At 38.5% G+C, this 72,089-nt stretch overlaps 1 protein-coding gene and 1 pseudogene across 2 annotated transcripts; one reads left to right on the top strand and one right to left on the bottom strand.

Annotated features, from left to right (window-relative positions):
* Positions 1-25,962: 25,962 nt before the first annotated feature.
* Plekhf2 (pleckstrin homology and FYVE domain containing 2) lies at positions 25,963-48,686 on the top strand. 2 transcript variants are annotated; one of them, XM_077800549.1, is made up of 3 exons: positions 25,963-26,269; positions 33,520-33,595; positions 47,045-48,686. In XM_077800549.1, exon 3 carries the CDS (start codon positions 47,059-47,061, stop codon positions 47,806-47,808), a length of 750 nt encoding a protein of 249 aa, XP_077656675.1. In that variant the 5' UTR covers positions 25,963-26,269; positions 33,520-33,595; positions 47,045-47,058; the 3' UTR covers positions 47,809-48,686. The 2 variants fall into 2 exon arrangements, with proteins under 2 accessions (XP_077656675.1, XP_077656674.1); XM_077800548.1 differs by lacking the exon at positions 33,520-33,595.
* Positions 48,687-52,770: 4,084 nt separating this feature from the next.
* On the bottom strand, positions 52,771-52,947 carry LOC113180129 (DNA-directed RNA polymerases I, II, and III subunit RPABC4 pseudogene; annotated as a pseudogene).
* Positions 52,948-72,089: the final 19,142 nt, after the last annotated feature.

Below are 72,089 nucleotides of genomic sequence, written 5' to 3'. Positions count from 1 at the left end.
GTCCCTACAACAGTCCCTTTCTTTAGGAGGGTGTGAAAGTTTGGGAGCTATGGCAGGGGGCACAGAACCTGGGGATGAGAGAGGTAGAGAAGAGTCAGGAGGATGGAGAATGACAAGGAGTGAGAATACAAAGGGCAGGATTTAGAAGGAGTCCCAGATCTTCCGGAGGTCAAGCAGAGAGATTCTGCTTCTCACCCACCTTGAAAACCATCATTGATACCAGAGGCAAGTCACTGATCACATTCAAAGATCTGAAACTACCTGCAGGTTTTATAAACAATCCAAGTGACCAAGTGATTTGAGAGGTGGAGGCAGAAGGATCATAAGTTTGAGGCCAGACTGTGCAACTTAGTGAGATCTTGTCTCAAAATAAAAAATAAACAGGGTTGAGGATGTAGTTTAGTGTACTCTTGGGTTCAATCCTCTGTACAGGAAAAAAAAAATCCAGGTGACAAAAATCAATAGTGAAAAAAATGTCCTTAAGGGCTGGGGATGTGGCTCAAGCGGTAGCTCACTCGCCTGGCATGCATGTGGCCTGGGTTCGATCCTCAGCACCACATACCAACAAAGATGTTGTGTCCGCCGAGAACTAAAAAATAAATATTAAAAATTCTCTCTCTCTCTCTCTCTCTCTCTCTCTCTCTCTCTCTCTCTCTCCTCTCTCACTCTCTCTTTAAAAAAAATGTCCTGGCCTGGGGATGTGGCTCAAGCGGTAGCGTGCTCGCCTGGCATGCGTGCGGCCCGGGTTGGATCCTCAGCACCACATACAAACAAAGATGTTGTGTCTGCCGAGAACTAAAAAATAAATATTTTAAAAAAAAATGTCCTTAATTAATAGATCAAGAAACAATAGCTGATGAAAGAGAATTAATGTTATTGAGCACATTTGCTAATTTAGGCCTCCCTGTGACCCTATGAGGTCAATAGTATTCTTCCTATTTTATATATGTGGAAACTGTACCTCAAAGCCACATAGCTAAAAAGTAGATGAGACTGGATTAATTTTGAAAATACCTTTAGAACATACCTCTTGTTAAAACTCTGTACAAACATCTTACCAAAGTATTTGGATAATCTAATTCAAATTTCATCATATTCATTTTCCTGTGATTGCCAAAGTAGAAGCAGAGATCTCACACACTTTCCAATGGAGCAAGGTCCCAGTGGCTCTGCAGGGACACCTGGCAGCTCCTCAGTCGTAATGTTGATGGACTCTACCTCATGGGGCCTAACAGGCAGCAAGTTCCTGGGATTCCAATAATGACAAAATCCATTAATGCACTTCTTTTTTCTTTTTATTTTGGCCTACTGGGGATTGGACCCTTGATCTTACACATTGAAGGCAAATGCTCCTTCACTGAGCTACATTGCAGCCCGTTTTAGTTTATTTTATTTTGAGGCAGTCTCCTGAAGGTTGCCCAGGCTGGCCCCGACTTGCCATCTTCCTGCCCCAGCCTCCTGAGTAGCTGGGATTACAGGTGTGTACTACCACATCTGGCTCCCAAAGTAATTTCTTAAAGAGTTAAAAAAACAAAACAACAAAACAAAACCCTCATGTCTACGGCTACATCTTGCATAGTCAGAATTGGGGGCAGTGATGTCTAAAGCACTGGACAATGAGATGATAAACAGAAGGCCATCATGATGCAAGGTGTGAAACCACATCCGCTATGTCACCACAACTCCTTACACCATCAATGGGGCCATGGGAAGCAGTGCAGAGAGATTAGGTACATGAGAGTCCACACTGAAGAACCTGAAAGGCACAGTGGCCACACCTAGGGATTCAACCATTTTACAAGAAGAGAGTGAAACTGGACTCTCTTGCAATACAGTTTCTTAATTCTATGAAATCTTACCGGGAGCCGGATTCAGTGGAGCACTCCTGAAATCCCAGTGCTTGGGAAGCTGAGGCAGGAGGATCACAAGTTTGAGTCCAGCCTGGGCAAATTAGTGAGACCCTGTTTCTAAAAGAAAAAAAATTAGGAAAACATAAAAAAGTATAAATAAAATAAATTATATGTAATTCTACCACAGTGACAACTCCTGAGGTTTTCCTGCATTTTCTTCTAATCTCTTAAAATTGAATATATACCTTTAAAATTTCATTAAATACATTCACATTGTTATGCAGCCACCACCACCAGAACTCTTTGTTTTACAAAATAGGAACTCTGTACCATTAAATATTAACTCATCATTGACCCCTCCTCTCAGACCTTGGAAGCCACCATTCTACTTTCTGTCTCTAAGATTTTAATTGAATATACATTTTTTATTTAGAATTGAAATTATAGTTTGTGCTGCACTTTTAAAATTTTTTTTAGATTATTTCTCTGACCTTTTTTTAACCTTTATTTAATTAATTTATTTCTATATGGTGCTGAGGATCAAACCCAGTGTCTCACACATGCTGGGCAAGTGCTCTACCACTGAGCCCCAGCCCTAGCCCTCCTGTGCTCTTTTTAATTAATATTTTATCCCCCATATCATTATACAGTCTTGCCGGCATCATTTTGCAGTATGTTTTTTCTTTTCCATTTGTCTAGATGCACACTGATCCATAGCATTTAGTGAGTAAAAACACATCCTGTAAAATGTGTAAGGGACTTCATAAATTGACAGCTATTGAAACCTGTTTGACAAAACATGATAAATTCCATTACATGGCTGCTGCTGCTGCTGCTGCTTCTTCTTCTTCTTCTTCTTCTTTTTTCCTATTTTGGTGGAAAGGCTACACCTATTAAAATAAAAGTTAAAGAAAAAGTTCGTATATGACTTAGTCGATTTTTTGAGGCCATCTTAACATGATAAATGTGGTTAACATTCTACATCTTTTCCTTTTGTGATTATGTAAGTATGATTATGAAACATAAAAGAATCTACAGGCATGAATAACACTCTCCTAGGAAAGGTCTAACATGTTTAGCCTTGTTTTTTACCATTTCTTTGTGTTTGTGTGGTCCTGGGGTTGAACTTGTGCCTTCCTCAAGCTAGGCTAATGCTCTAGCACTGAAGTGCCTTCCTGGTCCTCTTCCACTTCTTGTTTGGATCAGAAAAACCAATTGCTTTTGACCTAAAGCACTTATCCAAGAAGAAAAGACTGTTTACTTGTAACTTAAAAACAGGAAAATCTTCTCTGGCAACAATGAAGAAGCCCAGTTTTGGTCCCACCCACCCCCTCAACCCTTGGATTCCTCTGCAAGATGCTAATTTAATGTGAGTGCAGTGTGGTACCAGGATCTTTGTGACATGCACCAGCCTGGCTAGAACTTGGAACATGGCCATGTACTTTCCCAGAACTGAAGAGGGCTCTAGGGGAAAGAACCAAATTTACAGCTGTGTCAAAGGTAAGGAGGAATCCCCAAAACAAAAACAAAAACAAAAACAAAAAGAAAATTTTTTCCCCCCAGGGCCTCCTTTCCCAAGATTCCCAACTGCAGCTCGGATCAACACAAGAAAGCCAAGACATGAAGGGACCACAGTCTTCTTCCTTTAGACCTTTGAAAATATACCCATCAATCAGCAGGTTCCAGAGCCAAGCCACCAGTGCTAATGTCTTGCCTCTCTGGAATGGCAGAGTGCAGCTGGGTCCATCCTCCAGTGCCAAGGCCTCAAAGCCTTTTATACATTTGAGTCCTTTCTTCATGTTTGCCAATGTTGTGGCAAATCTCTCCATGCCAATCTGGAGAGATTTGTTTTCCTTGAACATTGGCCTCCTACTTGGGGTGTATTCTTTCTAGGCCACCATCAGTGACCACCAGGCTTCAGGCTGACCAACAAAGATGGCTATTCTCATCTTTGCTCATCTGCCCCCACTTCTATTGTCTGGTCAAAACTGCTGGTAGTTCATGCAAGGGGTAAAGAGCTTCTAATGCTTTTCTTGCCCTAAGCAAAGAGGTGAGCTTCCTAGAGCCCCTTGAATGTTCCCCCTCTTCTATCTCTTCACTCCAAGGCAGAGAGCCTGAGTCTTCATCTTGCTGGGCTTGCTGGGTGGAGGCACACAGCCATCCTGAGGTTCAGTTCCCCTCATTCATAACTACTCCACTTCTACTGTCTCATCTCTAAAGCATTTCCTATAATAGGGCATCTGCAAGTGCCTATAAAATAACCTTCCGGTAGCAAAAGCAGCCTCCGAATATTATCTCAGGTACCCTTTTCATCACCCTGGGCTTTAGCGGATGCCTGTAAATATGTCTAGGCTCTCTGCCTTGATATGGACTGCAGATAATGATCAGTAAATCATACATGAGGCTTGGAGTGGAACGTGATGAAGTCGATCTGATCTAGAAATGGATTAAACCGATTGGGGATGCTAAATTGTAAAGGCCCAGCCCAGGGGGCTCTCTCTCCCTCCTCTGGTCTCCTAAATCAATTCTTGTCTTAGCTTCACTCTGTGTAAGGAATAATGGGCAATCACAAAATGACCCTGGAATGAGGATATCCCTAAGAGTCAGGGATACTGATTTCCATCTCAGGATGTGGTCTGCCTGCAAAATATAAATAGAACAATAGTAAATAGAAGGACAAAGCAAGTAATTAAACTTGAAAGCAAGAACTGCCACACAAAAGTTGTGATGGAATTTGTGGCTCTGATATTTTTTTCCTCTTAAAGAAAAGGAGGGCTGGGCATGGTGGCACATACCTGTAATCCCAGCAGCTCTGGAGGCTGAGGCCAGAGAATTGCAGGTTCAAAGCCAGCCTTTGCAATTTAGAGAGGCCTTAAGCAACTCAGTGAGATACTATCTCAAAATATATTTAAAAAGGGCAGGGGTTGTGGGAGAGAGAGAGAGAGAGAGAGAGAGAGAGAGAGAGAGAGAGAGAAGAAAAAAAGTGAAAAAGGAAGTGAACTGATTTGCTGGGACATTTGGTGTAGAGACTCATGCCATTTCATGTCAGAGGCAAAGTTGTCTCTGACTGCCTGAATGTATCATTCTTTACTTGCAGCTTCTATGTTTCTTTTGTGTATATTGAACCATTTACCCCAGAATTATCTAGTCTGGGATCAGGCATCTTTAGAAGTTATATTATTTCACAGCATGTTGAGAAATATTGGCTAAATGACAGAGCTTTCAGTTTAATTTATACACAGAAATATTTCCATGAAAACATTCAGATTCAAAATATCTATTATGTCCATAGACTAATACATTGTTTTCTATTTTTGTAGGCACTTCCTGTTCAACTTTCACATACTCTGTGAGCTAGGTGTGACTACTGTTTTGTTTATTTTGTAGTTGAACAAAGGAGAAAGCTCAGCAAGATCAAGTTCTTTTGCTTTCTTCCCTCCTCACCCTCCCAGACCCAAGGTCACTATAAAGGCAGGAATAGAATTAGCATTGGCTGCCTCCCAGCTTAAAGTTCCATAACGTGGGGTTAAGCCGGATCTTGGGTCACTTTTCATTTACCTACTTGTTTAAGCAATCTAATTCTGAGTCAGGTAAGTAGACTTGAGCCAAATTAAAACTGAGTGTTTAATATGCTTATTTTTAGAATGATTTTATTTATAGTAATTGCTTTTCTGCTTTTCATGCAATACATTGTGTTCTTAACAGGAAAAGAAGTCTTTATTTAAACATCCCTATCTGATTACTTAGTTCATTTTCTTTGCCTCTGATGACAACAACTAGCAGTACCCAAAGTTGCCAAGTAATTCACATAATGCACAATGTTGTCCTTGTCTGTTTTTCTCATAACTGGGACTGTCTAATAGTTTCTGGGCTAAGAAATTTCCACAAACCTAATAGAATCTTAGATTTAAGAGGGGTAGTACTGAGGATTGAACCCGGGTGCTTAACCACCAATCCACATCCCCAGCCCTTTTTTTATATTTTGAGACAGGTTCTTGCTAATTGCTTAGGGCCTGCTAAATTGCTGAGGCTGGCTTTGACCCTGTGATCCTCATGCCTCTGCTTCCCCAGCCACTGGGATTACACCACCCTACCCAATTTGAGAGAGACTTTATAGGTCGGGTCATTTAGTTGCAATTCCCACCCAACACAATGATCTCTTCTTTCATTGTGTCCCTGGCAGTCTTGCAACCTCTCTGCAATGCACTCACAACTGCACGGGCAGTTAATTCCATTTTGAACATTGAATTGCTGGAAAGTTCTTCATGTTGTCATGATGAACTGAGATTTTGTCTTTCTATAACTTCTACTTGGACCTAATTTGGTCATCATAAGATAAATCGTATTGCAGTCCTATAATTCAACTTAACCATAATTTTCATATTCTTCTTTCCCATGATGAATAGATCCATAGTTCTTGTACTGCCTCTTAAGATGACTCTTCACTGGTAAACATTTCTTGTTCCCTGAGTTGTTCATTTCCCTTTTGTGACTCATGTAATCAAGATTCTTTAATTTGCCAGAGGCAGAAAACCCAGCTTAAAATGGCTCAAGGAAATTGAAAAAAAAAAAAAAATGTATGCAACTGAAAAATCCAGAGGAATAGATGACTTTTGACCCAGCCAGATCCAAACTCAGCCATTGCCATCAGGGTCTGGTCTTACTTATTAGCTGGGTCATTGAGAGTTCAATCAGGAGAGAAACCCCATATGATTATTTGGATAGGAAGAAAAATAAATCTAAAGAATTATTAACTTTAACAGGGCATTGGAGTAAAAAGGGATTAGCTACTAAAAAGTAGGGTGGTGCTGATCATAATCTCAAAAGATAATCCTAAACACTGAAATCTCCTAAAATCAAAATTTCAGAAGTCTAAAATCTTAATTCTAAATCACTCAAATCCCAAATGCTCACATCCTAAAAGCCCAAGTCCCCAAAACTACAATTTACATGGGGGAAAAAAAACTATACAAGAGGGGTGGAAAGCCAATTTTGGGCCATGTGATATGACGACGATGAAAACATCATTTTAAAAGACATCATTTGCTGGGTGCAGTGACACACACCTGTAATCCCAGTGGCTGGGGGAGGCTGAGGCAGGAGGATAGCAATTTCAAAGCTAGTTTTAGCAATTTAGAGATGCAATAAACAACTCAGTGAGACCCTTTCTCAAAATAAACAAACAAACAAAAAGCTGGAGATGTGGTTCAGTGGCTCAGCACCCCTGGGTTCAATCCCTGCTCAAAAAAAAAAAAAAAAAAAAGAAAAGAAAAATCATTTGTTTGCATTGGCATTCCTTCCAGATGATGAAGTCCCAGGACCTTTTTTTTGGTGGGTGGGGGTACTGGGGATTAAACTCAGGGGCACTCAACTGTTGCGGAAAACAGACTGGTTGTGAAGCAGCAAGTAGCACTCAGAGAGGAGGAGAACTCCAAACTTTCTTTTATGTGGCCAGGCCCAAAAAAAAAAAAAAAAAAATCCAAATTCTGAGCCCTGATCCATGGTTTCTCACAATATTTATAGGTTGTTTGACATCATCTTAGACCCAATTTATCATTGGGGGTTTTCCCTCTTTTTTAAAAAAATTCTAAATTTATTCCGCTGAAGACCTGTTGCAGGGTCTCTAACATAAAGCATACTCACAGAAACAGGTAAGAAAAAAGGGCTCTTTTCACAGGCATCTGTTGCATTTCAAGAGGGAGTAGTCAGACTCCTAGGGCAGGTATTTACAATTCAAATTGTAGGGACCCATGGTTAATTAGGCTTCCTGGAGCAGAATTGACCCCTTCCTCAGGCATTGGTTTCATACCATAACGTTTTTGTAATTTCATTTCACAACCAGGTCTGGTTTTGCCATCACAGACCACTGAGCTACATCCCCAGCCTTATTTTGCATTTTATTTATAGATAGGATCTCACTGAGTTGTTTAGTGCCTCACTTTTGCTGAGGCTGTCTTTGAACTCCCAATCCTCCTGCCTCAGCCTCTGGAGCTGCTGGGATTACAGGCATAAGCCACATCACACAGCTCTAGGAGCTCTTAATAAACTAAAGCTGCATATATTTGGAGAAGCCAACAAAGTTACTAACTGCTTTGAAAACCATTGCATGCATAGGAGAAGAAGACACACAAAGGTGTTGCTATTCTGTCACCAGCAATCTGCTGGATTTGTGGTCTGCATATGAGTGCATGTGGAATGGAAGATGAAAAAATTTAATAAGAAACGCTCATGTCAGTGTATATCAAATCATAAAAAATTATTCCAAAGGAGAAGCACCAGATGAGAAATAAATGAGAATATAATTTCCAAGGAGGGCCATGGAGAGAGAGAGAGAGAGAGAGAGAGAGAGAGAGAGAAGCATATATTCATCTCAATGCAAAACTTCAAAATATAGTTAATGATGGTGAAGGTCAGCCAACTCTGAGACTCCATGCATAATCCTTCCCTGTAATAGACTTTTTCTTACATTGAACTTTGTTTTTAATCTCTTCTTTGCTTCCCACTATACACTTATTAGCATTATTTTTTAATAATTACCTATGCTATGTATTTTATCTTCATGTCATTTCCAACATCGAATGTAGAAAATGTATGAAAAACTTTTGAGAATTCTAATTCATATTATGCACTTTTGCAAATTTGACTCTCTGAATGTGCATATTACAATGTTGACTTTGTGTGTAAGCACTGGGCATATATGTGAGAACATTGAAACTTCCCCAATAAATGAAAAGGAGGACTTCTTGTACATCTGAATTTTTGAAAGACATTTCTTGCAATCTCAGTTTTGAGAACAACTATCTAGGTAGTGGTGACTCTTCACAATTTATAATTAATCTCATCAAAAGACATGTATTGTCTATTGTGGCCTATCAGGTGGCATATCAGATGGCCAGGAAATAAAACACTTTTCTTCTGCCATGTGTCCTCAGTGCCCTCTACTGACAAAGCTTAACATCATGATAGCTAATAAAGGAGGAATATTTAAAGGTCCTGCTTAATTTTTGCTGAGCAAGCAATGAAGGGTGAATTCGGAGTTAAGAGGCAATACATTGGCAACTGTCACACCACCTCGCCATTCCTTTCCTTTCTGTAGGCTCTGCCTCAGCCTCCTGAGTCACTGGGATCACAGTTGAGCACCATTACACCCTGTTTACATGTATAATCTTTTATGAACATCTCTGTCTGCTTTCTTCACTTCATGCTATGGTGACGTGATGGTGGTCACAGCTGCAACTTTTAGCTCTTCCTTTCAGTAGCTCTACTGGGAACAGAGCTCTTGTATTTCCCAATATTGCACTAGATTAAAATTTTTTTTGTTTTATTTTTGGTACTGAGGATTGAATTCAGGGTGCTTTACCACTGAGCTATATTCCCAGTCCTTTTTATTTTTTATTGAGACAGGGCCTTGCTAAATTGCTGATGCTAGCCTAGAACTTGCAATCCTCCTTCCTCAGCCTCCTAGTCACTGGGATTACAGGCTCCCCTGACTTGGAAAGGCCAGGGCAGGAAAGCTGCGTTTCTTACCCACAGTTTTGAGTGGGGAGCCAAAACTCCCAGACCTACCTGCTGAGGACAGCCAGTAAACACAGGAGTTTTACTCTAAATTATCTAAAGCAGATAACATTGAGGTGGGAAAAGAGAGTGGAAGCAGGAAAGAACAGGATTAGAAGACCAGTGAAAACAGAAAAGCCAAAGGCTTGCTGCAGGACCTTCTGGGTAGTCCTGAGCTGCTCTGTGTGAGACCAGGGATACGAAGCTGGGCCAGAGCACAGATTTGTTTGAAAGAACTTCATGAACATCAAAGGAACATAACTCTATTCAAATCTTGATTTATTTACACATCTTTTAAATACATGTGTAATCTTTTTTTTTTTTTTTTTTTTACTGGGATTGAACTCAGGGACACACGACCACTGAGCCACATCCCCAGCCCTATTTTGTATTTTATTTAGAGACAGGGTCTCACTGAGTTGCTTAGCACCTCGCTGTTGCTGAGGTTGGCTTTGAACTCCTGATCCTCCTGCCTCAGCCTCCTAAACTGCTGAGATTACAGGCATGTGCCACTGTGCCCAGCTACATGTGTAATCTTTTATTTATTTGTGGTTCTTGGGATTGAATCCAGGAGTTGCCCTACCAACTACATCACCAGCCATTGAGGCAAAGTCTCACTAAGTTGCTTAAGGCCTCCCTAAATCACTCAGACTGACCTTGAATTTACAATCCTCCTGCCTCAGCCTCCTGAGTCACTGGGATCACAGGTGAGAGCCACAACATCCTGTTTACATGTATATTCTTTATGAACAACTCTGTCTGCTTTCTTTACTTCATGTTAGTAAAGCTTTTCCAGGAATCGACATGGCCCACATTCTTGGATTTATAATAGTTTCATAACATTTCTTTCTCTTGTTGTTCAGTCATTTTTTGTTCTATGGTGCTTCTGGTATCTTTCTGTGCTAAGTGCTTTGGTGAGGTGTGTGGAAACATACCTGCTGTGGCAGCATTTGACCAGACTTACAGGCACCTGGCCTGCTCATCAAGGGTACCATAATCTTGACCAAATCATCACCTGGGGTCCAACTTTTCCAGCTGTCCACATACAATAATAATCAAGGGGTCTTGGAACTCAGGGCTTTGTAAAAACCTTAAAGGATACTTGAGAAAGCCCAAATCAGAATACATAATACGAAAAACATTATTTACCAGTTGTCCTACACATTACTAGATAGTCCATAAGTAGAAAAATACTTTATGGTATATTTCTAGGTTAACATTCAAATCTTCCTGCCACCGCTAAAGCTTTTTTCTCTGTGTCTAGTATGATTCCTGCTTTCATCATCTGGGTTCTTCTCATTTCATACCCTCCTTAAAAATCTCCATTGGTTCTTATTGCTCTTAGAATGACACTCCAGTTCCCAACAATGGTCCACAGAATATTCATCCTCCAAATAATAATAATCAGGTTCCTAATCTCTGGAACCTGATATGTTTAAGGTGACTTTGCAGGCATTTTAGTCAGTTTTTGTGTCCTTGTGACCAAAATGATCAACAAGAACAACTTAGAAGTTTATTTTGGCTTATGGTATCAGAGGTTTCAGTCCATAGATGGCCAACTGTGGGTCCAAGGTGAGGCAGAATATTGTGGGGTAAGGGCATGGTGGAGGGAAGTGTCTCCCCTCATGGGAGCTAGAAAGGAGAGAAAGGGACCCTGGAATCAATCCCCAGTTTTAAAAAAAGAACAGCAATATGGGAAAATTTCCCTGGATTATTGTGGTGACCCCATGTAATCACAACTGTCATCAGAAGAGGAAGGTAATAGGGCCAGAGTCAGAGAAGGAAGATGTCATGGTGGAACAAGAGGTAGGAATGATATGGGCCATGAGGAATGTCAATGGCTTCTAGAGCTGGAAAAGACAAGGAAATAGATGTTTTGCTCAAGAGCCAGGGTGCCAGAAGGGTGCTGAGGAACTGTCTACACCGAGGACCACGTCACTGTCATGGAATTACAGTCTTCTGAAAATCATCAAGTGCAAGGCAGACACACACAAACCAAAACATTTATTAAGTACCTTCATGTGTAAAGACCTGTTTTTGAACATAATTGTAGTGAATTTAACAAATCTCAAACCCCCAAACCCGTGAATGTGATCTCTTTTGGAAAAAGAATCTTTATAGATGACATTAAGGATCTCAAGATTTAAGATCATCCTGGATTTAGGGCAGGCCCTAATCCCCTGACAGTTGTCCTTATAAAATCAAGGCAGAGGGAGATTTGAGGCACAGAGATGGGGGAAAAGCCATGTGGAGATAAAGGCAGAGATTGAAATTAAGCAGCCATAAATGAAGGAGCTCCCAGAGTCACCAGCAGCTGAAAGAGGAAGGAAGGATCTCCCCAGAGCCTCAGAAAGCTTTTGGCCTCCAAAACTCTGAAAGAAAAAAAGTTCTGTTGTTTTTGATCCCCTGTTTGTGGCAATCTGTTCTGGCAGCAACAGGAAACTAATACGAAGATCTTCCCTATGTTTCTCTGTTATCCTGTAAACCATTAAGATCCTGTTTGCCTACCATGTTGGAGATTAAAGTCAACTTGCCATCCTGTTCCCTCTTATCCCTCCAGACCTGTGCTGTGAGGCCTCTCTCTCCTCTCCGGTGCTTTGATTAACTCATCAGTGTGCTTTGCTTTTAGCACACATAGTTCAAACAGCATTAAGATAAAAATGTTTAGCAACCAAGTTGGCATGGTTGCTGACCAGCCTGAATGGACACCAGTGGCCACATGGAGCAAAGTCCAAGAGGCCCCCTATTGGGCTGTGTGTTGTCCCTCAGGGACAGGACTGTAGCAACCAGATATAGGTAAGACCTAGAGTCAGTTCTTACTGCGTACCTGGATCTGTGCTAAGTAGACTATCTCTTCAGAGGTCACAGAGAGGCTCAGCCACATGCCCAAGGACACACAGAAAGCCATCAGGTGGCAAGGTAAGGGCTAGGATCCTGGTGGCTATGGTCTATGGTGGGGCATGTGAGGAAATATCTGGAGATGTTAGCAGTTAGCCCTCAGCAAGGGGTCAGGAAAATAGTTTGTACAGAGCAAGTCAGTTAATTAACAGCCCTGCTTCAGCTACAGAGGTGCCACAAGGTCCGACAAGAGCTATTTTGGGAAACTTGTGGGATCTCAGCCCTGTGAAAGATCCCTCTTACTACAGGAGGAAGATGAATTCAGGAGAGGACAAGGGTATATTTGCTCAGAAGGGCCTAAGTGCTAAGACATCTTAAGAAAGACCCTACACAAACAACACAGACTAGAGATTCCCGACCTAGGAAAGCGGGTTGATGAAGACTAGAGCCCTCCCACGGTGAATTCTGTAAAACCAATTCCCATTAGGACCCATCAGCCAGGCCAAGATGGCCAAGAGTTGCCCGTAAGTTATTAGCTAATGTTTCTGCCAATCAAGATGAGAGATATTATGTGGGAGGGACCCTCTAACCATCTTCTTCCTACTTCCATAAAAAACTAGGACACAAAGAAGTAAGTTGTCACTCTCTGAGAGGACCCACTCTCTCCCTTGAGGATGTGTTCTTCCCTCTTCTTCTTTCTCTTCTAACTTTTCTATACTTTGTCTAAGTCTTGTATCTTGCTTGAAATCCTCTCATACAAAAAGACACAAGTGCCAAACCCGGCATTGTGTGTGACTTTACGCCTGTAATCCCAACGGCTGGGGAGACCAGGAGGATCACAAGTTCAAAGCCAGCTTCAGCAGCTAAGTGAGGCCCTACGCAATTTAGCAAAACACTGTCTCAAAGAAAAAAAAAAAAAAAGGCTGGGGATGTGGCCCAGCAGTAAAGCACCCCTGAGCTCCATCTCTGGTAGCAAGATAAATAAATAAAGACATAAAAGCCAAGAACACAATGCAGTTTCTGGTCAGATCTTATCTCAGGTATGATCTTATCTCCATTAACTCTATGGAGTAGGGAATATTTAGAAAGAAAAGGCATCCAGTCTGTAGGCCCTCAGAAATAGAAATTATTTGCTTCAGGAAAATGGTGCCAGAGGGGATACTAGGGACTGTACCCTTCAATCCTCATTGGAACTGCAGGCCAAAGTGCTGGGAAAGAGGCCTCATAGGAGAGCAGGCAGGTGTGCAGGGTTGCTAGGCCTGCCTTCACTCCAGGGAGAGGTGAAGTCAAAGTTTATGATATAGCTGGATATAGTGGTGCACACCTGTAATCCTAATAACTGGGGAGGCTGAGGCAGGAGGATCAAGAGCTTGAGGCCAGCTTCAGCAACTCAGTGAGGCCTTAAGCAACTTAGTGATAGAGTGCTCAGTCATAGAGCACTCCTAGTTTCCATCCCTAGGATTGAACCAAAACAAACAAAAATCCTTAATGATACAACACTTTATGATACAATACAAGTGCAGAGTCTAGAGAGTTCTGGAGAGCCATGAATTAGAGCCAAGTCCTGGGGTGAGATCTTGGTAAGACTTCTCGAACTCCAAGGCTTTCCACAGTGGCTGTTCTTTCCCTGCCTGCTTCCCTGAGGCAAGGTGATCAGTAAGGAAGCCTCAGAATGAAGAGGACATACTAGCTTTTATTAGGGAGGAGTAAAGATTGGGCTAAATTTGCAAATGTGCATCTCCAGTTTAGAGAGCAGAAGCGAAGCCAAAAATAAAATGGGAGGTGGTGGCTTCAAACAGGGAAAGGCCCTGAGCAGCTGGCTTGCACAAGAGAAGAAAGGAGAGCCAGGGAGGCTGACTCAGCCTCAGCCAGGGTGTAGCCCCTGGTGGATGCCTGGCAGGCAGGTTGAGAAGAAGGTGAGGGGACACATGGCAGCAAGAGCAGCACCTGGTGCCCTGGATTCACCAGTAGGTGACTTCCTGTTGTTCTTCTCCTGTGCTGGTTGTCACGTTCCCCAAAAGTCACTGTCATTTTCTGGTTCTGCAGAGGTAGGTGTACTTTACAGGAACTCTTAAATAACTCTAGTCCCAAGTGATTATCCTATTACGTGAGTTAGTTGTTGGCAGATCTGTCGCACCATACACAAAAGCTGAGCTATTTCAGTGTCTGTACTTATGAGTCATCTTGCTAGCTTTCTGTATATATTTTCTGCCATTATTCTATAATTTCATTCTTGCATTCAGGGCACACAGGTGGTAATTATTTCTTTCCTTCACATACATTTTTTTTCCCCTATGAGATCAAAATAGCTACAACAACAACAACAGAAAGGCAGATATGGTTTTCTTGACTATGGAGATTTAGAAAGCTTGCCTTGATACTGTGTTTGAAATGCTTTTCTAAAATTTGCCATAAGTAAAAGTGCTCATTGAAATAGCCTTGCTTTTTGAAGGGCCTATCCATCATATGTCTGCCTTGCAAAATGCCAACTCTTCAAAAATGCTTCTTGGGATGGGGTTGTAGCTTAGCAGTACAGCATTCGACTTGGCCACACTGGTTGGAGCTGTGCTGAATGTGTCCAGAGGAACACCCACTTCCCCATTCACAGAACCATACCAGGAAGTAAGAAACATAACTTTGACTTGACAGGGACTTTTCTGTCCACACTCGCCACATAAGCAAACTGTCAGGCTTCCAAGAAGGTCTTCACGCTGCTCCAAGTCTGCCTCTCAATTGTGTCCAAACTGGCTTCTCACAAATTATGTTGAGGGGAGGTTGGACCTCAGAGTATGAGAACTGCCCATTTGTCCAGGCACATGCCTTAAAATGACAGATGGCTACAAGTCCATGCCTAAGGAATGGCACTTTTCAACAACTGGAAATCTGGAATGTTCACAAGTTTTAAAGATTTTCCCAGGTGCTGTGGATGGTGATTCTGTTGTTTATTCATAATAATAAAAACCTGGATCATGCTTTTTATGGTAACTATGCTGCATACATTTGGCATTCAGTTTAACCACACTTTAAAGTGAAAGTACATGGGTTTTAGAGAATCGAAAGTGACTCAGTGTGGCAGGATCATAAAAGTGCACCATTAATCAAAAGTCTTTTGGCTGAAATCAACAGAAGACCCAACTCACACTGACTTAAATAATAAAGGGAATTCAGTTTCTCACCTGAAAATTCCAGAAATGGTTTAGACTGCAGATAAGGCTTAATGTGTCATGAGTCTTGCATCTTTTCCTCTCTCTGTTCATGGCTTCCCACTGTACAGAGCTACATCCTAGGGCAACTTCCTGCCTGGTCCTAAGGCATGCAGCAGCCCTAGGGTTGGAGAATCCCTTGGTCATGTCAGCAGGAGAGAGCACATCACTTCCCTTGGTTGTCAAAAAGAGTTTCATGGCTTCAGTCTGATGCGACCAATGACTGTATCCAAAAGTATGTATGACCCTGTTTTTTTTTTTTTTTTTGGTACTGGTAATTGAACCCAGCGGTGCTCTACCACTGAGCTACATCATTAGTCCTTTTTAATTTCTGTTTGGATATAGGGTTTTGCTAAGTTGCTTAGGGTCTCACAATGTTGCTCGGGCTGGCCTTGAATTTGCAATCCTCTTGCCTCATCCTCCTGAGTTGCTGGGATTATAGGCAGGTGCCATTGTGTCTGGCTAGACTCCTATTCTTTTTGTGGTGAATAGCATATGATACAGAGAGGGAAAGTATTGATAAGGGTCATCTTTTATTATTTACTACACTGAAACTACAATGGACTTTGTGTGAGTGACAAATAAATTTTGTGTTAAGCCATCGAGATATTTGGGGTTGTTTGTTACCTTGGTATAAGCCTAGCCTAAGCTGATTATCAGAATGGGAATTGTGGAAAACATGGAAAAGACTGAAAAAAAGAATGACAATGGTTAACCTGTTCATGTATTTCTTCCTGTCCTTCCTTGTGCGCATTTTTATGTAGATGTCATGTTATATGGACAAGTTTATAGTATTTTATAACCACTTAGTATTATAATATAAACATACCCTTTCCTCTCCAGAAGTCTTTTGGCTGAGAGTTAGTTGTTGTTTTTGGTTTTGGAGATTGAACCCAGAGGCACTTTACCACTGAGCTCCATCTCCAGCCCTTTTTATTTTCTATTTTGAGACATTTTTTATTTTCTATCTTGCTAAGTTGCTGAGGGTCTCAGAAAATTGCTGGCATCAAACTTGTGACCCTTCTGCCAGCACCTATCTAGAAGTCTTAGTCAAACTTTTAATTATTGAATAATATTTCATTGTGACAATGCGCTCAACAGCTCTCAAAGAGACATTTAGTTTTCCTATTTACATGATCTTAAAAACAATACTGCAATAAATATCTTTATGCAGTGTCTGAGTCAGTTTGGGCTGCTACAACGAAACATAAATTAGGTGGCTTATTAACAATAGGAACTTATTTCTTATACTTCTGGAGGCTGGAAGTCTGAGATCAGGGTGCCAGAGTGGTTGGGTTCTTTTCTAGGTTGCAGGCTGGCTTTGAACTTGCGATCTTCCTGCTTTAGCCTCCTGAGCCTCTGGTATGACAGGTGTGTGCTGCTACTCTTTTATTTTCTCCTCAATTTATTCCCAAGCAGAAGAGTTCCATGGATTTTCTCAGTCTTCAAACCCATGATGTACATACATATTTCTACATACATACATGATACTCTATTTCTGGGAAAGTCAAGTGCATATCAGGATTCTTCTTGCAGGAAAGTAGAGACTTAGGGAGAAATAGATAAAGATATGCTGGCAATGGTATGCAAGAGAATCAGCAAGAGAAAAGTTCAGTAAGTGGAGAAAGTGGGAAGGAGGTGTTGCAGGAGGGAAGAGGCCATTCATAACTTTGCCTCACTCTTACAAAATGAATTAGTGTTTTCCAAATCAAAACTTCCTTTCCAAACCTTAGAAATTTTGACCCCAGTTTTGGAAACTGTTCTCTGCTCTAAGTCCTATGGTGTGTGGCTCTGAGCCTATGTCTCATGCCTTTGTTCCCTGTTTCTTGGTTGCTTCGCCGTTTAGTTTCATTTCCAAATTTTGGTTTCCTTTCCTAAAAGCTGTCATGCCTTATGTATGAGTCATAATGCAATACAGAGTAATGGTATATATTGAGGTGGAAACTGTTCTGCAGGGAGTATGGTCCCTGCTCTGAGTTCCTTGTTCTGGTCCAATCACCTTGCCCCTCTTCTAGAACCAGGTGTTCCATCTGGAGATATCTGCCTGTTCTGGCATCCACCAGACCTTTTGTTCTGAGCTTGAGCTAAAAGTTAAGAAACTTGTGCTGGGTCTGGAGGCACACAGCTGTAATCCCAGTTACTTGGGCGACTGTAGAGGAAGATCTCAAGTTCAAGTCCAGCCTAGGCAACTTAGTGAGAGCCTGTCTCTAAGTAAAAATAAATAAATAAATAAAAAGGACTGGAGAAGTAGTTTAGAGGTAGAGTGCTTGCCTAGTATATGTGAAGCCCTGGGTTCAATCCCTAGCACTGAAGGAAGGAAGTTAGACAGAAAAGGAGGAAGAAGGAAACGAAAAAACGTGTGTAGATTTGGGTTGGAGGGTGTGGCTCATCACAAACTCAGAGGAAGACCAGGTGAGGCAGAGGAGTGACTAGTTGAGGCTAAAGATGACTTGTTTACATAACAGTTTGTCCTGCTTGTGAACAGCCCTGAGTGTTTTCAATTTGACATGCACGAAGAGTCACTGGAAAGGCACAAAAACCTTTTGCAAGATTTGGCCAGGGATTTGTGAACCACACACATCAAGGTTTAATATACCATTTTCTGCCTTTTCACAAAAATGGTAAGAATTTGTATTCTATTAGTAATTTTAATAGCAATAACATTTACTACTACAACTATCATTACCAGATCTACTGTTTATAATGCCCCTAGCATTTCCCAGGTGCTCTGATTTGTGCTTAATTTACACTATCCCTAATCTTTATACTCCTATGAGTATAGATTCTTTTCCTCATCTTACAAACTTTATAATACAGAAATTTATGTGCTGAGCAGTTAAGCTACTTATACATTGTCACAAAGGGTTATGCAGCTAATAAGTTGCAGAATCAGGTCTATATGACTGCAAAGTATAACAGTTCATGTTTTCTTCTGAAAAGGAATTTTTAAATGAAATTATGCTTAAATTTCTTTAGAGTATCAGTGAAATATTTATGTCAGAATTCTAGAAAAATATATTGTTTTTAAAATAGATTCTCTTGGCAACATTTGATTTGAGAGTTTCTGTTGGATTTTATTTAATCTGGCACCAAGTTTTAGAAACTTAACACAGTGTTCAAACTTTGCATGTTGTATACTTTGAGCTAGTTTCATAAAGTAAGTTTATTCAATATATATATATATATATATTGGTACTAGGGATTGAACCCAGCCAGAGTGCTTTACCAATGAACCATAGCTCCAGCCCTCTTTATTTTTATTTTGAGATAGGGTCTTGCTAAATTGCTTAGGGCCTCCCTAAGTGCTGAGGCTGGCCTTGAACTTGAAATCCTGCTGCCTCAGCTGGGATTACAGGGTACACCACCACACCTGGCTATTCAGTAAACTTTGTTGAGGTTAATAGGTTGTCATTTATAAGAGTTAGTGTTGAGAAACAAAGCATTTGCTGTATAATTTTCCTCTATTGGCAGAGAAGGTAATGTGCAAATAATTTAGGAATTTTCCATGGAAGAAAGCAGCCATTGTGTCTTTTCATATGAGTATTTGAATAGGATTTATACTTACCCATGATTATGCTTATTTTTAAATAAAATAATACACAGTTATTCAAGCAAATAGATAAAATACAAAAAGAAAGAAGAAAAGGAATCATTCATAATCCTGCCAAAGATAAAAAATTGACAGAGCACTGTATTTTAAGTCTTCTTTATACTAAAGGGAACATTTTTAAATGTAATTCACTAATCTACAAGAGATTTATTTTAGTATAGGGTGTTTAAACCTTACGTTTCTGCTAAGATGAAGGTAAGCATAAACCTAGTTCCTTAGTTTTCAATGTGACAAGTAAATGATACTCTGTTAGAAATATATAAACTTAGTGTGGAGTAGGGTGAATTCCTCATCAGTTTATATCCATCATTGGGAAAAAGTCACAGATCTCTTGACATATACTAGGTTTATATGTTAAAACTCTGAATGTAAAGATCAAATTTCGGCCAAGAAAATTTAATTTAAAAAATATGAATAAGTGCTTCTGTTCAAATTTGAATGTCGTGTTTTTTTTTACTGTAAGGTGAGATAGTTTGACAGATGGTAAAAAGAGCAGTAGTCTGAGAAATACAATTTACAATAAGTCTTTGAAGAAGTACATTTCAATGCCTGCCAAGAGTTTCTCAACTCCCCAAGCTTAAGTTCCTATTTCTCCTTAAGACATATGCAATATTTTCTTTTTGAATAGATTTTACTTTTTAAGGCAGTTTTATATTCACAGCAACATTGAATGAAAAGTACAGAGTCTCCATACACATCCTGCCTCACTTCCCAAAACCTCCCCGACCATCAACAACCTGCACCAGACTTGGTTGTATCTATTGAAATAGATGAATCTACATCTATATGTCAATATTGTCCAAAGGCTTAAGTTTGCACAAGAGTTCACTCTTTTTCATTGTTGTTGAGACAGGCTCTATTTAAATTGTCCAGGCTGGCTTTGAACTTGTTATTCTCATGCCTTAGCCTCTCTAGTAGCTGGGATTTCAGGTGTGTGCCACCACACCTGGCTGTGGGTTTACTTTTTTAATGGTACTAGGGATTGAATGCAGGGGTGCTTAACCACTGAGCCACATCCCCTGCCCTTTTTATTTTTATTTTGAGACAAGATTCTATTAAATTGCTTAAGGCCTTCCTAAATTGCTGAGGTTGGCTTTGAATTTGTGATTCTCTTGCCTCAGCCTCCCAAGTCACTGGGATTATAGGCCTGCATCACCACACATGGCTGTAGGTTCACTTTTGATGTTGTATGATCTATGAATTTGTACAAATTAAAATGGACACGTAGTCACCATTATAGTATCATACATGTTTTCACAGACCTAAAAAATCTTCTGTGCCACATCTATTCATTCCTCCCTTCTGCTAATACCTGACAAACACTGATCTTTTCCTTTTTTTAATATTTACTTTTTAGTTGTAGTTGGACACATTACCTTTATTTTATTTATTTATTTTCATGTGGTGCTAAGGATCGAACCCAGGGCCTCACATGTGCTAGGCAAGTGCTCCACCGCTGAGCCACAACTACAAACCAAACACTGATCTTTTTATTGCCTCACAGTAACTATAAGGGAACCTTCTATGTCATTTAACTAGGAAACTTTTCTAAATGCTTTTTTGGAGAGCTGACTGTAAGGATCTCCGATAAGATGGCATAGAACTGTATTTCTATGCTAGGGGCTTTTCTGCTTCAAAACAACAATAGCAAAAAAATGTGCAATGCTCTGGTAATATGGTAATGATTTATAATTGTTAATTTTTGGAGGAGGGTGCTGGAGATTGAACCTAGTGCCTTTGTGTACTAAGTACACACTCTACCCCTGAGCTACACCCCAACCCTTGTGGTTATAATTTGGATTATACTCTTTGCATAATGAGTTTTTATAAGGAATATATGTTCTCACTTTGTACAGTCGATGATCTGCAGCAAATGTGAGTGTGCCAAACTAGTTTGTAGGTCAAGGTCACAAGTGTCCCATATTTAATTGTTTAGAAAGATGCTGGGAGTATGATGAGTTATTTTTTCATAGCCAGGGAACATCTTGTTTTCTGTAAGAAGAGTAAATTCACTCTCTGTTCACTGGGAAATTAGAAAGAAGCACAAAAAGTATCACTTTTATAGCTGTCAGTCTGGTCCTATTTGAGATCAGATATTTATGATAACTATCCTAATTTGTATTACATTTGTCCATTTTTGTTTTTGTTCTTTTGATGCTGGAGTTTGAACCCAGCTTCTGGCACTTGCTAAACACATGCTCTACCATTGAGTTATACTCCTGGTCCCTTTACTTGTTTTTTGAAGAAATAATTCTAAACTTACAGATAGATTGCAAGAATAGAAATAGTATAAAAGTCATTCATTTATGTTTTATTCAGGTTCACTCACTAATAGTTTGCTTTATTTGATTTATATTTTATATGTTCTTTATGTATACTATTTAAATTACATTATATGTGATTTTTTTTCTGAATTGTTTGAAGGCAAATTATGTACATCATGACTCTTTTCTCCTAAATGTACATAGCCCAAGAATAGAAATATTTTTTTATATAATTAGGACAGAAAATTTAACTTTGATGTAACACTTTTATAAAATTTTCCACTCATCTTCCAGTTTGTCAATTGAGCTGATAATGTCCTTTATAGTATTTTTCTCTTCTATTGCAGGATCCAGTGTAGGGTCAGGTATTGTGTTTAGTTATCATATTCTTTCTCCTCTTTTAATCTAGAACAGTTCCATGCTTTTTTTTTAAATTTTTTTAGAATACAGCCCCCTTCCTTTAAAAAAATATTCATTTTTTTTTGTGTGTGTGTGTTTGTCTGAGATTGTCCTAGAAATCTAGAGAAATACATTATTCCCTATGATCTGAACTACCTGTTCAAAATTATACTGGTGTCTTAGTCCATTTAGGCTGCTATAACAAAATATCTAAGACTGGCAATTGATGAATGATAGAAATGTGTTGCTTACAGTTCAGGAGACTGAGAATTCAAAATTAGGGCACTAGCAGATTTGGATCTGGTGAGGGCCCATTCATCTTAGGTACTTTCTGTATGTCCTCAACTTGGCAGAAGGAACAAAAAAATGCTCCCTGAGACTGCTTTTAAAGGGCACTAATCCCATTCTTGAAACTCCTCATTATCTAGTTACCTTTCAAGGGCTCCACTTTTTCCCCCTCTTTCTTTGCAGTGATGTTAGGGATTGAATTTGGAACCTCATGCATGCTGGATGAGCACTCTCCCACTCCCAGCCTCCCACCTCTTAATATCAACACTTTAGGGATTAAATTTCAACACATGAATTTTGGAGGGACACGGATTCAGATCATAACAGCTGGAGAATACTAGTTTCTCCTTTTCTTCTGCTCTTTAACCTCACATACGTGTCCACTGGCAGAATTGAACATGGAATCATTCAGTAAAAGCACTCTGAAAAATTAGAGTGCTAGGCCTTCTCCCTGTGGTGCAGAGGAGAATGTAGAAATGGGTGGCAGTAATGCCACATAGGCTGCTGACAAGCTTGTAGTGAGGCCCTCATAGAGCTTCTAGTCTCCAGGGAGTCCTGAAAGTACTGTGAGGAAAATAGAGTCCTGTCGCTGAGGATAACAGGGGCATCCTCTCAGAAACAGTGGTAGGGAAGGCCTCTCTGAGGCCTGCAAGATAACAAAGAGCTGCACCTATGTGAAGGGCAGAGAAGGGCAGAGTTCTCTCTGACTGCTTAGGTAGAGAGGTGGCCATGGCAGTGAGTCCCACAGCAAAAAAGAGCTTGATATATTTTGGGAAATGAAAGAAGGTCAACGTGACTGGAATTTGGTGGAGCTGAGTGTCATTTTAAGAAGGCAAGGACATCAGGAACTGATTGTGCTAGGCCTTACAAGACCTGGGAAAAGTTGGCATTTTGTTCTAAGTGAAAGAGAAATGTTCTTACCCCATATGGCACATTTGGGAGAATCAGAAAAATCTGGGGCAGCTGGAAAATTGTTGTAATACACTTTGTTAGAACGAGACATTTTACTGAAATCTGTCAGAAAATATTTATAATAAATATAAAGTTAACAGTGCCTCCAATGTGAAATGTACTCTCCATAGGGTTGTGCTATGGCAGCTTCAGAGATGAGCCACTGAAGGGTTTCTACAGTGGAGAGACCCAGTTTCATGTAGTCCCTGTGAAGAGGAGACCAGAGGAGAGATCAGATGAAGCAAAGATATTTGGAAGCAAAGAGACTGATGAAGGAAATGGGAAAGGGGATGAAAGGATTATGACTCATTAGGTTTGTGGATGGCAGTGCCATTTTACTATGATGGTTAAAGGAATGAAGAAATTAAGGACTAATTAAAATCCAGATATTTTCCATTTCCTTTTGAAGAGCTCTGTTTTCAACTAACAGTTAACCAAACTTCTCTTGAAAAACTTATTCATTTGATTCAAGGACATAACAAGGTCTCCTTTGACTTTCAGGCCTATAGAATTGAGTTGATTTAAACTCAAATTGTACTAATATTTTCAAGTTCCTCTGGGTGGTAGGTACTCTGCCAGAGACTTTACTCACCTCATCTCATTTCTTTCATTCAGCAGTCTATGAAGTAGTTCCTATTTGGGGGCTGGGTACTAGAGATTGAACTCAGGGGCACTCAACCACTGAGTCACATCCCCAGCCCTATTTTATATTTTATTTAGAGACAGGGTCTCACTGAGTTGCTTAGAGCATTGCTTTTGCTGAGGCTGGCTTTGAACTCATGATCCTCCTGCCTCAGTCTCCCCAGCCACTGAGATTACAGGTGTGCAATAATGCCTCTCCCAGCAGTAGATCCTATATTTTTGTGGCATTGGGGATTAAACCTAGGACTTTCTGCATGCTAATCAAGTGCTCTGTCACTGGGCTCCATCTCCAGCTCTGTAGTTCCTATTTTTATATCCATATTATGGATATGCTGTGAGGATCACATAGAGATCTTATCACTTGATTTGAACAGGGTACAACAATTACAGGTCTGGGCCAGGAGTTGATCCAACTGCCTTTCAGTCCTTTAAGTGCTTTGTTCAGCTTGGTCTGTGCCAACAAATAAACTTTCCATGATGTGAATATTTTATAACTCTCTGTCACTTGGTCAGTGTGACTGAGGGACTGAATTTTTAATTTAACTAAATTTTATTAAGACACATTATTAGTGATTATCACATTTGTCAACACAACTCTAAATAGCACACATTTCAGGGAGAAGATAGAATATGAAGAATGCAGAAAGAAAAAAATCTCTCTATGTTTAAATCATTATTTCTGATTTTTAAAAAATGAGATACCCAACAATTAGGTAAATTGTAATAGGTGTGTAGGTACATATACACTATATGTATGTTTAAGAACTTCTTTTATTTCACACTCATTTAGCAATTACCATGTTCCAGGAATATGCTTTACAAATATTAATTCATTTAATCTTCATAATAACTTTGTGAGGTAGTTTCATTTTGCAAATAAAGAATCTAAGGAAATAGTTGGATATGCCCAAGGATATAGGTAGTTGGTGGCAGAGCAAGATTTTGAGTAATCATTCTGCTTTGTATTTATGTATTTTGCTGTAAGCTAAATAAGTATATTGGGGGGGGGCAACATTTTTACTAATAGAGGTGAGTGACCAAAAATGGTGATTAATGACTAGATCTTGGACAACCATTCAGATACAGCAATTCTTAATTTCAAAATTAAAAGGGATTTTAGAGATTATTTAGTCCAGCCCTACCTCCACTGATAGATATTGCTGTGCACTTAGAGGAGGATGAGGCCAAGTGAAGATGGGATAGGGTAATGGGTAAGCCAGAAGTCCTGGCCACTTGTGATCCTGTCTGTAGGGACAACTAGAGCCAACACATGAAAAGATTGCGTGCTCGTGACCCTATAACTTTCCCTATTGCAAGCTTCATCTTTGCTCTTTTCGTCCTAGCTATTATTTAAAAAAAAAAAAAAAACTATTTCAGACATTAAAATAGGGAAGGATGGGAACTAGAAAGCCTGGAGAATTCCAGACTGAAGAACGGGTGGCAAAACGGCAGAATCCAAGCCTGTTCATTTTCTCCTCAGTGCTCTTCTATGTGCAGCTTGGTTGGTGGTGGCGTAAATCAGAGCAATCAAAAGTAAAAAAAAAAAAAAAAATCCTTTCATAATAAATCAATAGGAAATATAAAATGTTCCAGACCCAAACTTCATCAACACACTCACACTTTTTGTTTAAAGAATATGCCTATCTCCCCCACCCTGTCCCCATTCCTTGTCCATCCTAGCTATCTTTGATGCCTCTCTAGAAACCCATCAGACGCTTAGCAAACAGGTGCTGTGGAGTAAATGAATCGGGGCACGTTTAACCCTATATACTGTCTTATCATTGCAGTTTCTAGGTATGTGAAGCAGGTAGCTGAATTTTCGCGGCGTCAGAGAAGTTTTGGAAAGACCGGGAGTCCTAATGCATGCACTAAAAAGAATGGGCTATGCGAAGCATGTGGGGTATGTGTGGTAGCTTTCCCTCGTTTCAGGAAGTAGGGGCTTTAGAGCAAGCAAATGGACCGTTTGACGGGAAGCTTCCTCGAGCTAACTGAGACCGGCAAACAACTGTTAGTGAAGGCTTTGGCGTCTAAATCCAAAGCCTCTCTTTCTCATTCTTCAATTCCCTGGGGAAGCGTGTAAAGGGGTGGTAGCGGAGCCGGGGTTTCCTTCCATTCTTCTAATCTCCGTGAGAATTTCGTAGACAGTTGAATAGTCAGGCCAGGAAAGTCAGGTAAGGCGCCTCACAGCCCCAAACCTCTCCTCCTCACGCCTCACCGCGATAACGCCAAGGAACCCACCTACCCTCCGGTTGCAGCCCCGGGCTCACTGGGCGGGCGTGGCCTCCGCCAATAGCCCCGCCCCTCGAGCGCGTTGCGCAGCCGGGAGAGGCGGGGCAAGGGAACCGGGAAGAAAGGGCGGGGAGCGAGCGGGTTGGGTGTGCTCGTGCCCGCGCGTTCGCCCTTGGCGTGTGGGCGGGGGCGCGCCGTGCCCGCGCATGGGAGAGGCCGGCCCAGGCGGCGGTAGTCGGGTTCGACTGGAGGGGCGGGGGAGTCACCTGCGAGCCGCCGCGCCGGCCGGCTACCCGCCGCGTCCGGAACGCGCTGGCTGCGCGGGTCCGCAGGCCGCACACACCCAGAGAGGTCGGGCTTGGGAACTGGCAGAGTCCGCGCCCGGCGTCTGAGACGAGGAGTCGGACCTTCGCGCTACTGCTGTTGCCCGTGCTCGGCCGGGTAGGTGAAGCTGGGGTTGGTGGTCCGCGGGCTTCTGGCGGACTGGGAGTGGAGAAGCGAAACTTTCCGGGCGCTTCCTCCGCGGTCCCAGGGCCGTCCGTGGCGCCGGGAGGTGTCGTCGCGGGCGGCGACGGCGGCCGACGCCATGTTGGGGTCTAAGAAATGGGGCGCTCCCGGGCCGCTCCCCTCGCGCTGAGGCCGGCCCTCGGGCTGGACGCCGCCGCCGTCCCGCGGTACCCGCCAGCGCCTTGGCGAGCCGCGCCCGCCCGCAGGACGCCGCCGCCGTGGGGGGCCGCCGGGAGGGTCCGGCGGGCGGACGCGGGAAGGGGCCCCGAGGTCCGGCGAGAAGTTGTGGGACGCCAGGACTAGGGTCCTAGACGTGGCCAGTGGAGTCTCAGGGCTCCAGCATTTTCCTGCCCCCCAAAGTTTTCAGGGTCTGGGCATCACGGTGCACGTTGTAACTTGAACAGCGTATTTTGTAGGGAGTTTTGGGTGAAAAATGGCACCACAGAATTTGTTCGGATAGAAGCGATGGCTACTACGCTCTTTATTTGGAGTCTTTTAAAGCTTTATGGTCTTAGGCCGAATTTATTTTTCTTTAAAAAATGTTATTAAAGACCGAGAGCTCGCTGCTGATGTTGCTTGACCAGCTTTCTGTGCTCCTAGAACATTATAGCAATAACCTGTGTGGGTGCGCAATGGAAATGAGGACTGTGAAGGTTACAGATACTTAAGTCCTTCGTAATTCGTGCACACAAAAAGTATCTTAGATCGATAAATGCCCTCTTTATAGTTTTATTGCTTTGCTGAGGAAACTCATTAAAGAAAGATTTTGACACAGTAAAGGCATGTGTTGTTCTCTTAAGAATAAATAATCTTGACATTTTGAAGTGTTCCACTCCCATTGGTTCTTTGAGGGTGCATTCCTTCCTATTTTGAGCATTTACCTTTTTCTCAACTCTGGTAGCTCATGGGGTCCTCAGGTTAATTCAGTATTAACAGAGGCTTCTATTTTTAATCTCTTCAGGTCATGACAGCATTGAGAGGTGAATGGTATTAGGTTACTTTTTTGGAAGGCACATGTAATCGCCTCAAAAAAAAAAAAAGACAAAAACCAAAACTGGTGTACTGATTAAGGCATCAAAAGTAAAGATTCAGCATGAATTATTCCAGCAAATGAACATAAAAATTTTTTAAAATATAAAGACAGCTTTAAAATTCTGTTAAATGAATTGATAAACCCTGAACCATGTCTTGGAGAATTTCTCTTTTTACTCCTTAATAGGTAAAAGTGTACTTTCTGCTTTGATTTTACTCCCAGTTTCCTTAGTTCTTAAAAATCTTCTTTTGCTTCATTGTCAAGTTAATGCCATTGTACATATTTATTGAGTAAACTTAACAAATTTCTCAAATCTAGAAACTTAGCTGGTATTTAACTAATGTCTTTTCATTCTCTTATAGTGATAGGATATATAACTCATTCCTGTCTGTCCACGGTGTTTGCTCTTTTCTTATCACTGCTGTTTCTAATTTGAATTTAGTTCTTAAGTACAAATACTTATTTCCTAGAGAGCTGTTAAAAGGGCTCTTGTCCTGAAGTTTTTCCTCTTAAAGATATTTAAACCTATACTTTTTGAAGGCTTTCTACTTTACTCCCATCTACCTTCTCTACCCAGGAAATCAATTCACTTCTCCAATAGTATCCATCAGTATTGTATGGATCTGTAAGGACTTCTCCTTGACAGCAGGCATCACATTGGGTTTGATTTGCCTGCCCATTCTCAGCAAGCTGAGAATGTGGCAGCTGCTCAGGAAAGGTTTGAATGGATAACTCCACATGTTTGTTTCTTGTAAATATGCTTCATGAGTTTCTTATTAAATTTTAATTTCCATGGCTATAGTTGTTAAATCTCGGTGGTATTTTCCTTAGTAGATGCCTTGGACACCATTAAATGCGCAGATTGTATGCTCTCTCTTGTTTTTTTTTTGATGAGAATTTATTGTTGTGAAGATTCAGATTATTGTGGTAACTCAATGAATTTTGGCCTGGGGTACAGAACTTGAATGTTCATGAAATTTCCAAGAAGATAATAGACTGGAATGTAATCACTGATGAATGGAGAGATGCCATGGATCAATAAAAGGATTATAATCATGATTCTAAAAGGAGATTGACTTTTTTACACTTGATAAAAATTTGGTTAATGCCTCACACTTTGAAGGTCATGTTTATATAGACTGCTTAATAGAGCAAATTTTTGTTTTTTTCAGAATTATCTTTGAATATTATATTAAAGTCCCCTTATTGGAAAACAAAAACATTACTTTTCTATTGATAAGTTTATCTTTGAGAACCAGGTTTGTGCATTAACTGCTTGCTACTTGCATGCTTATTTGAAAATAAATAAAATAAAATAAATAAAATGTTTAATAGATACACTTTTATGGTGCTAATTTAAGTTTCAGAACATCTCTAGGTTAAGGTTTTCTGTAATTCTGTAATGACTGTAGAATTTGGGGCGAATTTCCTGCCTCTACCCAATACAACTTTCTCCCCAGCAAATCTGTAAACCACAAGCTAGTGTGTACAATTTGAGGAAGTCCTGGGAAAGAAATAGAAGGCATTCAAATAATTGGTCTGAGTGTAATAGAAAGCAAATTTCATATAGGTGTACTGGAAAAATCAAACTGAGTGCTTGCCACTGTTGCTAGCTAGTTTATGACTCTTGAACAGATCACTTATCTAAGCTTCACTGGAGTCATTTATGAAATGGACGTAGAAATATTTGCCTACAGGGTTGTTTTGAAGATTCAGTGAGAGTTTATGGAAATGACTGGTACATGATAGTATTGTTTTAACAAGTAAACAGTAGCAGTGAATCACAGAATTTAAAATTTTAAAAGGTTAGCAGTCTTTAGAAATAACTAGTTCAGTTGTCAACCTTGGCTGTGCGTCAGAATCACCTCAAGAGCTTCTTAAAAATCCTTATGTCTAAACTTCACCCCAAAATGAATAGGATTATGGATGTGGGGTCAGGCTTAAGTAGTTTTATGCCCCTTCCCCCTTTTTTTTCGAGCACTCGTGATTTTAATGTACAGGTTGAGAATCTTGAATGAAATATAAAGGTTAAGTGTCAGCTAAGTTTCCTAATAGGCTAGAAAGGATATATTTGTAACTGAGAACAAAGTGAAGTACATAGAAAGTAGGTAACAGTTCTGGCCAGACTGTATATTTGGGACTAGGGTTCACTAACTCTCATGATTTTCACCTCCTCTCTGTATGAAAAATCCACACATATGACCCTGTTATTTCACCTTATTATTATTTGGCACTACTCTACCTGAAGTCTTCACCCTGTGGTCAAATGGTGATCCAATGGCCAGCTTTCTCTTTCTCTTTTTCCATCATACCTGGGGAAGTAGTTTTTTTGTCTTCATTATCATTTTCAGGCCTTCACAGTGTTAACCTTCCTTCTTTCCAACCTTGAACTCTTCAGTTATATTTGAACTTTGATCTTTGCTGAATATAACTGGTCAATTCTTTTTGTGTGTGTGTTGTGGGGGGAGGGGGGGTTGGGGATTGAACCCAGGGGTGCTTAACCACTGAGCCAAATCCCTAGCCCTTTTTATATTTTATTTTGAGACAGAGTCTCACTAAGTTACTTATGACCTTGCTAAGTTGCTGAGGCTGGCTCTGAATTTGCAGTCCTCCTGCCTCAGCCTCTAGAGCCACAGGCATGCACCACTACACTGGACTGTTACTGGTCAGTTTTTAATTTGTAAATATCAATTTACTTTTTCTGCTGTGCCTCTGCCCCATAACTCTCCAAAAGGTCATACTGTGGTGACTTTGTTTTCCTGTGACTTATGTACTAATTGTTTTCTGATCCCATTCTCATCCTCAGTTTGACTTTACTTGTTGTATTGCTATTTCACTCTTCAGGCTGGGAACCCAGATCTTAAAACATGTTACTCTTGGTGGACAACCTTGCTTCCCTCTATGGTCATTTAAGATTTTATGGGACTGGGGATGTAGCTCCATGGTAGAATGCTTGCTTGCATGCCCAAGGCCCTGCATTTCTTCTCCAGTAACACACACCACATACACATGCATGCACACTCATGCACACACACAAAATTATGATGTGAATTTTCTGTTTTCTTCTTTGCATCATCATCTTCATCTTTTTTTTTTTCCTTGACACTTTTGGAAGTGGAGCTACCTTTGTACTTGTTTTGTTTAAACAATAGTTGGGGGGAGTCAAAAACATTTTGTATTTATATTTTTATTAATTGTATATGTATTTTACTTTTTATACTTGTATTTTTCTACATATTGTTCACATTTTGTTCTTGATTTAAGTTTTTTTTTTTTAATATTTATTTTTTAGTTCTCGGCGGACACAACATCTTTGTTGGTATGTGGTGCTGAGAATCGAACCCGGGCCGCACGCATGCCAGGCGAGCGCGCTACTGCTTGAGCCACATCCCCAGCCCAGATTTAAGTTTTTTTTGTAGGCAGTATCAAAATATTATCAAAATATTGTCACTCTAGTGCTTAAAAGAGAGCCAGTATTAATTTTTCAGAGTGTATCTTTACAGTGTAATAAAAAATAAATAGGTTTATACTATATATGTTGTTTAAAAAGCTTTATTTAATAAAATGTCTTTTTTAAAATCAGTTTTCCACATTAAGTATTAATCTATGTTCTTTCAAAAGCTGCCTGAAAATCCATGGGTATGCCATGTTTTATTTAATTAGTTTTCTGTTGTTGAGTATTTAAATTGTTTTTGACTTTTCATTATTATAAACAGAGCTACAGTGAATTTTTTTTTTTTTACAAACAGCTTTGTACAATGATTTAATTATTTTTTGTGTGTATTCTTGGTGGTAGATTATATAAACTTTTGAAAGCATTTATATTGCCAAGGTGGCAATTAGAAACGTTGTTTCAGTGTATTCTGTCCAGAATATGAATGCCTATTTTCCCCACATCTTAGAAAGGTGAATAATTTATCATTTTAATTTTATTTATTTTTTTATTATGAAGGAGTCAGCTTTTTTTTTTCTATTTAGGGGTTATTGTTTTTTTTTTATGTGAAATTGCCATTTGTGTGATTTTTCTCTTGGAGTTTTTCTTATGGATTTACAGGAGTCTTTTGTGTATTAAGAATGTTGACCCTTTGCCATCTTTTGCAAATATTTTTTAAACTTTTAATAGATTTCTCTTCCAATGTTGAAATTTAAAGTTTCATGTAGTAACAGGTTTTCATTTTTGATAGTTGACTTTTTCAAAATATGTTTAACTATTCCTTTGTGGCTAGAAAATTAGGTTTTGTTTTTTCACTATGACCTAGAGGAAAAACTTTTTATATGCAACACCCTCTCTTCCTTCTCCCTTAATTTAGTTCTCCAGGATAAATTTATAAGAATAAAAATTCCAGGATCACAGTCAAACTTTCTAAAATATTGCCATACATTGCCATTAGTCCTCAATCATTCCACATGTTCCATTGCTTATTGTGATCTTGTGTCAAGTTATTTAGTCTCTGAGAGTTGTGAAACATGTGAATGCGCATTGAAAAGATGCTGTGTTCTCTTGTCTGCCATTCTTGCTTTCCTTAACACTCTTGCTTTATAATCTAGGTGGTACCTCAAATTTTAGTCCTCTGCCCCTTCTGTCTTTCACATATTAGCCAGCATCTCTAGGTGGGTGACTACCAAATCTCTCTGTAGTCTTGGAATTCCCTCTTGTCCTGGCATCTCTGACAGATGGTCGTCTATTGTGTACCCTGAAAGGACTTCAAGATAAATATGTCCCAAACTCATTTCTTCTCCCTCCTGAAACAAGGCTAGCATCTGCCCAGGAACTTATACTTAAACTCTTCAAGTTGAATTATACTCACTTGGTGTTCCTTAGTAATCTCTCTTCCTTTCTTTCTTCTCTTTTTATTTCTGCTGCCAATTATTGTGGTTCAGGCTTTTATTACCTTTCATTCTCTCTTTGGAGACTATTATCATATTCTTCTGATTGGTTTCTTTGCTTTCTAACTTGCTTCCTTATATTCTCTCTAGCCCATTTTATGTACTACTTTTGTGCATTGATTAGTATTTTCCTATTAAAAACCTTTGTCTTCCATTGCCTATATATTAAAATCTAAACCCTTTAATCCAAAGTTTACTTTCTTTTGCAATTTGTTACCTCCCTATCTTATTAATATTCTATTCTGCCACTGTAACTTCTCCTGGGCTTGCATCCTCCATCCTGAACTCCGATATTTCCATTTCTGAGAAATAGCTCACCCTGCTAAATTGTTTGGCCTACTATTGCTGTGAGACCCAGTTTGAATTTGTAGTCCCTTAAGATTTGTTCCTAGATGTTCCACCTGGTCAAAATTATATCACAGCTCAACTCCAAATCAAGTCCTTTGGCCTTGGGACCTTCATTGTTCTTTTTAATTCAGTTTAATTTTCTGTTAAATGGTTTTGGTTTGTTTTTCCTTTGCTGTTTACACTTTGAGTCTGCAGATTTGAGGTAATTGTATTCCTCAATTTATAGTATATTACAGGGGTACCAAATGCCTTTCTTCTTTTTGTTTTTTTCCCTTGTCAGTTACTTCCGTCATTTTCTTTGCCATAGAAACACACCTGTATTATATATATATATATATATATATATATATATATATATATATATATATATTTGTATAAATTTAAGAATATAGCTGTCTTTCCACAGAGATTTTAGTTTTGAGTTGTTTTTCTTTCTCTTTTAATACAGTTTTGCACAGAGCAAGTGATCAGTACATGTTTGGCTATTTGGAATTCATTAAAAATTATTAATGCTTTTATTTGCTTCCATACTACTTAGACTGAATTCTGGAGATTGATTCTAGCTTTACTCATCCATATTCAATTAGTCATTGTAATCCTGAATCTGACCTATCCTTTCTATTCTGTTGCAAGCTTCAGACTCTTCATCAACTTTCCTCTGTTTTTTTTTTTTTTTTTTTTCCTCCATGCTAGGGATGCAGGTACATCCCTATCCCCTTTTATTATTTTTGGAACAGGGTTTTATTAAGCTTGCAGAGGCTGGCCTTGAACTTGGAATCCTCCTATCTCACTCTCCCAAGTTGCTGGGATTAAGGGCCAGTGCCACCATTCCCGGCTTCCCTCTAATTTTATAATACCTCTATACCTGGATCTTGCTTTTAATCTCTCCATTCTGTTTGTCTTTCATTGTTTCTAGTTACCTTAGGAAAATCCAGATCAAATCAGGCCACTCCTTCCTAAAGTTTAAGAAAGAAATCTCGGGAATCAACAAGGTATCTTGTCTTGCGTTTCTCTTTTCACACTAAGTAACTCCTTATATCCTTTGCTGCATGTTTACCATGTGACTTTTAAAATATTTTTATTTTATTTTTTTGCAGTCCTGGGGATTGAATCCAAGGCTTTAGGCAAGTTCCCTACCACTGAGCCACATCCCCAATGTGTGTGGTTTTTTTTGTTTTTTTTTGTTTTTTTTTTTGGGTGGGGGGTACTGGGGATTGAACTCAGGGGCACTCAATCTTGAGCTACATCCCCAGCCCTATTTTGTATTTTATGTAGAGACAGGATCTCGCTGAATTGCTTAGAGCTAAATTGCTGAGGCTGGCTTTAAACTCTTGGTCTTCCTACCTTTTCCTCCCACACCACCAGGATTATAGGCTTGTGCCACTGTATCTGGCCAACTTTTTAAAAACACATTTTTACTTCCAGAACTTTATGCTTTTGCTTAAGGTAAGTAAAGTACCCCCGCCTTTTTTTTTTTTTTTTTTTTTTTTTACTTTTGAAATTTATCTTTCAGATGTGCAAATGCTACTCTATGACTTGCCCTTAATCTTTTTTTTTGCTTCCTTACTACTTTGTTGATATTCTTAATTAATTAATTATAGTACTTATCATATTGTGCTGTGTATTAAACTTTGTGGTATATATCTTTTTCCACATTTTTTATTGACATTATAGTTGTACATAATGGTGGGATTTGTTGTTACATATTCATACATGCACACAGTATAAGAATATTATACAGACAACATCATTTCCAATATTTCCCTGCCCCCTTATCCTCTTTTCCTTCCTCCCCTAGTCCCTTTCTTCTACTTTATTGATCTCCCTTTGATTTTCATGAGACACTCCCACCTTCTTTCCTTTTTCTATTTTAGCTTCTGTAGATGAGAGAAAACATGATGGTGATATATATCTTAATTCCCAGTGTCTGTTTATTCTTTTTTCTATTAAGCATAAAACCTCAAATGTCATGAGAAGATCACAACTATTTTGAATGATAACTGTTACTGGGACTATCCTGGGGAGGTCCTCCCAAAAGAGAGATGGACCTCAATTCAGGGTCCTTATCTCATTGCAAAAAGGAATTTAAGGATGGGTCAAAGTGAAGCACAGATAGAATTAAGAGAAAGAAAAGGTAGATTATGGGCATTGGAGAGGAATATGCTGGCTACATTTTAGCTAGACACATATATGTATAAGATCGATAATGCAGGGATGATCTGAGCAGGTGTTACTAGCACTCCATTGTGTTGATAACTGGACACGTTGACCATTAACCAGGATGGGGGTCATTTTTTTTCTTCTTTGTTTTTGATGTGTTTTGCTCCATGGATTTACTCAGTACAACATTTGTGTAGAGGTGGGTAAGGTCTGATAATTGATTTAAATAGTGCTGTTTGTGATCTTTAAATCTGGATATTTAATCCATGTGAAAGTGGACTGTAAATCTTCACTTAAGTCATGGTCAGTCTTGTCCCACATGCCTCCTTTCTACCTGTCCTTATGTCCTCTGTCCTACCTCAATACTACAGAAATTTGTTAGGGATTTGAAGGGATTACCAATTCCACAGTAGTGTTTTAGTTGATTTTTACCAACATTTTTTTCAAATGTTATGCTGTGCCATCTTTGCAGCTGTTAGCACTGTACAACTGCCCCACATAAATACTTTTTGAAATGATGCAGTTTTTTTTGTCTGAATTTCATTGGTGAAAATATGCACACATCATCATTTTTTATTTACTAACTAAACAGCTGTGCTTTTTGAAGAGCAAAGAAATCATTTAGATATATTATCATGAGATTAAGATTTAAAAAAAATAGATCTGCCCTCCCTTAATACTCAGTAGCATTCATAATTAAATATTATAGTTAAGTAGATGATGATGTTTGCTGGTAAATTTAAAATCTGAATCTAGTGAAGCAGTTGATATATAGGTGTGGTTCCTTTTTTTTTTTTTTTTTTTTTTAATTTACAGATGTGGAAAATGAAGTTTGGTTTTCAGCAAACTCCAGATTGAGAAGCTGCTGTCACTTCTACCTGCCGGTTATATTCAGTGTTCAGTGTACATTGACTGTATACACAATCATTTTTTAAAAAATTTCAATACTTATTTTTCGGTGGACACAACATCTTTCTTTGTATGTGGTGCTGAGGATCGAACCCTGGTCACACGCGTGCCAGGCGAGCGCGCTAATGCCTGACCCACATCCCCAGCCCTACACAATCATTTTTGTGGGTACTGTTGAAAATTCAAAGTTGTAGGAAATCATATTCATTTCTCAGGAATTTCCACATCTGTTTGGAATAAGCAGGTGTTCAAATTGTTACAAAACATAACAAAGTGGTATAGGTAAAGCCATGTGAGGATTTGAAGATCAAATAGTATCTGGCTGTGAGGCTGTTAATCTAAGGTATGTCTTGATGTCTTAAGGAACTGTTGAGATTTCAGCAAATAGAGAAGAGCAAGAGATGGAAGACATGTGAGCTTAGAAGTAGGGAAGATCTATTACTTAGAAGTAGGGACTATCCCAGAGAATATTCTGGCAATAATAGCCTATTTTGATTGTAATAAAGAAAATGTATAGAAAGAGGTAAAACTGTTAAGATAGACTATAATTGTAATTGGCCAGGACTTGACTGTGAAAGGCTTTGAACACCAGGTTAAGGATTTGGAGTTTAATTTTTCTGGTCTGGGTATTGATTTTTTTTTGTGTGTGTGTGTGGTCCTGGGGATTGAACCCAGAGCCTTGTGCATCCGTGGCAAGGAATCGTACCAACTGAGCTATATCCCCAGCCCAGGGGTATCTGATTTTTGAATAATTACCTGATTATAGTGATAAGGAATATTAATCCTAGCTGTATGCAGTGGTGGATGCCTGTAATCCCAGTGACTCAGGAGGCTGCTACTAGAGGATGGTGAGTTAAAAACCAGCCTCAGCAGTGGCAAGGTGCTAAGCAACTCAGTGAGACCTTGTCTCTAAATAAAAAATACAAAATAGGGCTGGGGATGTGGCTCAGTGATTGCATGCCCATGAGTTCAATTCCTGGTACCCCCCCCCCAAAAAAAAAAGGAATATTAATTAAGCCTTCTGTGAAATGACTTAAATATTAAAGACTTAGAGTCTTATTAGAATTTGAGGTTCACATTCTTCTCTTCTTTTGTCCTATCTCTCACTGAACATCTTTGTTTAAACTCCCCAATATGGGTATTCTGGTTTTTCAAATTAATTTTCTAAATCCTCACCTGTGACTTAGTTATTCTTACGTTTTCTCTTTCAAACTTAACCTGCTTGGAACTGCTTTTACTGACACCCTAAATTTGTCAGAGCTCTACTTTTTGCTTCCTTGTGGTATTTGAAGAATCATTTTGAATTTGTTTTATACTTACTATCATTTGTTTAAATTTTTTTTCTCCTCTAAATTTGTTAATGTCATTCCCCAAATACATAATAAAGGTCTACGTAAGTGAAGTATTTCTGAAACTAGCAAGATATAATACAAATATCATGAATTTTTTTAAAAAAGCTGGACAGTTGTGAGTTTGAAGTCTGTTTGGGCAACTTAGACACTATCTCAAAAAAACTTGGGGGCTGGGGATGTAGCTCAGTGATAAGGCACCCCTGGGCTCATTTCCCAGTACTGGAGAAAGGAAAAGAAAAGAAAAAAATTAGCTGTGAAGTCAGAGAAAAATTGCTCAACTAGTTTAAGACTAAGTAACTTTTTTTGTAAAATGGATGTAATTTCTATTAACAAAATTCAGATTATTAAGTGAAAGATAAAATGTGGATGTGCCTAGCATATATTGTGGTATTAAATAAATCTTAGGTTTTTCTTTTTTCCTTTCTTGGCTTGACTTTAAAATAAGTCAACTTTTCAATAATAGGCATATTTGGCACCCAGTAGAGGTTTTTAAACATAATTACAGCTTCACTGTGATTTAAAATTTTGGTTTCATTTTTTTCAGTTCAGCTTTAATAAGTTTAAGCATGAAATATAAAAGTTTGTTCCCTTTTTTTTTTTAAACTAAGAAATGAACCTATTTCCTTTATCACTACTGATTTCTGCAGTGCATCTGTGTAATTGGTTAGATACAGTAGCAGAAATCTCAGTGGAAAGAGACAGAGAAACTGTCTCTTTTTGTTGATGAACTAAAATTTTACTGAAATTTCAAATTTAATTCCCTAGATTTTCAAATATTTCTTCTTTGCTTTATCCTAGTATTTTATGTAGACTTTTACCTAAAATTCCCTGATGATTATGCTGTTAGATTATAGAAATATTAAAAGTAAAAACTATCTTAGAGTTCCTTAAAAATGGTAGGAACTCCAATTATTTGTTGGTTTCATTTAGATGCATTGGAGAGGGAGTAGTTTGTTCTAATATTATGTAGTTGCCCAGGGAGAATACCTCTGGTAGTTTGTTGTTGGTTTTGGGGGTTTGAGGAAGGTGGCTGCTTGGGGTCCAGCAAGCTGTACTACAGCTCTTTTTATTCCTCAGCACTTTTTTCCTTTTTTTTTTTTATACATGACATAGAATGTATTTTAACATACATATATGGACTACAGTTTCCCTTTATTCTGGTTGTACATGATGTGGATTACATTGGTGGTGTATTCATATATGAACATACGAAAATAATATCTGATTCATTCTATTAATATTCCTACTCCCAATCCCCTTTCTTTTGTCTAATCCAAAGTACTTCTATTTTCCCCTCCCCCCAACCTCTTATTGTGAGTTAGCACATCAGAGAGGACAATCATCCTTTGGTTTTTTGGGATTGGCTTACTTTACTTATGATAGTCTTCAGTTCCATCCATTTACCAGTAAATGCCATAATTTCATTCTTCTTTAGGGATGAATAATATTCCAGTGTGTGTGTGTGTGTGTGTGTGTGTGTGTATATATATATATATATATATATATAAAACATTTTCTTTATCCATTCATCTGTTGACAGATTCCATAGCTTAGCTATTGTGAATTGAGCTGCTATAAGTACTGAATGGTTGTGTCACTCTAGTGTGCTGATTTTAAGTCCTTTGGTTATAAACCTAGGAGTGGGATGACTAGGTCAAGTGAAGATGATTTGTTCCATTCCAAGTTTTTTGAGGACTCTCTGTACTGCTTTCCATAGTGGTTGCACCAATTTGCAGTCCTATCAACAGTATATGAGTGAACCTTTCCCCCACATTCTTACATTCTTTTTTTTTTTTTTTTTAAAGAAAGAGTGAGAGAGAGTGAGAAAGAGGGAGAGAGAGAGAGAACTTTAATATTTATTTTTCAGTGTTTGGCAGACACAGCATCTTTGTCTGTATGTGGTGCTGAGGATCGAACCCGGGCTGCAGTCATGCCAGGCGAGCGCGCTACCACTTGAGCCACATCCCCAGCCCTTATATTCTTTTTTTAAAAATTTTTTTGTAGTTGTAGATGGATAACATGACTTTATTTTATTTATTTTTGTATGTGGTGTTAAGGATCGAACCCAATGCCTTACACATGCTAGGCAAGTTGTCTGCCACTGAGCCCCAGCCCTTTTTATATTTTTCTTTGTTTTTCCCCCAACAAAATGAAAGTTAATTTTATTGGGATTTTACAAGATATTTTTCATAACCAAGTGTCTTTGAGAGTTTATTACACAGGGTACTGAAATATCAAAGAAGCTAAGATATTTATTTATTTATTAAAGTATTTATTCTAATTTTTTGTATATGACAGTCGAGTGCAACTCATTTCATATCATACATATAGAGCACAATTTTTCAAGTCACTGGTTTACACAAAGTATTTTCACACCATTTGTGTCTTCATATATGTACTTAGGGTAATGATGTCTAATTCATTCCACTGTCTTTCCTACTCCCATGACCCCTCCCTTCCCGTTCCACCCCTTTGCCCTATCTAAAGTTCCTCCATTCCTCCCATGCTTCCTCACCATCGCCATTATGAGTCAGCATTCTCATATCAAAGAAAACATTCGGCCTTTGGTTTTGGGGATTGGCTTACTTCACTTAGCATTATATTCTCCAACTCCATCCATTTACCTGCAAATGCCATGATTTTATTCTCTTTTAAGCAATATTCCATTGTGTATATATACCAGAGTTTCCCTATCCATTCATCTACTGAAGGGCATCTGGGTTGATTCCACAATTTAGCTATTGTGAATTGTGCTGCTGTAAACATTCATATGGCTATGTCCCTGTAGTATGTTGTTTTTAAGTCCTTTGGGTATAAACCGATAGGAGTGGAATAGCTGGGTCAAATGGTAGTTCCTTTCCAAGGGATTTCTGTACTCCTTTCCAGATTGGCTTCACCAATTTGCCGTCCCATCAGCAATGTATGAGTGTGCCTTCCCCCCCCCCCCCACATCTTCACCAACACTGATGTTGTTTATATTCTTGATAGCTGCCATTCTGACTGGAGTGAGATGAAATCTTAAGAGTAGTTTTGATTTGCATTTCTCTAATTGCTAGAGATGTTGAACATTTTTTCATATATTTGTTGCTTGATTGTATATCCTCTTCTGAAAAGTGTCTGTTCAGTTCCTTGGTCCATTTATTGATTGGGTTATTTGTTTTTTTGGTGTTAACTTTTTTGAGTATTTATATATCCTGGAGATTAATGCTCTATCTGGGATGCAGGTGGCAAAGATGTTCTCCCATTCTGTAGGCTCTTTCTTCACGTTCTTGATTATTTCCTTTGCTATGAAGAAGCTTTTTAGTTTGAATCCATCTGATTTGTTGATTCTTGCTTTTACTTCTTGTACTTTAGAAGTCTTGTTAAGGAAGTCAGTTCCTAAGCCAACGTGATGTAGATTTGGGCCTACTTTTTCTTCTCTTAGGCGCAGGGTCTCAGGTCTAATCCTTAGGTACTTGATCCACTTGGAGTTGAGTTTTGTCCAAGGTGAGATACAGGGATTTAATTTCATTTTACTGCATATGGATTTGCAGTTTTATAAGCACCATTTGTTGAAGAAGCTATCTTTTCTCCAATGTAGTTTTTGGCGCCTTTGTCTAGTATGAGATAACTGTATTTATGTGGGTCTGTCTCTTTGTCTTCTGTTATGTATTTTAGGAGAGGAAAAGTTTATTTAGGGGCTCATGGTTTCTGAGGTCTTCATCCACGGAAGGCTGGCTTCATTCCTTGGGGCTTGAGGTGAGGGTGAACATCATGGCAGGAGAGTGTGGCAGAGGGAAGCAGTTCATATGATATCAGGAAACAGGGAGAGAGATAGTCCTCCACTTGCCAGATACAAATATGTACACCAAAGTCATTCCCCTGATTGCCACCTTCTCCAGCTGTACCTTACCACTTTAGTTACCACTCAATTCATCTCTATCAGGGGATTGATTCACCCAATTTCTCCTCTGAACCTTCTTGCACTGTCTCTCATATGAGTTTTGTGGGACACCTCACATTCAAACCATAACATTTGCCTTTGGTCTACATGTCTGTTTTGGTGCCAACACCGTGTCATTTTTTAAGTTCTGGTATTGTGATGCCTCCTGCTTTACTTTTTTTTTTTTTTTTTTAAATTAACGATTGCTTTGGCTATTCTAGATCTCTTTATATTTACAAACATCATTTGTTTTTATCTTTTAATTTTACTTCCCTGTTGGTCTTTCAAGTTTTCTGTTAATTATTAATTTAATATTTAAAAATCTTGATTGATGGTAATCAAGACAATAAAAAATTTGATTAAAAGTTAATTTGTAGGCAAGTAAGGCTTGTAGTAAATCAGAAATATGGCTGGTTTACTATCAGAGACTCATTATTTTAAAGACAGAAGGGACTTTATAGATTATTTAAGGCTGCTTGCTATTGCTTCTGCTTTTTAAAAAAGAACAGTTAGGTAATTTGAAATCACTTATCTGGTATCTGAACTAAGATTAGAATGCAGGTCTTTTAGTTCATAGTTCATTGGCTTTTTTCACTAAAATGTACAGTTGAAAACTGAAGCTCACTAGTATCAGATATCAGGGATATGTCTAAGAGTTAAATTAGATCTGAGTTTTTGTTTTAAACTCACCTGTAAGGATGAGATAAGAAGCATTGATTTATTTCAGTAGGAAGAACTAGGGCATAGACTGTGACAGTTGGATTTCTTCTCAATTGTAAATTGGATTCTTTGTCTATTTTTTAAAAAAGAGCTTTTGTCTCTTCTAGTATTACATTTTTAACAGGTGGTAGGCACCCTAGCAAAGAATGTATTACTTTAAAAGCAAGATGTTACCAAAAGAATAGGTAGGATGGACAATTTAAATGCAGTTCTTGTGTGCATTTGTTAAGGCAATAACTTGAGACCTTTGAGTGCTTATTTTAAGTTGTTGTATAAAAAGGTGGCTTTATAAAAGTATGCTTTTGCTATAGCTCTTACATTTTAACTGAATTATTTGTTGGAAAAGAAGATATCAAAGTAAAAAATATGTCAAGAATATAATTTGGAAAACTTTAGAGTAGCTGAACATGAAAAAAAACCAGAAATATAATTTACCTGTCAACAGTATTAACTAATTAGAAAACAATGTGAAAATGAGATTAGATTCAGAGTGACAACAAAAATTATAAAGTATCTGACAATCTACTTCAAAGAAAATGTAACTATGTAAGGAGAGAGACAGACAAGGAAGACATAAAGAATAAAAAAAAAGCAGTATAACCACTTGTGAGGAGAAAATTAAAATTACTGAGCCATAAAAGAAATCTTGGAAAGAGACATTGCTCTGACTAGGAACATTAAAAATTGTACAGATTACAGTCATCATGCTGCTAAATGGAAATTTTGTAAAAGGTAGCAAGACTTTTAAACATTTGTGCCTTTTGACCCAGTAATTTTACTTCTTGGAATTTGACCTAAAGTCATCATTGGGGCGTTTTCTTGGCTCTCCCTATATTATCTGGTATTCAGTCTCAATGAAAATAGACAATAATCAAATTGGGCTACATTTTACTGTTCTTTTCTGCTTTCTCTTCCTGTGCCCCTTTATGAGTAAAATATGCAAAGGATGAATGAGGTGTAGCTCAAGTATAGAGGGCTTGCCTAGCATGTATAATGCCCTGGGTTCTATCCCCAGCATCACAAACAAGCAAACAAACCAAACAAAACCCCTGAAGGACTCAATTCTTTGCCAGGTCTAGTAATCCATCCATCCATCCATCCATCCATCCATTTATTTATTTATTGGCTACACAACAGCAGTAGAAAGCATTACAATTCTTATTACACATATAGGGCACAATTTTTCATATCTCTGATATAAAGTATGTTCAAGCCAATTTATGCCTATATACATGTACTTTATTGCTTTTTTTGCATTACAATTCTTATTACACATATATACCACTATTTTTGTATCTCTGTATATAAAGTATGTTGACACCAAATTCAAGTCTTCATATCAGTAATCTTTATCTTCTAGTTCTTTTATAGAAATCTTTGAAAATTCTTACTGCGTGGAACACCTCAGTGTGATGGTGGTAAATTTGGATTTGAGCTTTGGAGGAAGAGAGAGGGCCTGTTTAGACTTTGAGCCAAAGGGTAGTGCCTTGATGTGGTTCACCAGAGAATGTTGCTTTGGGGGTATCTAGCAGCAACCAACATAAGAATGATATTTTGATTTCCCCTTTAATAATTTCCTGCACTCCCTATTCCTCTCTCAGCTTCCTCTACCTTCCCTTTCTTCCCTCCCTTCCTCCCATATTTGTGCAGATGGCAGAGTTTTTGTAATCTAGAGTTTTCTTTAGTTCATTGGTTTTCATATCAGAAACATAGAGAAAATATTTCAAGACCAAGGATAATGGAAGGGGCTATATAAAGCCAAAGCCTTTTTGTTTTTAGGGTTTGTAGTGTGCAAAGATTAATAACTTTTCAGACTTCTTGTAGAATTGGTGGAGTTTTGAGGAACAATAAGTGTACCATAATATACTGTGGTAACAGCACATAAAAATGAGATTTGAGCCCTGTTTTGTTGTGACAGGCTTGGCCAAATTACTGAACTCCTTTATGGCTGTTTACTCATCCAGAAAATGGAGCTAATAGTGTGTATGTTATAAGGTTGTTAAGAGTAAGAAATATGGTAATGAATGCAAATTGCTCAGCACATGGCTTGAACTCTTAGTAAGTAGTTAATTCTAGGCTAAGTTTTGCTTCTTACATTATTAAATCTCTGTGTCTTAGTTTCTCCTTCAGCTCACATTTTAGCCAATGTTATTAGATACTTCTTTGGAGAATCAAAAACTTCTTTAGTCATTTTACAAGAATTTGAATTTGTATATGGGGTAAAAGGGGGAGTTCATAATCCACGTGAATCAAACTGTGTAATATGATGTATTATGAACTATGTAATGTTATGAACGACCAATAAAAAAAAAAAAAGAATTTGAGACAAAATCAGATTATAGTATGTTTGAAAAGCATGATATAAATTTATAGTACTTTAATTCCAGTAGTAGCAGTAATAGGAAACCTGTTGGCATTATATGGGAACTCATTAATAACTGTATGTCCAAATGGATAGAATTCAGATAAGGATAAGTGGATACTTTAGTTCTTTAAAAGTGCCATCCTCTTTCCTGCCTTAGGGCTTTTACATTATTCTTTTTGCCCAGAATTTTCCACCCTGTGCCCATACCTTATGTTTGCCTATTTTACCAGGATGCCACTTTAGAAAGATCTTTCCTGACCATCTAGTCTGAGTGGCTTCCAGTTGATCTTTTAAAATTAATTTTTAAAAAATCATGGCAGTAATTATTACTTGATTCTAGATTTTGGGTTTTTTTTCCCCTCTCCAATTAGAATGTAAACCTTGAAGAGCAGGGTCCTTGCCTGTATTGTTTACTGCACATAGATCAAATGCCTAAAAATAATTTGTCGAATGTTTGAATATGAAATGTGAAAGAATTGTTTATAGACATTACCTAGAAATAAATGACTGTTGTTGATGGTGTGCTATATAGTTTTATAATTTTATTTTCTTTGTGTGCTTACATATTTATGAGTATCTCTGGTTGTGCTTTTATAGTCTATTTCATTCAGTCTAAAGATACCTTAAAAATTGTATTTTATGTCTTTGAAATTGGGATGTCTTATAATCAGGTGTGTGCTGTGGTTTATTTGACAGTATTTTTTAAATCAGTGGCACATAAAATGAAGATGTCTTAAAATCTGTAGCATCTTAGATTTGATGATATATCATCAAATACACACATATGTTGAGAAAAAATGAAATTATGGTGTTCAACTCTTCTCCCCACCTGCATACCTTGAGAATTTCCCATCTGGCTATATTTCTATCTATCTTTTGTATCCCCCACATCGTGTGTGTGTGTGTGTGTGTGTGTGAGAGAGAGAGAGAGAGAGAGAGAGAGAGATTAAGGATATATTATAAATTGTTAAACTACTTCCTCTTGATGAACATTTGTACCTTTCCCATTTTTTTTTTCCTGTTAAAGGCCTTGCATGTATCTTCATGCAGTCAGAATTTCTTTTGATGAGATACCTAGATTGGTTGGTACACATATTTTCTGTAGTTTATTAAATAATCTTAAGTTTATTAAATATTACATCTTAGGGAATTAAAAAAATTTAATCTTATAAGTGAAAAATATCTTAGTGTTTAATGTTATTTCTTTAATTATAAATGAAGTTTGGTGTCTCTATACTTTTTTTTGGGGGGGAGAGAGAGAGAGAGAGAGAATTTTTTTTTAATATTTATTTTTTAGTTTTCGGCAGACACAACATCTTTGTTTGTATGTGGTGCTGAGGATCGAACCCAGGCCGCACGCATGCCAGGCGAGCACACTACCTCTTGAGCCATATCCCCAGCCCGGATGTCTCTATACTTACTAGCTGTTTTTATTTCCTCTTCTGTGATGTACTTTTGTATAGAATGGTACACTTGTATTTGGCTAACAGATTCACCCTAAGAAAGAATCCTTCAAAGTTTAGAGCTATGCATTATTATATGAATTCTTGGGAACAACTTTCTGGCCTGCCAGATTCTACCCTTGTGGTGGAGGATAAGAAGGCTTTATAGGGACCCAAATTGGAGGAGAGAGAGAACTCAGAAATAATCAGAAGTAGAGTATCCTTTATAATGGAGGCCAGGAAGAGTTATAATATCATTCGTTTGTGCACTGAAGACTGGAACCTGGACCATGCTGTGTTAGTCTTTAAACTTTAAATATTCCTCTTTTCAAACTTTATTTTCCTTTAATGTGATTCAGTTGTAGTATAGTAGTATTAGGTTAGTAGGTTTGAAAAAGGACGCTTCTCCAAGACTTGAGTGAAATTAGTATTGGATCTAGATATCGAACCTGTGATCATTTAATAATATGGTTCTTTTGCACATTGCTTAATAGTGTTCTTGTTAACATTGTTTAGTACTTTTGTTATGTCAGAACGTATCAGTTTCAAATATGGATATCAGATGGTCTCTGCCTTTTTAGGTTCCTTTGCACTCTATGGAGGAGACAGATTTCAGTTTTGGAAAAAATGAAGCTAGAATATACATAGAATATGGTGAGCACAGAGGAGGAAGGTTTTCTGGTCTAGTCTGGGAGTTTAGGGAATTTGAGAATTTAAAGAAGTCTTTTTGGAGGAGGGATGATAAACTAAACAGACTTGAAGGATGAGTAAAAGTTATCTGGAGTAGTAACTAGTAAAGGGAAACAACAGTGAAATGGAATAAAATAGAGTTTTCTTCACATATAAATTTTGTGAGGTGAGGAGTGATGTGGGGAAGATAAGCAAGGTTCGATAATGAAGGGCCTTGAATACCACGTTAAGGATCTTATATTTTAAAGGCTAAAGGGAATCATTTTGAGCAACTGCATGGTCAAATTAGCATTTTAGAAATCACTGCCTAAAGATGGTTTAGAGGGTAAGTCCGAAAACAAGGAGACATGGTGGGAAACAGTCTGGTAATCCATGTGAGAGAATTAAGGCCTGAGCTCATAGTAATAGCTCACTGGGAAAATGGTAGTAATTTTTCTTAGTTTATGTATTATTTGTCCCTCTGTTGTTCAGAATCCCATTGAGAATAACTTTTATGAAACTGTGCTTATTATTTTGCAAAGATAATTTATATTGTTAATTGTCCAGTTCTCCACTCTCTGTTTATACTTTTATAAATATAAAGAAGTTTATACTTTTATAAATATTTAACTAATACAATTCTATATGGACATGTTTAGTGTTTTTGATAATTATAAAAACTGAGAGATGTAAAAAAATAAATAAAATTTTAAAAAATTGAGAGATGTTAGCCCTTTTAGTATGCTTAATGATTACCTAGAAGGAAGGAATATTAGACTATTTTGCCTTTGTGAAAAACAATGATTTGTTAGATTAAATTTAGATTACATAACTTACTTATTTTCGGGAATTTATAATTTGTGTGCTAATTTATTTTTCTTCTTCTTCTTTTTTTCCCAAAGGCTATTAGCAAAAGATGGTGGATCGCTTGGCAAACAGTGAAGCAAATACTAGACGTATAAGTATAGTGGAAAACTGTTTTGGAGCAGCTGGTCAACCCTTAACTATACCGGGACGAGTTCTTATTGGAGAAGGAGTATTGACTAAGTTGTGCAGAAAGAAGCCTAAAGCAAGGCAGTTTTTCTTGTTTAATGATATCCTTGTATATGGCAATATTGTCATTCAGAAGAAAAAATATAACAAACAACATATTATTCCCCTAGAAAATGTCACTATTGATTCCATCAAAGATGAGGGAGATTTAAGGAATGGATGGCTTATTAAGACACCAACTAAATCATTTGCAGTTTATGCTGCCACTGCCACTGAGAAATCAGAATGGATGAATCATATCAATAAATGTGTTACTGATTTACTCTCCAAAAGTGGGAAGACACCCAGTAATGAACATGCTGCTGTCTGGGTTCCTGACTCTGAGGCAACTGTATGTATGCGTTGTCAGAAAGCAAAATTTACACCTGTTAATCGTCGTCACCATTGCCGCAAATGTGGTTTTGTTGTTTGTGGGCCCTGCTCTGAAAAGAGATTTCTTCTTCCCAGCCAGTCTTCTAAGCCTGTGCGGATTTGTGACTTCTGCTATGACCTGCTTTCCACTGGGGACATGGCCACGTGCCAACCTACTAGATCAGACTCTTACAGTCAGTCATTGAAGTCTCCATTAAATGATGTATCGGATGATGATGATGATGATGATAGCAGTGACTAAACACACATTTTGAAATATTTAATTGGATCTGAGAAAATCATCTTTGGGGGAAATGCAGAATTCTGAGCTCTCCATTTACTCTAGCCATGAATTTGCCTGAGAAACTTTTAACCTATGTGCCTCAATATAGTCTATAGAAAATAGGTACCCCCTGCCTTCTCTCTTCCCCACACTCTTCTACAGGGATGGACTGTTGTGAATATATCAGATAAAGTTTGGGTTTCTTGTTCATTTCTAGATTATTTTCTTGGAAAGTTGGGAAAAGATGTTTATTTAACAGATCATGTATTATATTGTTGTTTTTACTTTTGTTTTTGTTTTTTTTTTTTTTAAAGAGAGAGTGAGAGAGGAGAGAGAGAGAGAGAGAGAATTTTTTATTTTTTAGTTCTCGGCGGACACAACATCTTTGTTGGTATGTGGTGCTGAGGATCGAACCCGGGCCGCACGCATGCCGGGCGAGCGCGCTACCGCTTGAGCCACATCCCCAGCCCTTGTTTTTACTTTTGTTGTATGGAAAAACTAAAAGCACAGAATGTTTGGAACAGGAGTGTAGCTGATTAATTAATAAAGTTGTTAGTCTTTTTTAAAACCATCCTATCTAATGGTTAAGACACCAGTGACAAAAACACATGGTTTGGAAATACTTCCCTTTTTTTGTATACCAAGTGGTGCCTTATGGTAGTAGCACTGTTACATAATACATTAGTCCCTACTTTCTTACTTTTTGGTTTGTTTAAAAAATACACTGGTGCTCTTTGGGGTGATAAAATGAATGTTTATGAATGCTTGTTATTAGCAGTACTTCTCATTTGACAACTACAAATAACTAAATTTGGAGTTATCTCCATTCTATATGAATAAATATTTTTTCCATAAAATAGTTGTGGTTATATTTTTATGTTTTATTGGCACCAAATTACGATTGTCAGATATATATTTTAAATTAATACTAGGTTGCCATTCTTAGGGATTTGGTTTGAAACTTATAAATAATGTAGAAATGTTATATCACATTTGCTTCTTCTTTTAGTAAGATATAGTTTAAGATTCATCTGCTTTGACATTATTTCTAGAACAAAAAACCCTTGAAAATAAACAGTCTCTTAAAACAAAAAAATTCGATGAAAGCACAGATCCACTTAGGCTTGAAGATTTGGAAGATGATAACAGTGACTTAATACATAAGAATGATCAAGATAGACCACTCTTAAGTTTGACTAGACTTTATATTTATAGAAGTATTGTCTATTTCAGTATGAATTTGAATTTACAAAGTGTTATATTTTATAAATTTTTGTAAAGCCCAACACAACTTATATTTTTGTAAAACAATTGTGTGTTTCTGAAATCATTTTGCAGTTTATGGAAATAGAGTAGCAATTGATATTTCTAAATTGTGAACTTTAAGTCTCGATTGCTTTTGGGAAGTGGTAGTTTTTCACTCTTTGCTTTTGAGGCAGCCATGAAGTTGAAAATATATTTATCATATAAAACTTGATGCATTTTGCACTACTTTCCATTTTTATGCTGCAAATAACTATAGTCTTTTAAATATGGGAAATTGGCAGTCTAGAGTTTAAGTTTTGAATTTAAAAAAAATCTTAAATCTGGATATCCTTCAAATGTTGTCAGAGGTTTGGTTCAGTAACTTGAATGGAGGTTTCTTTGGTATCTTACTGTTTGTTAAGGCACTAATTTTACTTTACTGTTAAATTTTGAAAGCATCTGAGATAAACAGGTTTCCCTGTAGGAAATGTGAAAGAAAAGCACAACAGAACAAGGATTTTTTTGGTTTTGTTTTTTATTTTTTTTACTTTTTGGTTGGTTTTTAGTATCCGATGGATTTTTGTTTCTATGCAATATATGCATATAATCAATCAACACATCTGAAAAGGACCTTAAAAACCTGAGAAATGTTAATGGAGACTTGCTGGTACATAGGAGACTAGCTAATTCAGGAACCAAGGGGAAGTGTTCTGAGATAATATTTGCATTGTAAACCTCTCTTGACTGTTTTTACAATAAACATTTTACAACTTCTTGTTTTCTGTGTATTATGACTTGAAGATTTTTCTCCTTTGCTAAATTAATAAAGATGTTAATATTTTGTCTCATTATTCAACAGTTGTGAGTGCCTATTCTTGTTAAACATTGTGTTAGACCCTAGGGGTAGAGCAGTAAACACAAATTCCCTGCATTTCATGAACTTTGCATGCAAATAGAATCCAGAATGTATTTTCCTTCAGAATTTTTTAATTTTTAAGGCTCTTATAAATCTTAGTTTATATAAGCCTGAAATGATTTTGTGTTGACTTTTTCATTCTGTGTCTCTCTTTTTTTTTTTTAAGTATGTTTTTAGTTATAGATGGACACAATACCTTTATTTTATTTTTTGTGGTGCTGAGGATCAAACCCAGTGCCTTCCACATGCGAGACGTTCACTCTACCACTGAGCTACAACCGTAGCCCTCATTCTGTGCCTCTTGAGTGAAATTTACTTACTTGGGCTGGGGATATAGCTCAGATGGTAGAGTGCTTGCCTTTCATGCACAAAGCCCTGGATTCAAATCCCAACTCCACCAAAAAAAAACAAAAAAAAACTGCACAGTACATTAACCAAATTTATAACTTAATATAAAGGAGGGTAAGATTCTATATAGATGTACCAGAAAAATATTAAATTAAATATACCTTAATATGGACATTTCATGCTTTAGTCAGATGCGCAAAATGGCCACGGTTAAAGTTATATGTTATCATGTTTATGTAAAAATTATGTTACATAGTATTTAATTATAATTCCTCTTATACTAATTTTTTTCTTAAAGGTAACTTTGAAACAGTACAGTAGCAATTATTTATCCTCATAGCCATGCCTACTAGATTGCCATATATTTTATAAGTAAAATTTAATAGTTAAGTTTAGGATAAAAATACCTACAATGGTGTTATATTTATTTGTCTTTTTTTTTTTTAAAGACATTTATTCAGCATCATGATCAGACTAGCATTTAGCAATCAACAGCATGGGTGGGGAAAAAAAGTCCACATTAAAATCTTTGTTGGAATGTTGGAATACTTTACACTTTCCACAGAACAGAAACTAAGATGACCTGTTATACTTTTTGTCCATACACACGAGTACTGTCTAAATCATTTCTTCTTTGTTTCAGCTAGGCCCTGCTACCACTGTGCTTAGATAAGTTCACAAATCTGTAGTTATAGCTTCCCTGTCACTTCTCTGGCTCTCCTGTCCTGCTAAGCTGTTTCCTGGCAGTAGTAAAACCTTCTACCACTGTCATAGCTCCTGCTATTGCTGGAACCACCATAGCCACCTTGGTTTTGTGATTCAGCAAACTATTGGCCTCTAACACCAAGGAGTCCAGAGATTCTGCCTCCAAAGTTTCCACCCTTGGTGGGTCCAAAATTTGATGACTCATTGTTGTAACTGCCAAAATGATTAAATGAGCTTCCACCACCTCCAAAATTGGTTCCATCATTACCAAATCCACCAAAACCAACACAACCACTCAAGTTTTCTCCAAGACCCAAACTGTCATTTCTACACCTCTACAACCATCAAAATGGCTAAATTAAGCACTAGCCATCTCTTGCTTTGACAGGGCTTTCATCACTTCAGTTGTGGCCATTCACAGTATGGTATTTCTGAACGACAATCTTATCCACAGTCATGGTCATCAAAAGTTACAAAAGCAAAAGCCCTCTTCTTTTCACTGCCTCAGTCAGTCGTTGTTTCAGTAACTTCAGTTTTCTCGAACTGTTCATAATAATCTCATGTGATGTTCTTCAGTGACTTCTTTAATACCACCAACAAAGGTCTTTTTCACAGTTAAGTATGCCCATGGTCTTTGAAAATCTTCTCTTGGGACAGCTCTTTGGTTCCACATCTCTTTCGTGTATCTTGTGTGGTGCTGCACTCATGGCTGTGTCCACTTCCTCCACAGTGGCATAAGTGACAAACCCAAAGCTCCTGGAGCACTTGAAGTTTGGGTCTCTCATTACCACACAGTCCGTGAGTGTTTCCGATTACTCAAAATAGCATCTCAGACTCTCATCAGTTGTTTCAAAGCTCAGCCCTTTGATGAACAGCTTCTGCAGATGTTCAGGTGCTCTGGGGACTCTGATTTAGAGATGATGGTAGTAGGAAGACTAACAATGCTTTCTTGGCATCCATTGGCAAAACGCAACCTCATCTTTTCCCACTGTCTCACTGTTCATGAAGTGTAAGTCACATGTGCTTCATTTTGAAGTGGGAACAAAACAAGTTCACAGTTTGCCCCATAGTTTTTACACTGGCTCTTTCCCCTATTCCAGTATTGCTCCTTCTAATCAGTCTTCGACTCAAGTAACTATTCCACCTTGACTAATTTTCTATACAGAACTTATTTCAGAAGGGTAGGCATGCATATGGCCCTGTATATGTGAAGAAGCAACTTGTTTTTGCACATTCTCAGCTATTCCTTTATGTATCTATTCATTTCTGATTTTACCTACTAGTTTTGAATTTTTTATATCTTTGTACTGAGAGCAAGTAGACTAGTTTAATCTGTACCAAATAATGCTAGAGAGTTTACCAACAGTTCACAACATATAATTGAGGTTTCCAAGGAATTTATTTCATCAGAATTTTACAGGACTCTAGAAACCTGCATTTCTAACAAGCGTTTGATTAAAAGTATGATTTGGGGAAGCAATTTTAATTTTCATTTTGTGTCTGATCACATAATACAATAAAATTAAATTAAGTCATTTAATTAAACAAGAGTCTTTACACAAATTACTGATACCTAAATACAATTTGATTTGGAAAATGAAGTAAAATGAAATCATACAGTTGTATTCATAAGATAAGTGTGCTAAATGAAAAACTGTATAATAATGAGAAACATTCAATGGTCAAATCCAGGTACAAAGGAAGACACTCCTCTGAATTCCCATGTTTCATTGAGCATCAAAAGCCACCAATCTTTTGGTTCTTTTCTTGTACATTATTTTGTATCCACATTCTCTGCATCTGATTGGATCCCTGGATTTTATTTCATTTTCTGTGTGACATTCTCCACAGATATATATCATTGGCTGCTGCTTTGGGGGTTGAACATCCTTCTGAGTGTCCATTCCTACACAGCACGCAGACTTTCCTATTGGTCATTTTTAAAAAGCCTTTTCTCCAAGTCTGATTTAGATTCACTTACTATTATGAAGCACCTGTTAAGTCAGGTCTTACAATATTTGCTGTGGTTTATCCACCAAAACTCATGTTGAGGCTTGATCCTCCCAGTATGGTAGCTTGGGAAGTTGGCCATTTCTTCCTGGGTTACTATCCATAGCATTCCCATACATATCTTAAAAATTACTTTGTACTTGGCATCTATATAATTGAAAATTTTTACAACCATGTTCAGTTGTGCATATTTAATGGAAAATATGTTCTGATAAAATCATTGGTTGGTGATTTTTGTCATTGTGTGAACATCACAGAGTGTATGTATGCAAGCTAAGGCAGCTACAGCAGCCCTAGGTGACATAATCTTCATTCATCAAAATGATGTTAGGTGGCACATGACTGATCCACATAAGAAATTTTAGCACTAGAAAGCATAATTATAAAACAACTTACAGTAAGTATCTCTCTTTGTATGTATTTTCTCTTATATTCCATGGTAGTTGTCTAATACAGACAACAGTAGAATCACCTGAGTTTGATAATCCAATTATTCTACCAAGAATAGAAAGAATAGGTGATAGAAGTCACTAATAGCTAACGATGTGAAGGATACTTTTATTCTGCTTTTTTTTTTTGTCATTTTTGGAGAAAAGCCTATTCATATCTATTCATATTCATTTGCCCATTTTTAAATTAGGGTTTAAAATTATTCCAATTTAAGTTTCTTATATATTCTGATTACAAGACCATTAACAGACAAATAATTTGCAAATATTTTATCCCATTCTATGGTCATCTTTTCCCTTTATTGATTGAATTGTTTGAAATGCAAAATTTGATGAATTTAAATTTCTTTTGTCATACATGCTTTTATGTTTTCTTTTTTTTTATTGTTGGTCGTTCAAAACATTACATAGTTATTAATATATCATATTTCACAGTTTGATTCAAGTGGGTTATGAACTCCAATTTTTACCCCGTATACAGATTGCTGTATCACATCAGTTACCCTTCCATTGATTTACATATTGCCATTCTAGTGTCTGATGTATTCTGCTGTCTATCCTATTCTCTACTATCCCCCCTCCCCTCCCCTCCCCTCCCCTCCCCTTTTCTCTCTCTACCCCCTCTACTGTAAATCATTTCTTACACTTGTATTATCTTGTCTTACCCCTCCTTTCCTCTTATATGTAATTTTGTATAACCCTGAGGATCACCTTCCATTTCCATGCGATTTCCCTTCTCACTCCCATTCCCTCCCACCTCTCATCCCTGTTTAATGTTAATCTTCTTCTCAAGCTCTTCGTCCCTACCCTGTCCTTGGTTACTCCCCTTATATCAAAGGAGTCATTTGGCATTTGTTTTTTTAAAGATTGGCTAGCTTTACTTAGCATAATCTGCTCTAATGCCATCCATTTCCCTCCAAATTCTATGATTTTGTCATTTTTTAATGCAGAGTAATACTCCATTGTGTATAAATGCCACATTTTTTTTTATCCATTCATCTATTGAAGGGCATCTAGGTTGGTTCCCCAATCTTGCTATTGTGAATTGTGCTGCTATGAACATCGATGTAGCAGTGTCCCTGTAGCATGCTCTTATTAGGTCTTTAGGGAATAGACCGAGAAGGGGAATAGCTGGGTCAAATGGTGGTTCCATTCCCAGCTTTCCAAGAAATCTCCATACTGCTTTCCAAATTGGCTGCACCAATTTGCAGTCCCACCAACAATGAACAAGTGTACCCTTTTCCCCGCATCCTCTCCAGCACTTGTTGTTGTTGGACTTCATGATGGCTGCCAATCTTACTGGAGTGAGATGGTATCTTAGGGTGGTTTTGATTTGCATTTCTCTGACTGCTAGCGATGGTGAGCATTTTTTCATGTACTTATTGATTGATTGTATGTCCTCTTCTGAGAAGTGTCTGTTCAGGTCCTTGGCCCATTTATTGATTGGGTTATTTGTTATCTTATTGTCTGATTTTTTGAGTTCTTTGTATACTCTGGATATTAGGGCTCTATCTGAAGTGTGAGGAGTAAAGATTTGTTCCCATGATGTAGGCTCCCTGTTTATCTCTCTTATTGTTTCTTTTGCTGAGAAAAAAACTTTTTAGTTTGAGTAAGTCCCATTTGTTGATTCTAGTTAATTCTTGCGCTATGGATGTCCTATTGAGGAATTTGGAGCCCGATCCCACAGTATGTAGATCATAGCCAACTTTTTCTTCTATCAGACGCCGTGTCTCTGATTTAATATCAAGCTCCTTGATCCATTTTGAGTTAACTTTTGTGCATGGCGAGAGAAAGGGATTCAGATTCATTTTGATGCAAATGGATTTCCAGTTTTCCCAGCACCATTTGTTGAAGATGCTATCCTTCCTCCATTACATGCTTTTAGCCCCTTTATCAAATATAAGATAGTTGTAGTTTTGTGGATTGGTTACTGTATCCTTTATTCTGTACCATTGGTCTACCCGCCTGTTTTGGTACCAGTACCATGCTGTTTTTGTTACTATTGCTCTGTAGTATAGTTTGAAGTCTGGTATCGCTATACCGCCTGATTCACACTTCCTGCTTAGCATTGTTTTTGCTATTCTGGGTCTTTTATTATTCCATATGAATTTCATGATTGTTTTATCTATTTCTACAAGAAATGCTGTTGGGATTTTGATTGGCATTACATTGAACTTATAGAGAACTTTTGGTAATATCGCCATTTTGATGATGTTAGTTCTGCCTATCCATGAACAGGGTATATTTTTCCATCTTCTAAGGTCTTCTTCTATATCTCTCTTTAGGGTTCTGTAGTTTTCATTGTATAAGTCTTTCACCTCTTTTGTTAGGTTGATTCCCAAATATTTTATTTTTGGGGGGGATATTGTGAATGGAGTAGTTGTCCTCATTTCCATTTCAGAGGATTTGTTGCTGATATACAGGAATGCATTTGATTTATGCGTGTTGATCTTATATCCTGCCACTTTGCTGAATTCATTTATTAGCTCTAATAGTTTCTTTGTAGGCCCTTTTGGGTCTGCTAGGTATAGATTCATATCATCTGCAAATAGTGATAATTTAAGTTCTTCTTTTCCTATTTTTATGCCTTTAATTTCTTTAGTCTGTCTAATTGCTCTGGCCAGTGTTTCGAGGACTATGTTGAACAGAAGTGGTGAGAGAGGGCATCCCTGTCTTGTACCAGATCTTAGAGGGAATGCCTTCAATTTTTCTCCATTCAGAATGATGCTGGCCTGTGGCTTATCATAGATTGCTTTTACAATGTTGAGGTATGATCCTGTTATCCCTAATTTTTCTAGAATTTTGAACATAAAGGGATGCTGTACTTTGTCGAATGCTTTTTCCGCATCTATCGAGATGATCATATGGTTCTTATTTTTAAGTCTATTGATGTGGTGAATAACATTTATTGATTTCCGTATATTGAACCAGCCTTGCATCCCAGGGATGAATCCTACTTGATCATGGTGTATAATTTTTTTGATATGTTTTTGAATCCGATTCGCCAGAATTTTATTGAGGATTTTTGCATCTAGGTTCATTAGAGATATTGGTCTGTAGTTTTCTTTCTTTGAAGTGTCTTTGTCTGGTTTAGGCATCAGGGTGATGTTGGCCTCGTAGAATGAATTTGGAAGTTCTCCCTCTTTTTCTATTTCCTGAAATAGCTTGAAAAGTATTGGTGTTAGTTCCTCTTTAAAGGTTTTGTAAAACTCTGCTGTATACCCATCCAGTCCTGGGCTTTTCTTAGTTTGTAGTCTTTTGATGGTTTCTTCTATTTCCTCTATTGTTATTGATCTGTTTAGGTTGTCTATATCCTCCTGACTCAATCTGGGCAGATCATAAGACTTAAGAAATTTATCTATGCCTTCACTATCTTCTATTTTATTGGAGTATAAGGATTCAAAATAATTTCTGATTATCTTCTGTATTTCTGAAGTGTCTGTTGTGATATTGCCTTTTTCATCCCGTATGCTAGTAATTTGGGTTCTCTCTCTTCTTCTCTTCGTTAGCATGGCTAAGGGTCTGTCGATTTTATTTATTTTTTCAAAGAACCAACTTTTAGTTTTGTCAATTTTTTTTTTAATAGAGAGTGAGGGAGAGAGGGGGACAGAGAGAGAGAATTTTTTAATATTTATTTATTTTTTCTTAGTTCTCGGCAGACACAACATCTTCGTTTGTATGTGGTGCTGAGGATTGAACCCGGGCCGCAGGCACGCTAGGCGAGCGCGCTACCGCTTGAGCCACATCCCCAGCCCAGTTTTTTCAATTTTTTCAATTGTTTCTTTTGTTTCGATTTCATTAATTTCAGCTCTGATTTTAATTATTTCTTGCCTTCTACTTCTTTTGCTGTTGTTTTGCTCTTCTTTTTCTAGGATTTTGAGATGAAGTATGAGATCATTTATTTGTTTTTTTTTTTTTTTTTTAAAGAGAGAGTGAGAGAGGAGAGAGAGAGAGAGAGAGAGAGAAAGAATTTTTAATATTTATTTTTTAGTTCTCGGCGGACACAACATCTTTGTTGGTATGTGGTGCTGAGGATCGAACCCGGGTCGCACGCATACCAGGCGAGCGCGCTACCGCTTGAGCCACATCCCCAGCCCCGAGATCATTTATTTGTTGGTTTTTTCTTTTTTTAAGGAATGAACTCCAAGCAATGAATTTTCCTCTTAGAACTGCTTTCAATGTGTCCCATAGATTCCGATATGTTGTGTCTGTGTTTTCATTTAACTCTAAGAAGTTTTTAATTTCCTCCTTGATGTCTTCTAAAACCCATTGATCATTCAGTAACCTATTGTTCATTCTCCAAGTGATGCATGATTTTTCCTTCCTTCTTTTATCATTGATTTTCAGTTTCATTCCATTATGATCAGATAAGATGCATGGTATTATCTCTACTCTTTTATATTGTCTAAGAGTTGCCCTGTGACATAATATACGATTTATTTTTGAGAAGGTTCCATGTGCTGCTGAGAAAAATGTGTAACTACTTGATGTTGGGTGGTATAGTCTATATATGTCAATTAAGTCTAGGTTGTTAATTGTGTTATTGAGTTCTATAGTTTCCTTATTTAACTTTTGTTTGGAAGATCTGTCCAGTGGTGAGAGAGGTAAGATGAAGTCTCCCATGATTATTGTATGGTGGTCTATTAGACTCTTGAACTTGAGAAGAGTTTGCTTGATGAACACAGCTGCACCATTATTTGGGGCATATATATTTATGATTGTTATGTCTTGTTGGTGTATGGTTCCCTTGAGCAGTATGAAGTGTCCTTCTTTGTCCCTTTTGATTAACTTTGGCTTGAAATCTATTTTATTAGATATGAGTATGGACACTCCTGTTTGTTTCCGCAGTCCATATGAGTGGTATGATTTTTCCCAACCTTTCACCTTCAGTCTATGAATATCTTTTCCTATCAGATGCGTCTCCTGTAGGCAGCATATTGTTGGGTCTTGTTTTGTGATCCATTCAACTAGCCTGTGTCTCTTAATTGGTGAGTTTAAGCCATTAACATTTAGGGTTATTATTGAGATATGGTTTGTTCTTCCAGCCATATTTGTTTATTAATGTTACTAAACCTGATTTGTTTTCCTCTTTGATTACTTTCCCCCCTTTACTGTCCTACCTCCCACTGTTGGTTTTCAATGTTATTTTCCATTTCCTCTTCCTGTAATGTTTTGCCAAGGATTTTTTGAAGAGATGGGTTTCTAGCTGCAAATTCTTTTAACTTTTGTTTATCGTGGAAGGTTTTAATTTCATTTTCCATCCTGAAGCTTAATTTCGCCGGATACACGATTCTTGGTTGGAACCCATTTTCTTTCAGTGTTTGAAATATGTTATTCCAGGATCTTCTAGCTTTCAGAGTCTGTGTTGAGAGATCAGCTATTATCCTGATTGGTTTACCCCTAAATATAATCTGCTTCCTTTCTCTTGTAGCTTTTAAAATTCTCTCCTTATTCTGTATGTTGGACATCTTCATTATAATGTGTCTGGTGTGGATCTCTTATGATTTTGCACATTCGGCGTCCTGTAGGCTTCTAGGATTTGGGATTCTGTCTCATTCTTCAAGTCTGGGAAGTTTTCTCATATTATTTCACTGAATAGATTGTTTATTCCTTTGGTTTGGAGCTCTGTGCCTTCCTGTATCCTAATGACTCTTAAATTTGGTCTTTTACTATTATCCCATATTTCTTGGATATTCTGCTCATGGTTTCTTAGCAGACTTGCTTGAGCTGTCTATGTTCTTTTCAAGTTGAAATACTTTGTCTTCATTGTCTGATGTTCTATATTCTAAGTGATCTACTCTGCTGGTAGTATTCTCAATTGAGATTTTAAGTTGGTTTATTCCTTCCTGCATTTCTAGGATTTCCATTTGTTTGTTTTTTATTACCTCTATCTCCCTGTGAAATTGATCTTTTACTTCCTGGATTTGTTTATGTAGTTCCTTGTCAATGTGATCTTTCATTGTCTGATTTTGCTGTCTCATGTCTTCCTTGAGACTCCAGATCATCTGAAGCATGTATATCCTGAACCCTTTATCTGACATTCCATCTGTAGCAGCTATTACCTCTTCTAAAGTTGAGTTGACCTGCATTGTTTGTGGTCCTTTCTTTCCTTGTCTTTTCATACTGCTCGCATTTCTTTCTGCTTGGTGAAACTGTTGTGTTTTTGAAATTTACCCCCTATTTATTTAAATTGCTCTTGTATAGTTGGGAAGTCTCCCTTGCAGGGTGGGTAGTGGCTGTGCTCCTCCTCTAATTAGGGTGGTCTGTCTACCACGCTGGTCGGTCGCAGGTCTGCCCCCCCTGTGGGCGTGGGTGGCGGCTCTGCTCTGCCCCCACTCCAATTGTGGTGACGTAACTACCATGCCCTCGGGTCATTGGTCCTGATCCGGATGTGGGCGGCGGCTCTGCTCGGTCCCCACTCTAATTGGTGTGACGTGTCTACCAAGCTGGCAGGCCTCTAGGCCTGGTCCACCGGTGGGTCGCAGGTCTGCCTACCTTGCGGGCTCAGGCGGCAGTTCAGCTCAGCCCCCACTCCCAATGGGGGTAACTTACTGCCTCTCCAACGGGTCGCTGAGCTCCCTCCAGACACGGGCGGCGGCCCTGCTCCACCCCCACTTCCACCAGTGTGACGTGACTGCCTCGGTGCTACATGTCCACCACGCTGGCAGGCTCCCGGACTTGTCCTGCCAGTGGGTCGCAGGTCTGCCTACCTTGCAGGCTCAGACGGCGGCTCTGCACAGCCCCTACTCCAAATGGAGTTACTTGGCTACTGCGCCGTCGGGTCGCTGGTCCTATTCTAGGCATGGGCGGCTACTCTCTTCGGCCCCAACTGCAGTTGGGGTGTCGTGATACCACGCCGGCGGGTCACTTGGCCTGCTCTGGGCGCAGGTGGCAGCTCCACTCTGCCCTCCCAGCCCCCACAGCACCCAGCAGGACCCGGACCGAGAAGCAGTAGCCACAGGTTCCCCAGCCCTGGGCCAAAGCAGCTTCGTGAGCCAGAACCCGGCCTCTCCGATCCCGACGCATGCTCCGCTGGGAGCTGGCCCCACGGTGCGACCCTCGCGGGTTCCCCAGCCCCAGGCCAAAGCAGCTCCGGGAGCCAGAGCCCGGCCGCTCCAAGCTCTCCGAACTCGGTGCACGCTCCGCTGGGCGCAGGCTCAAGGACGCAGTCCCTGCTGGCTCTCCAGCCCCGGGCCAAAACTGTTCCTGGAGTTAGAACCCAGCCGCCCCGAGCTCAGTGCACTCTCCACTTGGAGCTGGCCTCCACACGCAGTCTCCGCAGGTTCCCCAACCCTGGGCCAAGGCAGCCCCGGGAACCAGAATCTGGCTGCTCAGAGCCCGGCGCACGCCTTGCCAGGAACGAGCCCCCAGGAGTATTCTCCACAGGTTCTCCAGTCCCAAGCCTGAGCAATCTGTCTGCGAGACGCAGGCAAATACCAGCCTGAAATCACCTGTTCCGTAGCTGAAGGAGCTGAGATCAGTAGAAAACAGGGATGATTACATCATCTCTCCAAGATGGCGGCTGCTGTCCTCCTCCATGGTCCGACTGGTGTCGGGAACCGAACTGGACCGCTTCTCTCCTCTGTCTCAAAGCCGGAACTCAGCACTAAGCGCGGCCATTGTACCACTGGCGGGAGCCCCCAGAATCCGCATCCCTGCACCCCCGCTCCCGCACCTCGCCGCTTCCCAGCGTGCCGCAGACTCCAGCTGCGGGGCGTTCCAACGATCAGGCAATGTGACCCTCCGTGCGGAGAAATCGCCCCCTACAGAGCTCCCGAAGCCGAACCTCGCGCAATGGAAATCCGTCCACTAGATTCTGGAGCACCTCAATTTCACTGGAGATTCCCAACAAGATAGCCTTCAGCCGTTTCACCTCGTCTTTCTCCCGCTCAGTTTGTCTTTCTCCCGCTCAGTGACGTGGCGCACTGGGGTGATGCACTCCCTTCGCCGCCATCTTCCTTCTCCTCGCTTTTGTGTTATATCTCGAAAACCATTGCCTGTTTCGAGAGCACAAATATTATTCCTGTTTTCTTCTTGACTCTGATGAGTATTTTTGATTATTGATGTATAGAATTTATTTTTTCCATGTTTTTTAAATTGGTGTGTTATAGTTATACATAATGCACACAATATAACAGTATAATTTTGCCAATATCATTCCCCAATATTTCCCCTTTCCCTCCTCTCCTACCTCCTCCTGTTCCTTTTCCTCTACTGATGTCCCTTTGATAGTCATAATATCCACCCTCACAATACACCATTCTCTTCCTTTTTTCCTTTCTAACTTCCTCATGTGAGAGAAAACATACAACTCTTGACTGGAGTTGGACTTATTTCACTTAATGTTCTCAAGTTCCATCCATTTTCCTGCAAGTAACATAATTTCATTTTTCTTTATGACTGAATAAAACTAAATACACACCCCATTTTCTTTATCCATTCATCCATTAATGGACACTAGGCTTGTTCCATAGTTTGGCTGTTGTGAATTGTGCTGCTATAATGGGTATGCATAGATCACTGTAGCAAGATGACTTTAATTCTTTAGGATAAGAAGGAAGAAATAGTATAGCTGGGTCATATGGTGGTTCCATGACTAGTCTAGAGGAACCTCCATACTAATTTAGAATTCCACTGACAGTGGGATTGTGCTAATTTCCAATCCCACTAGCAGTATAGAAGTGTTCCTTTTCCCCTATATCCTCTCCAACATTTATTGTTTGTATTTTTGATGGCTACGATTCGGCCTGGAGTTAGGTGAAATTTCAGTATAGTTTTAATTTGCATTTTCCTAATTGCTAATGATGTTGAACTTTTTTAAAAAATATATTTGTTGGCCATTTGTGTTTAATTTGAGAAATGTCTGTTTAATTCATTTGCCCATTTATTTACATTGTTTTATGATTTTTAAAAAAAATTTTTGAGTTCTTCATATATTCTGGATTTTAATCTGTCAGAAGAGTAGTTAGCAAAATTTTTCTCCCTTTTTCTCTCTTCGCATTCTTGTTTCTTTTACTGTGCAGAATCTTTTAAATTTAATACCTCCTATTTATTGGCATTATTTCTTAATTTTCCTAAGATTTAAGGATCCTATTGAGAAAGTCATGACCTGTGCCTGTATGTGGGAGTGTTTACCCTACATTTTCTTCTTGGAGCTTCATAGTTTCTGGACTAATTTCTGTCTTTGATCCATTTTGAATTATCTTTTGTGCGGGGTGAGATATAAAGGTCTAGTTTCATTCTTGTACCTATGGATAATCAGTGTTGCTAGTACCATTTGTTTAAAAGGCTGTCTTTTCTCCAGTGTATGTTTTGGGCATCTTTGTCAAGGATCAGATGACTATCTGTGTGGCGTTGTCTCTATATCTTCTGTTCTCAACCATTGGTCTATGTGACTTTTTATGCCAGTACCATGCAGTTTTTATTACTATAGCTCTGTAATATAATTTGAAATCAGGTATTGGGATGCCTCAGTATTGCATTTTTTTAAGGGGGGGGCTTAGAATTGCTTTGGGTTTCCTGGGTCTTTTATTCTTCAAAATGAATTTTAGGACTTTTTTTTCTGTGAAGAATATCATTGGTATTTTGATGGGTATTACAAATTGAATATGTATATTGGTTTTGGTAGTATGGCCATTTTAACAATATTAATTCTGCTTATCTATGAACATCGGAGCTCTCTCCATCTTGTGTTGTCTTCAGTTTCTTTCTTCCTTGTTCTATAGTTTTCACTGTAGATGTCTTTCACCTCCTTGGTTAGATTTATTCCTGGGTTTTTTGTTTGTTTGTTTGTTTGTTTGTTTGTTTGTTTGTTTTGAGGCTATTGTGAATGGAATTGTTTTCCTCATTTCTTTCTCAGCATATTTATTACTGATATATAGGGAAGCTATTAATTTTGTATGTTGATTTTGTAACATGCTCTGTTGCTGAATTTATTAGTTCTAGCAGTCTTTTGTGGAGCCTTTTGGATCTTCTGTGTTTGGTAGGATCATATCTTCTGCAAACAATGATAATTTGACTTTTTCCTTTCCTATTTTTATCTCCTTTATTTCCTTCTCTTGCCTAATTTCTCTGGCTAAAATTTCTAGTACTGTATTGAATATGAGTGGTAAGAGTGGCCATCCTTGTCTTGTTCCAGATTTTGTTTTCTTTTTTTAAACTCAGGGCCTTGTGCATGCAAAGCAAGCACTTTACCAACTGAGCTATATCCCCAGCCCTTGTTCCAGATTTTAAAGGAAATGCTTTCATATTTTCCCCATTCACTATGCTCCTGGCTTTGGATTTGTTGAATGTAGTCTTTATGATGTTGATGTAAGTTCCTTATATCCCTAATTTCTTCAGGATTTTTATCATGAATGGATGCTGAATTTTGTCAAAGGCTTTGTCTGTGTCTGTTGAAATGACTATAATTTTTCTCCTTAATTCTGTTTAAGTGATGGATTATGTTTATTGATTTGCATGTGTTAAACTATCCTTGCATTCCTGGGGTGAAACCAACTTGATCATGATGTGCAGTCATCTTAATATGCTGTTGAATATGATTTGCTATTTTTTTGGCACTGGCTATTGTGAACAAAATTGCTTTCCTGATTTATTTCTTAGTATATTCATTATTGGTGTGTAGGAAAGCTATTAACTTTGTGTGTTGATTGAACCCAGGGGTGCTTAACTATTGAGTCACATCCCCAGCCCTTTTTAATATTTTAATTTGAGGCAGGGTTTTGCTAAGTTCTAAGGCCTTGCTAAATTTTTGAGACTGACCTTGAGTTTTTCAAATATCCTGCCTCAGCCGCTGGAGCTGTTGGGATTACAGGTGTGTGCCACTGCCCCAGCAAGATTTGCAATTTTATTAAGGATTTTTGTATCAAGGTTATCTGGGATATTGGTCTATTGTTTTCTTTCCTTGATGTTCTTTACCTGTTTTTGGTAGGAGTGTGGTACTGGCTTCATAGAATGAATTTGGAAATGTTCTGTTGCTTTCTATTTCATGAACTAATTTAAGGAGCATTGGCATTAGTTCTTATTTAAAGGTTTAGTAGAATTTAACTGAAAATCTATCTGGTCCCTAGCTTTCCTTTGTTGGAAGTCTTTTCAGTCTATCTCAATGCTATTTATTGGTCTGTTTAGATTTTGTATGTCCTTGATTTACTTTGGCAAGTTATATGTCTAGAAATGGGTCCATTTTTTTTTTCAAATGGATCCATTTCTTACACTTTAATTTATAACTTTCTACAATAGTCCTCAGGATTTCTGTAATGTCTGTGGTGATTTCTTCTTTTATCTCTAATTTTATTAATTTGGGTCTTCCTCTTTTGGTTCATTTGACTAAGGGTTTATCAATCTTGTTTATCTTTTCAAAGAACCAACTATTTCATTGATCCTTTGTATTGTTCTCAACTTCATTGATTATGGCTCTGATCTTATTTCCTTCCTTTACTAGTTTTGGAATTGGTTTGTTCTTGTTTTTCAAGGGCCTTGAGATGCATCATTAGCTTGTTTAATTGGGATTTTTCTGATTATCTTATGTGGGCACTCATAGTTATACACTTTCCTCTTAGAATTGTGGAACTTAGGAACTCTTTTCCTCTTAGAACTTCACAGTGTCTCACAGATTCTGATACGTTGAACTATCACTATTCTCATTTGAGTATAAGGATTTTAAAATTTCTTTAAAATTGATTTCTTCTGTCACCCATTCATATTCAAAGGTGTATAATTCAATCTCCATATGCTTATATAGTTTCTGTAGTAGGAGTTTTTTGGTGATTTCTAATTTTATTCTATTATGATCTGATAAAATGCAAGGTATTATATCAAGTTTTTTTTTTTTTTCTATTTGCCATCTAAAGCATTGTCTCTTTTGGAGAAGAATCTATTTAGCTGTTTTGGTTGAAATATTTTATTAATGTCCTTTAAGTCCATTTGATTTATATTATAAGTCTGAAAAGTCTTTACTGAGTTTATGTTTGAATGACCTATCTATTGGTGAGAGAGTACTACCGTAATGGGATTTGAGTCTTTAATTCAAGTCATGTCTGTTTTGTGTAATCTGATTTCCCAATCTTTAGGGAATGATTATTTACTGATGTATCTTTTTGTTGGATTGTTCTCTTTACCAGTATGAAGTGACCTTCTTTGTCTCTTCTGATTAATTTTGGCTTGAAGTCTGCCTTGTTTGATATGAGATCTATTCACATGGTATATCAACATCCATCTTTTTACTTTCTTTGCCTTTAAGCAGAGTCTCTTGCAAATAACACATGATTGGGTCTTGGTTTTTAATCCATTTTGCCAGTTCTATGTTTTTTAATTGAAGAGTTGAGACCATTTATATTTCATGTTATTATAGAGATGTTTATGAATTATTGCCATTTTGATTTATTTTTGATGTTTAATTTGGTCCTATTTCTCATTTGCTTAACTACTCTTCAAATGAAATTTGTGCATTTGTGAGCTCTATGGTTTGTTTTTGATTTCTTCTGTGTAGAGTATTAAGTAAGTTCTGTAATGCCTGCTTAGTGGTCATGAATTATTTTTTTAAAAATTTGCTCTTTCTAAATAAACATGACAGTAGGGTATATTTTGACATTTTATACATACATAGAATAAGTATAATTTGTTCCAATTAGGTTATATATGATGTGGAGTTACATTGGTCATGTATTCTAATATAAGGATAGGAAAGATATGTCTGATTCATTCTACTGTATCTTCTACACCCATTCCCTTGTTCCCTTCATTTCCCTTGTTGAATTCAGTGAACTTCTAATCTTCCTTTCCCTTGTTGTGGGTTAGCATCTGCATATCTGAGAGAACATTCAGCCTTTGGTTTTTTGAGATTGGCTTAGTTCACTTAACATGATAGTCTCCAGTTCCATCCATTTACCAGTAAATGCCATAATTTCATTCTTCTTTATGGCTGAGTAGTATTCTATTGTGTTTATGTACCACATTTTCTTTATCCACTCATCTGTTGTGGGGTACCTAGGTTGATTCCATAGCTTAGCTATTATGAATTGAGCTGCTATAAACACTGAAGTGGCTGTCATAATAGTATACCAATTTTAAGTCCTTTGAGTATAAACTGAGGAATGGGATAATTGGATCCAAGGTTTATAAAGAATCTCCATACTGCTTTCCAGAGTGCACCCATTTGCAGTCCCACCAGCAATGTAGAAGTGAACCTTTTCCTCCACATCCTTACCAACATTTATTGCTACTTGTATTTTTGATAATTGCCAATGAATTATTTTAGTGTATACTATCCTGGAAGGTTTTTCTATTTCGATTTTTTTTTTGGTAGATTGACACAATACCTTTATTTTGTTTATTTATTTATTTTTATTTTTTAATGTGGTGCTGGGGATTGAACCCAGTGCTTCATGCATGCAAGGCAAACTCTCTTCCACTCAGCCACAATCCCGGTCCCTCTATTTTGTTTTTTGAAGCATAGCTTTGTTGGATGTAGCTGTCTTGGTTGACAATTTTGGTTTTCTTTCAGGGTTTGGAACACATCATTCCAAGCCCTCCTGAATTTTAGAGTTTGTGCTGAGAAATCATAAGTAATTTTGATTGTTTGCCTCTGTGACCTGATGTTTTTCTCCTGAGGCTTTTAAAATTCTATCCTGTTCTTTGTGTTAGGCATTTTAATTATATTGTATCATGAGAGTTTTTTTTTTTAATGTTCTCTATTTAGGGTTCTGAATGATTTCTTCTGTATCTGGCTGTCCATCTCATTTGCAAGGTTTGGAATTTTTTCAGTTATTATTTCCCTGAAGAGGTTATCAGTTCCATTAGCCTGCATCTCACAACCCTCTTCAATTCCAGTGATTCTTAAATTTGGTCTCAATGTTGTCCAGATTTCTTTATATTTTGATTATGGGCACTTCTTTTTCTTTTCTTTCTTTTTTTTTTTTTTTTTCTTGTCTGAATGTTCAATGTTGACCACTGTGTATCAGCTGTGAGGTTCTTTCTTCAACCTGGTCTTCTCTATTAGATGTTCAACTGAACATTTTATTTGATCTATTTTCTTTCATTTTCATGATTTGTGTTTGGTTCTTTTTTAGTCTCTCTTATCTCCTTATTGAATTTCTCATTCATATTCTGTGCTGACTTTCTTAATTCATAAGTGAATGATTTCTTGGAATTCATTGATCATTTTCATAAATCTTCCTTTTGAATTCTTTATCTGGTATTTCATCCACTTCAGTATCTTTGGAGTCAGTTGTTGGTGAATTATGAATTTTGGCAATGTTATGTTACCTTGTTTTTTTCTTATTTCTTGTATTCCTGTGTTGGGTTTTATGCCTCTGTTTGGATGGATTTCTCTTTACTCATATGTGGGCCTTTGGGGGGCATAGTTTTCTCATGTCAAAGTGTCTTATGGTGATCTAGAATGAGACCCCTTGAAGGTGTTGTATCCATAGCCTTTGTGTAAATTTTGGTTTTGCTATAGGAGTCTGTGTGTGCAACCTGAGGGCCCACCACTAGCCATTCCTCCTTGGGACCTGGTCATTAGTTTGGGTTTTTGTCTCTTCTATTTTTTTTTATATTAAAATATTGCTGAAAATTGAGTGTTGTTAATTTGTGTATGGAGCAAAGTGTACTGTGCTTTGGATGAGATTAGCTCCGCAGTAGATCTGAACATGAGGTGTGCTTATTTCCTTGAAGAAAATTTTGTTCCCAATCCCTTTCACAAGATAAATCCAGGGAACCTATGTATGTATGTACATATAGACACATGAGTTTATATCTAAGTATCTGTTGATATCCATGTCTTCATACTCTCCAATTCTAACCACAATATGGGATGCCTCCCTTCTCTGACATTGAGGGACTCAATTTCATTGGCATTAAGATAGTTAAATAATTTGATCAAACTCCCTGCATGTAACCAATCTCTCATCACCACTGCTGCCCCTCTCTCTTTCAAGTGGACAGGCTCTGATATTTCATGCCAGAATGCTATCATGGATGCACCGCTTTATCTCACTTGGGCTCCCATACCTGGTTCCCTGTGTGGACATCCTTTTTGCTCTGTTTGGTCTCTGACCTCATTCTGGGCTCCTTCACATGTGGATGCCCTCCACATTTCATCCGGGCTCCAGCATTCAACCTTAGACCACCATTCTGGAGAGATGCCTGACACTACACTCCAAATCATAGTTGGTATTTTTTTTTATACTCGGGCATGTTTTCAGGAACAACAACAACAACAATCACTGCCATAGTAACTTAATGTCACTTGCTCTGTCAGGCCTTGTTCTAATTGCAGTTACTAAGTCAGCTGGATTTTCATGTGAGCCCTGTGAGGAAGGTATAGTATTATTATCCTTAGTGTGTGGAGACAGGGAGGGGGTGGGTCAGACAGCTAATAAGTGGAAGGCTCAGGATGTGAACCCAGGAAGTTTGGCTCCAGAGCTCACGTCTTTGTGCCTAAACCAAAGAGGCTATTCAAAGTCAAGAAAGTCTCTGTGTTTGAGGCAACTACTAAAGGTTGTTGAGCAAATGAGAAACACTGGCAGATTCTGACTCTCACAGTCAGCCCCAGCTCAAATGTCTCACCCATCTTCCTCATTTAGTTTTTGATTTTCTGGGGTTTCATTTGCGATTTATTTATTTGTTTGGCATGTTTCTTACAATGTTTTGGTTTACATGTCTGTCTTGCCTACTAAATGTGACTTTTTGAAGGGGAGGGATTCCATATTGTTAGTGGCAGGAATGGAACTGCTCTCCCAGTCTCCATTATTCTCACCAAATCACCCCAGATCATGATGTAAGTGAAAGCAATGTGCTTGCTAGGCAAGCCAGCTTTGAGGCAAGTTTCTTCTCCTGCATCCTAGCCCAGCAACACTTTTCTTATGGAAATGAGGTAACTGCCACTAAATTCTGCAACTTTGTGCCAGCTGCATAACACAATGCCTGGTTCATTCATTCACCTGAGTGGCAGGGTGCTTGCTCTTATTGAGCAAGTACTTTCTTGCCAGGCACTGTGTTAGGCTCTGGAATAACAGCAGTGATTAAAACAGTCAAAAGTTCTTGTCCTCACGAAACCTGTGTCCTAGTGTATTATATAATGTAATGCCAGGCAGCATTAAGTGCTATGTTGAAAAATGAGGTAGAGTGCCGGGGCTTGAGAGTAATGGAAGAAGCTCTGTGTTGAGTCCCTACTGTATACATAGCAGAGGCCTTATAAATACTAGTATGAATCAAACTTAAAGTTTATAATGCAAATTAAGCTTATGGTACTGAACAAGAACCCATTCTTATGTGATAATCTCACCCTAAAGGGTGAGCATTTAAGTAACCCATGCTCAAAAATCAAGTCAGCTTCCAGTTCTTGGGAGAGGTTGGCCTTAATGGAAATGTTTTCCTTGGTTTCAAGAACCTGCTCGCTTACTGTATTCAAACAGAATGATTGTTTTCAGGGTTAAGTTTACATGCATCTTTTAATTAATGAATTCGTTAATATTTCCCTTTGGGGACTACTGAAGAAAGATTTATCTTGCTCTCGGGTGACAACGAGAAAAAAAGACACTTCTGAATGAATAAGTTCGGCATGCTGGCAATGGTGATCATTGGGATGCCGGCCAAAATGTAGCTCAGCCAGGGCTCATTCTCATTTAAAGTCATCCCGTGTCCTAGTCTGTCATCAGAAGAGTGGCTTTGAAGCCTGCTACCCGGCTGCTTTATTTGGCTTCGGGGGACAACCACTAATTAGGACTTTATGTATCTAAAGAATGCAGTTCTTTGCAAGCCTTTGCCAGTTCTTTGGACAAGGAACTTTGAAAGGAAAGAGTGGGGTTTGCTTCCTGGCACTGGGGTTTGGAGAACACCCAGCTCAAATGTGACTGCTCTGGGTCTGGAGAGCCTTCCCAGCACCCGCCTTCTGCACACCCCACCTCCCTGAGGGAAGGCTTTTTATGCCACTTACCCAGCACTGCTTCTGATGGATTGAGGTGCTTTACCCTGTGTCTATTTCTTTCTCCCTCTTCCCTCCCCAATACTGAGGATCGAACCCAGAGCATGGATGCTAGGCAATGGCTCCACAATTGAGTCCACCTCTCCAGTCTTTTTGTAAAATTAAAAAAAAAAAAACATTTTTTTTTTGAGACAGGGTTTTTTGCTAAGTTGCTGGGGCTGACCTCGAATTTTTGATTCTCCTGCCTCAGCCTCCTGAGGAACTGGGATCACAGGCATGCACCACCCCGCCCACCCATGCCTGTTTCTTAGGCTAGTTTGGGACTCTGTATAAAGGGGGCTTCCTTGTCCTTCCTTTTACCACAGCACCTCACACAGTGCTGGACATCTGGTAGGTGCTCAATAATTGCTTGCTGAACTGACTTTTGATAAAAGTGTCCACTTGAGCATAGTCTCTTAGGAGAAAGATGGAAATCTTGTGAGTCCCTAGACATCTGTTTTCTTCCCTAAGCAGGTGCCGGAAGCCCAAGAGAAGCCCTGCTGTGCAGTTCACGGGGTGAGTGCCAAGCTCAGCCGGGTGCCTGCTCCTGCTTCACAGGCTGCTCTGTGGGAGGGACAGGAGGGATGGCTCACCCGCCTTGTGTTCCCAGTGCCGGCAGGACCAGCCCACGGAGGGGATTTTCTTCTGAAAAGACATCTGTGCCACTTCGCGGGCCTGTGCTTTGCCTTGGCTTCTCCAGCCCCACCTCTCATTTGCAAAGGCCTGTTCTTGATTTTTCACATATTCAGAAAAGGAGGTCCAGCACGTTTTTCTTTCTCAGAGGGAACTTTGGAGAAGACAGAAGGAAGTTGGTCTCACAAAGGTGGAGAAGGTTCCTTCTGCTCCTCACCACCTCTTTCCTACTCTCCTACTTTGTCACACTCATGCTCTTCCCAAGCAAACCTAAGGACACTAAGCATTAGACCCATTTCTATGGATTTCCACCGCCTCTCAGGAGGAAAAGCCTCTTTGCCAGCTTTTCTTTGGGAGCATAGTGAATCCAGCAGACTCACTACTATGTGGGGTTTTTTTTTGTGTGTGTGTGGGGGGAAGAAAACCCAAAGCTGCCTCTTCACTGAAGCTCCCCGCTAGTTTCCAGGTCAGCGAAGGCTACATACTGTGATCAACTGGTAACTTCAAAAAATATGGCCCACGAGTAATCTCTTTAAAGAATGTGATCTTTAAAGTGAGTTCCGAGTGACTGACACCTGTAGTCTCAACTACTTACAAGTTCAAGGCCCACCTGGGCAATGTAGGGAGACCCCCATCTTAAAATAAGCAAATAATATAAAAATAAAGTCACTTCTAGGGAAATCTCTGGTGCATTCATGTTGATCATAACGCTGTATATTGTTTACATGTCATAGAAAGATTTTTTGTTAACATCGTTAGTAGGTTTATAATCCTACTAGTATAGAAATTCCCAGATTGGAGAAGCAATAAGTACCAAGGAGGTGGGCTTTAGTTTGGCCAGAATCAAGTTTATATTCACTCCAGCCATCAATGGCTAACTGTAAGAGCTTGGATTGATTATATGACCTGAGTTTCAGTTTCTTCATCTGAAAGTTGGGGTTGGTAATACCTTGCCGAATTATTGGAAAGGTTCAAGGGTGTCCATAAAGGTCTT

The sequence above is a fragment of the Urocitellus parryii genome, chromosome 7 (assembly GCF_045843805.1).
Source record: "Urocitellus parryii isolate mUroPar1 chromosome 7, mUroPar1.hap1, whole genome shotgun sequence".
Lineage (NCBI taxonomy): Eukaryota > Metazoa > Chordata > Mammalia > Rodentia > Sciuridae > Urocitellus > Urocitellus parryii.
The sequence above is the reverse complement of the archived record's forward strand: the minus strand, read 5'-3'. Positions and strand labels throughout refer to the sequence as shown.

Coding starts and splice junctions, on each gene's coding strand:
- Plekhf2 (XM_077800548.1), top strand. CDS start 47,059: ATGGTGGATCGCTTGGCAAACAGTGAAGCAAATACTAGACGTATAAGT.